The sequence below is a fragment of the Brassica napus genome, chromosome A2 (assembly GCF_020379485.1).
Source record: "Brassica napus cultivar Da-Ae chromosome A2, Da-Ae, whole genome shotgun sequence".
Lineage (NCBI taxonomy): Eukaryota > Viridiplantae > Streptophyta > Magnoliopsida > Brassicales > Brassicaceae > Brassica > Brassica napus.
In genome coordinates this window covers 15,701,151-15,762,098 of record NC_063435.1, presented here as the reverse complement: position 1 = coordinate 15,762,098, position 60,948 = coordinate 15,701,151, and the positions used below count along the sequence as shown (strand labels likewise).

The 60,948-nt window shown below is 35.3% G+C and overlaps 3 protein-coding genes and 1 pseudogene across 3 annotated transcripts; 1 reads left to right on the top strand and 3 right to left on the bottom strand.

Moving 5' to 3' along the window:
• The first annotated feature begins 15,773 nt into the window (after positions 1-15,773).
• Positions 15,774-19,167, top strand: LOC106430066 (annotated as a pseudogene).
• LOC106430047 (autophagy-related protein 8a) lies at positions 19,048-20,304 on the bottom strand. The gene is made up of 6 exons (XM_013870824.3): positions 20,163-20,304; positions 19,995-20,048; positions 19,729-19,784; positions 19,608-19,660; positions 19,414-19,532; positions 19,048-19,316 (listed from the first exon to the last, which is right to left on the bottom strand). The coding sequence occupies exons 2-6, from the start codon at positions 20,029-20,031 to the stop codon at positions 19,201-19,203; spliced, it is 381 nt and encodes a 126-aa protein (XP_013726278.1). The 5' UTR covers positions 20,032-20,048; positions 20,163-20,304; the 3' UTR covers positions 19,048-19,200.
• A 4,413-nt stretch (positions 20,305-24,717) lies between these two features.
• LOC106430073 (ATP synthase gamma chain 1, chloroplastic-like) lies at positions 24,718-26,384 on the bottom strand. Its single transcript, XM_013870849.3, has one exon. The coding sequence runs from the start codon at positions 26,037-26,039 to the stop codon at positions 24,915-24,917; it is 1,125 nt and encodes a 374-aa protein (XP_013726303.2). The 5' UTR covers positions 26,040-26,384; the 3' UTR covers positions 24,718-24,914.
• Positions 26,385-39,293: 12,909 nt separating this feature from the next.
• Positions 39,294-42,256, bottom strand: LOC106396407 (calcium-dependent protein kinase 21). The gene is made up of 8 exons (XM_013836790.3): positions 41,461-42,256; positions 40,857-41,000; positions 40,613-40,765; positions 40,389-40,501; positions 40,147-40,314; positions 39,935-40,062; positions 39,744-39,843; positions 39,294-39,672 (listed from the first exon to the last, which is right to left on the bottom strand). Exons 1-8 carry the CDS (start codon positions 42,128-42,130, stop codon positions 39,586-39,588), a joined length of 1,563 nt encoding a protein of 520 aa, XP_013692244.2. The 5' UTR covers positions 42,131-42,256; the 3' UTR covers positions 39,294-39,585.
• Positions 42,257-60,948: the final 18,692 nt, after the last annotated feature.

Genomic DNA, 60,948 nt, shown 5'->3' with positions numbered 1-60,948 from the left:
CCCTCATATTTGGAATCTTTTTTATAAGTTCATTTAGTTGAAATCTAGGTTAAATCCTTCTATGTCCTGAAATATGAAATATATCTCTTTAGAAGTTACCTGGACGCGGGAGGAAAACGTGGCCCAAATGTCGAAAATTGACTTTTTTTTTTACAGCAAACGTTTACAGACTCATGTAGACTCTATAAACCAAAGTGGTAACTCTGCGTCCATGTGCACGACGAAAGACGGTTGTTTCCTAGCACTACGTGCCAAGCTATCCGCCCTTATGTTCTCCGTACTAGGAACATGAACAATATTTGAGTTGACGAAACTGCGTTGCAAAAGCTTAATATCTTGCAGGTAGCTATCAAATGCTGGCCATTCCTCTGGTTCTGAAACCATCTTCACAAACTGAGAACAATCCGTCGCAAACGTAACTTAAAACTGCCTTAAGTTTCTCATCCATTTCATTGCCCAAATTAGAGCCTCTATATCCGAACGAAGAGGTAAGAGGCATGCCCTTATATTCCTTGCTCCTAATAAACCATCAAACCCCGGCAACGTGCTGAACCATCCTTGTCCTAAAAAAATGTCCTTGTCTTTCCAAGAACCGTCTGTGAAACACCATCTTCATGTGGTTCCTAAATCTGGCCTAACCTGTACATCTCGTGTCAACCTATGATCATTAATAACATGTGCTTCAGCCCACAGTGTTGATTCAACTTCTGCTAATTGGAGCGTTTCCCTCGGATCAACATCCAGGTTAATGAAAACTTTGTTGTTCCGGCCCTCCAAATGTACCATAATATCCACGCAAAGTGATGATCTTCCATTTTTGGGTTAACTCTCCAAAATAGATGGTCCATATTAATAAAAAGAGAACCAATTGGAAAAAAAATTGGATTTGAAGGAATCCTATATAGTACCCACACTTGACGTACTGGAGGACATGTCGAAAATTGTCTAAGGAGAAAAAAATGATCGACATCCTTCTCAAATAAGAAAGAATGACTTCCTAAATTAATTATCTCCAACAAAAATAAACACATACAAAACTTAAAATAAAAAAAGTTGTAAAATAAATTTTCATACACTTAGAAATACTTATCTTTTTAAAATATCAAAATTTTATTATAACTGGTTTGCTAAATAATTTTAATTTTAATGTAATTAAATAAATATTTATATATATGAGGGTCGGATGAATATAAGGGGTGGTCAGTACGACTGCCTTGGGCCCATACCAAATTTTTGTTTTAAAAATTTTATATTTAAATTGCATATATAATATTAAGTATATATTATGTAATAGAAAAATTAGTTTTAATTAATTTTTTAAAAAAATATTAAAAACTATATGTTATTTTGTTTTTTGCATTAAGCCATATATCATAGTGTTTTGCCGGGCCTGATGTCTACATGTGTGTCTGCTTGTAGAATACAAATATGTTAAAAATACTAAATATGCAAGCTCCGTTAAATCCTAAATTTGTAATCAATTTTTGTCTATAAGCAAAATAATTAATTAAATACAATTCAAAATTTTAGTATTTTACTTTCTGTGAGAAGCGAGTATCATTTTTCAAAGAAAGAAGAAGAGAATCCCCTATATATTAATAGAGAAACATTTAAAAACTTATAACATGTCATTTGTATTAATTAAAAGTGTCCAGCTGAGTTGTCACGTAATTAAATGTTAATTTTGCTTACGTGGCGGTTTGACAATCAATTGAGAATTTTGTTAGTCCAAAATTAAATTGCTAGGTAATATTATATTATATAGCATGTCCATTATGGACCATTCATTTATCAAATTGAATTATTTCCTTAAATAAAACCTATAGAATTACTTAATGTGATTAAGATATATATAGTAATTAATGATTTTAAATAATAAAGATTTACTAACAATCTGTATACTTTCTATTATTTTTGTTTAATTATTTATTACTAAAACAAATTACATAATTACATTAATCATATATTAAAAAAATTAAATTTTTTGTATATGTTGTATTTTGAATTTTTCAAAATGAGTATAAATTACTAAAACTGTTAATAGTCTCACATAAACTTTTGTGATCAAGGTTTAAATTTTTTTCTATAATAAGATACAATGATTATAAAATCATATGAATATATAATTTTATTTTAATAGTTGTTTATGTTAGTATATATATATTTCATATCCTTTAAATTAAATTATATACATCATATGAAAATACATACTTATATTTTGATATCTACGTTGAACATATACTGAAAAGTTAATATTTTAATTTTGAAATCTTCATTGTTTTTTTTAAATGATTATAAATTATTGAAACAACTAAAAATTTCACATTAAAAAAAAATAGTTCGTGTAAAATTTTGTTACACAAATTTGTAAATAATCATAAAATCATATGAGTAGAAACCTCATTTAATGAATATCCATGATAAAAAAATACACTATATATATACATATGTTAATATTATTTAAATTTAATTATGTATCATATACGATAGATGAGATTGATTGTTTTGATTTATTTACACTAAAATGATTGCGAATAAACAAGAGCGATCGTTTGTTTATATTGTGTACGCTAATTTATTACATAATACTAACTGATTTCTTAGTTATTTAATATATAATTATTATTTGATCATTTCATAATATAATATGCAGAAAAACATAAAATAAGTAATAAATAAAATATTTATTCTGCTCAACGCGGAGATCTTAACTTAAGAGCATCTCCAATCCATTGCTATTATTGCCTCTGTACTAGCATTTAGAGACAAAATAACTCCAACTCATTGTTATTTATTTCTATAAAATAGACATTGCAATTTTTTTCTCTATTTATAGGGAAAAAAATAGCAATCTCAATTTTTTAATCTATATTTTGAAGATTGCTATTATAAGGGAATACATTGGAGTAAACTTCATCTCTATTATAGAGATTCTCTCTATTTTAGAGGCAAAAATAGCAAAATACATTGGAGATGGTCTAAGTATGTATCTCTTTAATAATTTTAAATCTTAAACATTTTCTAAATCGTAGGCTAAAAAAAAATAACAAAATGAGAATAAACTCAAAAATTAATATTTATATCGAGCAATAACCAAAATGACACAAAAATGAAAAAAATATTGAAGATATTTAGGATTGGCACATGAACGTAAAATTCTCATAACCATAATTAACTTTTAAATTGCTAAATTATGATATAAAATCGAGGTTTCATATTTTTATTGTAACCAAATAGTAGGCCTCAAATTCTTCGGCCTAAACATTAGGTTCTTATGCGATAAATAAGTTTTGACCTAAAATATTTTTTAAATGGGATCAGCTTGTTAGTAAATAAATTATATAATTAACAAAAAAATTTTTAAAAAAAATTAAAGGGCCAAAAAGTTTTATTCGATAAAAGGTTTAAATTTTTTTTTTCTATGCGATATTTTCTAAATAATTTTTATATAAATTCGCCTCGCAAAAGACGTATGTCTTATCCTAATTTAACATCTATTTAGTAAAATGCGAGGACAAAAAAGAATCTGGAACTCTTAAGAGACGCATTGCCACTTGGCTGGAATAATTAAATATCTACATCATAACGTTTTTCCAATATCGTTGCATTTTTTAATTCATTGTAACGCAAGTATTGCTTGTCACTTTATCGAAAATATGAGGAATGACTTTTAATAATATTTGAAAATATAAAGCATGTAGATTCTTACCCCCAGAACTTAAAAAAACTGACATAGTGGACCGGCAACGTCCACCACGAAGGATGTTAGTTTTATTTTATTTTAAGTTATATTCTTAGCTAGAGAGCAAATGCATGTTACAATGTATTTGAACTGGTATTTTTTTAAATACTTTAAATTGCGTTTTATGTATATGTTAGCCATGCCATCATGCGAGAATAATCCCTTATACATTAAAAAAAACATTGTAATAAATGTATTCACATTATAATAGACAAGTGACAACTTCACAATGATTTGATAATAAGTGTAATAAATGTATCCTAAAGCGTTCACACTATATTCATAAATATGTTCACAATATGTACTTTGCGTTTTTTTTTAAATATCAAACTCAAATACATGTTTCCAGTAAAACTCTGTATTTTTCGGTTCAGATAGAAATAGATAACGAATCAAAAGCCAAACTATATATATATTATTATTTTTATTCTTAACGGATAAAGTTGAGCAAAATATTCATTAATTTTGATTCGATTTGTTATCTGTTTTGATTTGAACCAAAAAATTTAGATATCCTAACTCTACGAAACAAATCAAATACTAAAATACAATATCAAAAGAGAATCAAATCACAAATACCAATATTTTTAGGAACATATATCTAATTCGATATGTTATATGCATATATACACATATATGTAAAAAATTTATATATAAATGTTATATATAGTATACTTTATATCAGTTTTACAATATTTTTATGAATTAAATTTATTATATTAGGTACTAGAATTTGAAAAGTGAAATAATGTTTTATTTTTGTAATCAAATGTTATTATTAAAATTTTCAATTATTTTTAAAATTTTATTTTATTTACGGATCAAATCGGATATTCTTTAACATTCTAAAATATTTTGGATATCCGAGTCACCGAATATCTAGGTGGCTAAAGATCAAATCGACATGAATGCTTCCACTTACCCATATATTCGATCTGTGTCCACCCCTATTTACAGATACTATTTTATTTTCTTTATATGAAAAAATGACTAATGTCAAGGCCTTTTTATTTTAAATTAATTTTAATTTTATCTTTCATGTATTATTTTGAACAAAAATGTCATTTAATATTAATTAACAATATATTTATATATTTTTCAACTATTTTTATATACAATTTACATACACATACATGTGCACCTTGCTTGATGTGAGTACCTTGTAACTAATTATTCAGCACAACTGAAGCATCTAATTTTTTTTTAAAGCTGAAATATTTTTTTTAATATTTCTTTCACTACCGACCAAATTGTACTGAAAGATTTGTCTTAATAATTTTATTTTTTTAAACTAATACCTGTTTAGAAACTATAATATGAAACTATTGGTTCGACATAACGGCTATCTAAAATTCTTAACATGAAAATAAATAAATAATATTAATTTTTGGTTTTTAACAGAAAAAACCAAAATATCAAACATTTTAACCGAAAAATTTAAAATGAATATTAATTTAAAATAATAGTTATATTTTAGAAGATTAAAAACCAAAAAAAAAAAATTCAAACAGAACCAATATCCAGATTAAACAGATTTCATGTCTTTTTATTAAAAATAACGAAACAAAAAATTATATCCAGCACAAGGCGCGGATTATTACCTAGTTTACTATAAAAGGTTGTTTTATAATTAAGTGATATTTCCCAGTTTTTTTTTAAAAAGAGATATTTCTAGGAAGAAATAAAACTCTTCAAATCACTTTCGGTGTTTAATTAAAAAAACTTTCGGTAATATATTAACACAAAGAGACAAAGAGGTTTAAAATATTATTTATTATTTATAAATAATCTAAGGAATATGCAAATAAGTGAAAAAGTTGTATTGGGAGGATTTAGATTTGGTGGACAATTGAGATGTCTGATCTTTTAAAAAACAATTATTTAAAATGGTATATAATATTGAATAAATTTTCTTTCAACTTTAAATATGAAGATGATACTGAATTTTTTCATATATTTACTTCTTAATAATTATGATTTTCAAAAAATGTTTTTTTATTTTTCTCTTCATTCCAAAATTTAATTTTTAAGATAAGAACAAAGAGTTGACTTTAAAAAGAACTTTCAAATACCAGCATAAGAGATGAATTGAAATTCTATTTATTTATTATTAGTTATAAATTATCATTAAAATTACTTTAAATCCTATTTATTAGATTTTATTTATGAAATCTGTGATTTCAATTAAGCTAAGGATTTTAAAAAATTATACAAATTATTATTCAATAAGCAGAAATTTTGAGTAATTTGTGTAGGTAGATTTCTATGGATCACATGAAGTCTCTGAAATGTGGTAAGAAGTTTGCATAGGTTAGTTTTGCAAATAAAAATAAATAATAAAATATTTAATATTAAAATTAATTAATTAATTAGAAGACTTTTTGAGAAGTCTTCTTTAATTTCATTATTAGATTTTAATCAAACCTTTGATTTAAAAAAAAAAGAAGACTTCTATAGAAATATTCTCGTAAAAAGTCAAACATGGTCAATTGCAAAATTAATCTACTTAGCTTCTTGTGATTTTTGAAGATTTCATGTAACTATAAGAAAAATTATATAGAAGTCTACTTCAATCTTCGAAAGTCTTCTTTGGAAAAGTTGAAATTCTGCAAAATATTGTTTAATTGCAAAATCAGTTTGATTATCAAAGAAGAATTCCTAGTATAATAGAGAACTTTTCCAAATAAAAAAGCAACCCAATAATTTACATAAGATAACTTCATAAGAAGTCTGCTCATAGAAAAAAAAAACTTCTCAAGAGAAAACTTCTTAAGAAGCATTACTTCGTAATTTTGTAATTTAAAAAATAGCCTAAACAGAAGACTTGTGTAGACGTCTTATACGTTAATGTTTATTAAACTTGTATTTTTTCCAATTTAAAATGACTTCTTAAGATTTTTTAGTTAACTCATGTGTATTACTTAATATTGAGGCTTCTTAATGTATTTCATAATATAAATATGAGGTTAAAAATATTCATGTTTATTGATGTTTCCAGTTAATGAGATAAAATTTTTCAAGAGGACTTCTGATAGACCATAGATTTGACCCATTTTCATCCATGGTTTATAGGTGTTTTTGCTAATAATTATTATATTATATAGTTTATTTATTATATTTATAAGATTAGAAGTGATTTGGTGATAAATGATGATTTTGGAGTATTTTGGAGATATTTGTAGCAAGCACCCGAGATGACCACCGAGTATCGGTCGATATTGGAGAAGAATAATCGATCGATGTTCATATCTTGACATCGATCGACAGCGAAGCGCGCAGAAAGCCCGTTTGGTCACAGCCAACTTGAAGCACAAGTCTTCACCAATTTACAAGATTACATCTGACGAGTTTTAACCTAATTATATAAGCTTTGCCACCATGTTAGAGGCAAAAAAAAAATTTCTTGTTTTATTATTTTTACAGCAAGGTTTTCTAGGATTTTGGTAGATTGGAGAGAAGATCCAAAGTTATAATTTGTGATTGAAACTCCATTAATATCTATTTACTATTCTAATGAAGTTTTTTTTACCTAATTGCTGTTATTAATTGCTTAGCCATGTCTGAGTAGTTCCATTATTAGATTTTAGGGTTTAAGTAGGTTAAGAGGGATTAGCCTCAACTATAGATTGCTGAGTTGTGGTAATTGTCATTAGGATTGTTCATTAATGATTGTCTCTAGATTAGCTACCTAGAACTTGCCCTAGGATTGATAGATAAAAGCGAGAGCTTTATTCTCATCCTGAAAACATTCTAACTAAGCTAAATTTCTTGCTATGAGTAAGGCGAGAGCTGATCTAGTGAGCTTAGTAAGCATTCATTCAACTCATGCATAAAGCTTAACTAGAAGCGCGTCGATCGATATCATTGTTGAATAATCGATCGACAGAGCGAAAGGTGTATCGATCGATATCCCTATAGGATCATCAATCAACACTTTCTATTGATCGACATACGATAGTTGAGATCATTATATCTAGTTAATAGACAAGTCCAAACATTGCGAACACTGATGGACTTGTTAACTAAGTAGTTTAGCTTTACATTATCATGCATGCAACTCATTAGGCATCTGTAAGATTATAATCTCAAGTTTCCTGAATAAAAACCCTAAGTCTAACTATTTTTTTTAAGCACCAAAACCTCAATCAATCTATTGAACAAACACTTGTTCAATATAAAACTGCAATTTACATTTAAATCTCTGAAAGCATCTAGCTTAACAAATCATATTAGATTTCTTAGGTTCCCTAGCTCTCTTGAATTCGATCCCTAAGTACTACAACTCGACCTCTTATTTGAAAGAGTATAAATCAATTCTTAGGGTAGTTTGAGTAGTATCAAATTTGGCGCCGTTGGCGGGGAGCTTTGATCGCCTATTCGATCTAATTTTTGTTAAGTTTCTAACACAAAATTTTTTTCTTAGATTTTCAGGTACATGCCCAGCAGTATTAGAAGCAACAAGGAAACCCAACTACTATTCTCACCAGATCCTGCAAGTTTGTAGTGTTTGATCCGCAAAGAAGCGTGCTCCTCATCGATCGACAACAACACCTGTTTGTCGCTCGATTTTGTTCAACCACCGTCGACCTAGACACTAGTCCCGTCGATCGATACTCGCTCACCACCGTCGACCGAAGACACTTATCTTCCATCGACCGACATCGTCCATCCGACATCGATCGATTTTCCATCCCAGACATCGATCGATACTGAGCCGCGAGACATGGTTCGGACTCTGATACTTGTTCGAGATGATAATAGCGACCTGCGTGACCATGATGGTCATCTGCGTAATGCAGCAGGTCAGAGGATAAATGCTCAGGGGGCTGCAATCCCCAAGACATTGGCTGACTACAACTGTCCATATCAGTCCTACACCAACAGATCATCCATTCTTCCTCCCACTATTCAGAGGGATTTTGAGTTGAAGGCGCAGTACTACACACTCGTGGGACAAATACCCTACTATGGATTATCTCACGAGCATCCTATGGACCATCTGGAGAGGTTCGAGGATCTGATATATGCTATTAAAGTCAAAGGAGTCCATGAACATTATCTCCTATGCAAGCTCTTCAAGTTCTCTCTTGCTGGAGAAGTTTTGCATTGGCTTAAGCAGCTACTACCAGGATCTCTCACATCCTGGAGCGATATTAAGAATGCATTCTCATGCAATTTCTTTGATGAAACACGTGCTGAAGACTTGAGGAGCAAGATTGCTACATTCACCCAGGAGCCTACAAAATCATTCAAAGGCTCTTGGATCAAATTCAAGTCTTATCAGAGAGACTGTCCACACCATGGATTCAATGAAGTACAACTGCTCAGTACTTTCTACAGTGGCATCACGGTGCAGTACCAGATGGCTCTTGATGCTTCCAGCAATGGGAACTTCAACACAAGGAATCCAGGAGAGGTAATGAAGGTCATTGAAAACCTAGCATCTAGCAACAGCACCAAAAACACTGATTTTGAGAGGAAGAAGTCTGCCACCATCCTTGGGAATGATCAGATGGATGAGGTGAAGGCAAAGCTGGACAGTGTTCACAAGCTTCTAAGGAAGTTGGTGTGCTTGGTTGAAGATGCAGAAGTTGTAGACACAGAGGGTAGAGCAGAGGAAGAAGAAGAGGTGAACTACATTGGTGGAACTGAATTCCAAGGTTCTGGGAACCAGAGTGAAAACAAAAATTTCTATGGAATTAGGGGTAATTTCAACCAGAACCTATAGCGCACATCGATCGACGCACACCTCTCACATACCGAGTGTAGATACCAAAGATAGACGTCCCCTGTCTCAATGCACTCATACCACAACCCAAATCTTCAGCTAACCCTCCAAAGACCACCATCACAGATTCAGATGATGCAGCAGAGCCTATGGAAGTTGATAAGGCACCTATGGGAAGAACCTTGAAGAAGAGAAAAGGAAAGATTGCTAAGCAATTGAAAAGGGCAGCTAATGAGAAGGAGATGGAAAATTTCCAAAAGAGAGTCTTCAGGATTCCTGTAGAGAAACCACTCGAGGAAGCCTATTTTACCCACATATTGTGGATGTTCTTCAAAGAGACCATAGAAACTGAAGAGGACATTAGGAGAATGTTCTATGAGGCCATAGACAAGATGAAGAATATGATTACACTGAAGAAGAAGAGTGATCCTGGGAAGTTTGCAATACCATGTACGTGAAGGGTATTGAGTTCTCACATGCACTGTGTGACACATGAGCATCAGTCATCATCCTACCTAGGGTTATGGCAGACCATATGGGTCTGAAAGTGGAGCCTTGTTCACTTTTGTGGATTGTTCTCAGAGAAAGCTCATGAGGAATTGTAAGAAACCTTGAGGTGCAGATTGGTAATGCCCTAGTTCCAGTTGATTTCTATATCTTGGATATCAAGCTAAACTGGAACTCTTCTATATTGCTTGGGAGAGCCATCTTGTCAACATTAGAAGCAGTGTGTAACATGCAAACCAACCAGTTGTGCCTGACGTTCATAGATCCACATACCCATTACAGTCATATTCCATTCATGAAGCCACAGACGTCCTCCAGAAGAATTGATGATCTAGAACTCATCGCAGCATGCCACTGTGGAGTTAAGTATGAGACAGAATATTCGGCGTCGATCGAAACTTACACCGCCACATTGATCGACACTGCCAATAAAAAATCGATTGACATTCATAAGGAAAAATCGATCGACAGTAGTCCAGACGATTGGGAGAATGACTACTACAATCGCACCATGGTGATGCACACTACTACCCTCAGACAGAGGAGTATGATGAAGATTATAAGGAGGAACGAGCTATAGAGTACAAAGCCATTCTTTTTGAGGAAGATAGACTTCTCCACCATTCCTCTTGGAAAAGGAATGCGACGTCGATCGACGGATGCTTCCCAACATCGATCGACACTCATCTTCATCAGACAAGTTGCAAACGAGCATCGACTGACATTGCTTACTACCCGTCTATCGACACTGGAGTCGACCATGTATCAGATATAGATTACTCAATTGGAAGTTGGGCATATGATCACTGTCACGAGAGATTTGCAGTAGAGACAACAATATTTCAACCATGCACAGACGTGCTTCATGAGGGTTTTAGTACTAAGAAACTTCTAAACATGCGAGAACGTGATAAAGTATATCAACATCAAGCAGACGCTAGTGGCAGAGACAATTGTTTCAAGCATAATATCGACATCATACTCAACCGTCGATCGACGTTGAGAACCCATCATCGATCGACAGATGCCCAATGTTTGGAAAAAGAGCATATGACTGTGATGGCACAAGGAGTTTCCACTTGGAGGAGAAGGATGAATATGGAGTCTACATATATGATGATGGACATACTAGAGATATAGATGGGCCCATCATCAGAGTATCCAATGATGATATCAGAAGTCTTCTGGAAATAGCCTCAATGGATAAGTACAGCTACATATGTCTTCCAGAGCATGCTAGGTCATTCACACAGACTAAGCTAGTACCAGAGATCTACACCAAAGATGAGATCAATGAGATGTTTTATGGAGTCTGTGGAGCCCAAGAAAAGAATGAAGGTGACTTCCAGATGAAGCTTGATGGTGTCTACTACACACTGAATGATAGCATCAGTTGGTTGACTACTTGCATGGAGGAGATGAACCAAGACATAGCGAAAATCCAAACACAGCGTGCGGCCGAAGCAACTGCACCAGCATCGATCGAAAGAAAACTCTCAATATCGATCGACGACAAACCCACCACATTCAAATCCGATGAAGTCTCAACCAGATTCCTACACCACAGCAGAGATTGATCAGTTGGTAGAAGAGATCTACAAAACTCTGGAATCAACAGAAGAGGGGCTTGATAGGAGATGTGATGATATATACTTCCGATTGGACCTTACAATGAGTTCTTCAACTTCTCAGATGGAAGCAATACAGAGGGAGTTAGTAGAGATTCAGAGATACATCACTCGTCGACCAGAGGCATCAACATCGATCGACAGACACAACAACATATCGACCGATGAATCTACACCAGCAACCCGAGGGAGACTAGTACCAAAGATAAAATCAGACATGTCTGATACAAATAACCATGGAGAGAAGATCTCAAACGACGCATACGCCACCCTCATCAGGAATTTGTTCCAACTTGAGAGTCTCAGAGAAAGATTGCAGAAGATAGAGAATGCATCTGCAACAATGAAGGACAAATGGCGCAGAGAAGATGAAGCAATGCGAGACTTCACTGGTACATGGTTCAACAAGCGCATAGAAGAGATGGAGACTTGTTTTCCAGCAAGTCCCAGCTTTCCACATTACTAGCCAAATCACCTTGATATCACTCAAATTACCCTAAGGAGTAAATTACTCTCTCAAATAAGAGGTTCAGATGTAATACTTAGGGATCGAATCCACATAGACTCTAGGATTACACAATAGATTCATAGTCTTCGAAATGAAGCTAGCATTTAGGTTTAGGGTTTAATGCTTATTGTGAGATGACTACGCTCGAACGCGTGGCGATAATTTCTAGGTTGTACGAGAGATTAGATCGGTTTGTAAGTTTTGACTTCACAGTTAAGGAACAACAATACAAGACTGGAAAACACCGCCTAAAATTTAGCTTGCTAGACTATCCACCTAAATTTTAAGTTTTCTAAAGTTTACGGCAGTTTCTAAGACATTTTGATTCCTTTTCTAAAAAAATTCCAACTCTGATAATATTTTCTATGTCGGACATACCTTAGTCTTATCAGAGATTCGGGTTTGCCTCTTCTTCATTCTCCTTCTCTTCGTCTCTTCTGACCTTAGTCTTATTGGAGATCCGGATTTGCGTCTTCTTCATTCTCCTTCTCTTTGTGTGTTCTGACTGATGGGTTTACTAAATTAACCAAGTGTGCTTTGTAAATCATCAAAAATCTATCGAATGTTTATGAATAGATGTTTTCGACTCAACGTGGCAGAATTTTGTAAAACTGGATTGTGTTTTTTCTACAAAAGGAATTTAACGAAATTTTTGAAACAAAGTGGGGAGAAGTAGGTGATGAATCGACGAAGGCTGAATTTGGCGATTGGGAAAAAGAAACAATGGACACGATGTTGTTCGGGTGGGGTGCTCAGTTCGTAAAGCTTCGAGCGAACTGGTCCTGCCCTAGCTCTTATTGTCTTCGTGTTTCCGTTTATTGTTTCGATCTTGTTTGGCTTCTTGAAGGTTGTCGAGTTTTTTTTTTTTAATTTTTATTTACGAGAGTCATTTCGCAAATGTTGTCAAATCTACTCTTTGAAGATTGTATCGTGAAATAGTGTCTCGTTTAACTTTACGAATGATATTTCATAGAATATTGCCGAGCTTAATCTTATGAAAGTTGTTTTGAATATGTTGTCGAGCTTAATTTTACGAAAGTTATTCCACAAAACGTTATCCAGTTTGATTTTTCAAAAGTTATTTTATAAAATGTTCGTCGAGCTTAAATTCATGAAATTTGTTCTGTAAAGTGTTCGTCGAGTTTGGCTGTAGGAGAGCCGGAAAACTCATGTTTTGCGGCTGTTCGGCAAATTTAGTTCCTGGATCAGAAACACTCGCTGTTAGGAGCTTAATTATCACTACTAAACTCAATCAGAAATTTTATGGTTTCCATAGGATTGATCCGAGGGAGCTTAGGTGAAGTAAGCTTAGGTGACAATTATCTTGAATTCTCTGAATATGTTACTATAGAATCGACGCTAGAATTTTTACGAAATCTTAGGTTTCAGAAAACGTTTTTGCAGTGAGGGATACATTCCCCTTTTTCTTAGTTTGGTCTTTGTCAACTGTTTTAGGTTTCGAGCGATTCAAAAGAAATCAACTTTGTTCATCTGAAAGTTATTCGGAAGAATCACAGCAGTGGGGAATTGGCAAGCCGATTTTTTGTGCTTCTATTCCGCGAGGAATCAAGGGTTTCTCCAGGGTTTTCAGGAGAACATGTTTATTTTTCCGAGAAAATCACGGAAAACCGTTTTCGGTCAAATCCCTACTTGTTGAGATTTCTCTGACTCGGTAATGAGACAAGTTCTTGCGGACTTCAAGAGATTTTATCATTTCCCTTTCTGTTTAGACATAGAAATCACGAGCTTGTATTCGTGCTCTTCCTGTGGCGAAAAGTCGTGACTAGGTTTTCGAGTTTTTCGAGCATTGCGGCATTTGCGTAAGCGTTGGCCATAGGATCAGTCACTACTAGAATTGTTTTACCAGTGTTGTTGCGAGCTGCGAGTTTGTCTTTAGACACTGTTTTGATCAAGCGTTTTGCAGCTGTGTGAGTAAGAGTAATCCTTCCTCCCCTTCTAGCGCCAAATTGTGGAAACCAAAATTCACATCGTCGATTTTTGTTAACGGAGGAGAGCAAAGAAAACCCTACTTTCCTTGAGGTCCGGATTCTTTATGAGAGCCGACGACAAGTGACCAAATAAATGCTGAAAATATGAAAGATAACAAAACGAGTTTGAAAACAATAGATCTTTATTTGGAATTTGCGTATGAGCGTTTCAGAGACAAAAGCATACATGAAGCTCGTCTGGAAACGAGATTACAAAGGAAATCGTATAACACAAACGGTAAAACGAGACTAAGCTTGCTAGTATTACTACCTATGTGGAGAAAAACCTATGTGGCCGCAACTCGCTTAGCAATAGACGAAAAAGACGAAAAAGGTTTAAAAGATTTCGAACTGGACCTTATGAAAGGCTGCCTACATACCCCTTTCGAGGATCAAGCCAAACGTAGTTCAATTAAGAGAGTGGAACAAGAGATCAAATTGCATGGACGAGTTCGTTTAGTAATCAAGTGCCAGTCATAGAAACCAAACTTGTTGAAAAATAAGACTAATGTTTCTAAGTGCGGAGAATTATAGAGTCTCAAGCATCGTCCTTGTGCTCATTACTTTAGCCCCTCTTATATCTATACTATTAAAAGGGAATCACTCCTACTTAAAAAAGGTTGTTGGACCATTTCGTTAGACTTAACTATTTATTTGGTCTTAACTTATATTTCTCTAACTATATAAATACTTTACATAATTTAAATAAATTCATTTATTATTCTCTCATAATCTATTATATAATTTGCTCTAACAATAAATCCATATGAATATATGATAGATTATTTAAATGTGATCAGTACCACATATAATTCTATTAATAGTATAAATTTTTAATAGTTTAGTTATGTTTAATAGGTATATAATTTGTATTTTAAAATTTTAAGTACTCATTTGGTCTTTACTTTGGTTTCTATTTTTTCTATGCTCGATTATTTATGAAATTTAGTTTAATTTTGATTTTTTTCCCCAGTTTGGTACAGTTCAGTGCACTCGGATAAATGTACTCAAACCTAGGGGTGGGCATTTTACCCGAAATCCGAAGTGGCACCCGAACCCGATCCGAAAAACCCGAACCGAAATCCGAACCGAAGTAGCAAAATATCCGAACGGGTATTGAATTAGGAGAGATTGGATATCCGAACCCGAACGGGTAATATCCGAACCCGAATGGATATCCGAAAATAACCGAACATATGATAATTAACCTTATATTTATAGTTTACATCTTTCATTTTATATAAAATATTTATATTGATACTACACATACTTTAAATTCATATGATATACATACAATTACGTAGAAGATGATTTGTTATTCGCTTAAAATGCATGTCAAACTTTTTATTTCAGCAATTAACAAAAAGTTACATCCAAAATTTAAAAACAATAACCAAATTAATGTCTTTTTAGTTTGAAAATATTATGTCCAAATCTATTAACCATGCAATCTATTAAAAATAAAAAAAAAGTTAAGTGAAAAGTTATATATTTAAATACAAGAAATTTGAGAAATGAAAATTTTCATTTTTTTTTCTTCAAAATCTAAATATCCGAACCCGATCCGAAATAACCGAAACCGAACTTAAAATACCCGAACCCGACCCGAAGTACAGAAATACCCGAACGGGTTCTACACCTCTATACCGAAATACCCGAAAATCCGAAATACCCGATCCGAACCCGAACGGGTATCCGAACGCCCACCCCTACTCAAACCTATACATTATCTCTTATATAAGAAGAATTTATTTAATTTCAAAAATAAATCCGCGCTTTTTAAGCGCGGATCAAAATCTAGTATGTCTTTAAAGTCGGTCGCTCTTTTCCTATTTTATTTTTGGGCCCAAATTATCTCTTTGCAAAAATGTTCCAATTTTTCTCATCTTTGTAATTATCTATTGAAACTTGACATTATCTTCTCCGGCTAATAAAAGATAGACCATGGTAGTAGTCTTGGAAGAACTCTACAGTATCACAACTCCATTCCGTGATGCTAGAGAATGCTTCACCTCTTGAGATTATGGATAAAGCCCTCGAGACATTCGGGAACCATATTGCCATCGCAATTAGGTAGATATTACATTTTCAGATTGGTCCCATGATATGATTATGATTAATCTGATTCTTTTGTTTTCTTGTGTTTGCAGAAGATGTTGCTCTAATTGAGTATGCTCATTTAACTGGGAGACCATACAGAGAGTGTTTAGCTTGGATACATGGAGTTCGAACCCTGAGACTTATGATGAGGTGGAGAGACACTATGGGATAAGGATTGAGTTTATGTTTCCTGACTCTGTTGAGGTTCAAGGTTTGGTTAGGAACAAGGGTTTGTTCTCTTTCTATGAGGATGGTCATCAAGAGTGTTGCCGTGTTCGAAAGGTGAGACCTTTGAGGCGTGGGTTTAAGAGCTTGGATCACTGGTCAGAGGAAAGATCAGTCTCCGGGGACATGGCCTGAGAATCCCGTTGTTCAGGTTTAGGGATGTCAAGTTGGGCGGCCCACACCCAAATGGGTGTGTACAGTTGGGCCATTTAACACCCATACCCAAAAACACCCACACCCATTTAATACCCATACCCAAAAACACCCACACCCAAGTTAGCCCATACCCATTGGAAATAACCCAAGACCACCCATTATTATTCTTTTTAACAATTAGCTCAATTTTGTTCATAATCAATTATTGTAAACTCAATTTACAAACTTATATACTTATAGAAAATAAAAATTATAGAAAATTTGTATAAACTCAATCTAAAATTATAGAAATTTTTATCAAAATTTTTATCAAAATTCTCAAATTATTTCCCATTCCACCTCCTGATTCATTTCCCAAAATATCCCACACACAAGCAAATACATATTAAATCTACCAGAGAACATGACAAAGATCACCAAAGCTTGCTTATCTAATCTATAGCATAACCATTTCTTCTCTGAGTTTTGTTCCTAAAGCTAGTAGATACCTGTCAAAGATTAAGGCTCTGAAGGGTTTTTCTGCAGTTTCAGGAGGTGGAGGTATCCTTTGCCGAGCAGAGTATTGCTTTGCTACAGTCTAACTCAATAACCTACACAAACAACCAGCAAAGAATCACAAAGCAAAGTTAAAAGGCCATAACCAAATTATTATCTGAATGACTGCAAGTAACAGGTAAAGAATAACTGTCAAGTTACACACATAACAAGAGAGCTGTATAAATAAGTACACAATTCAAATAATATTCCCCAAATACATACACTTTAGAGTGCAATGAAGACCTCTTGTACTCCAGAAACTCTGAGTATATCCATGCTATGAAGACAGGGATGACTCCGAGCAGAAACGAAACCTGCATTTAAAGAGAAATACAATACACGTCAACCCAAAACCAAATCTCAAGTGTGCATCGTTTCTGAACCCAAAACAAAACAATATTCTAAACGATTCATCATCATCATCAGAACTAGAGTAAACAATGGAAACAATGGAAACGAGATTATCATCCACAAAACACACAAAACCCACAACACCCACAACTAAAATCGCGAGATCAGAGCTAAAATCGAATCATACCTGAAATTGTAGAGAAATGAAGAAGGGAATCGATGGGAGGGAAGAGAGAATCGTATGGATTGATGAACACAAGAACAGTAGACGAAGAGAAATCTGGGAGGAGAAAATCGTTGGTTGCAGAAAGAATCGCGAGAGAGAAGAAAAGAAACGTGAAAAATTATTTCTGATTTATTTTTTCCCAAATTCTCTAAACCCTAGAAATTAAGTTTTTGGGCCAGCCCAACACCCATTTGGTTTGGACCAGTTAACCCATGGGCAAAGTGGGTCTTTAACCCAATTGGACCATTAATTATTTGGGTATGACCATCACCCACCCATGTTTGTTTGGAATGGGTTAGCCCATGGGTGACCCAACCAATTGACACCCCTATTCAGGTTGATCCGGTTTTCCAAGGTTTGGATGGTGGAGCTGGTAGTTTGGTGAAGTGGAATCCGGTTGCTAATGTTGAAAGGAACCATGTGTGGAGTTTCTTGAGGGCTATGGACGTTCCGGTTAACACATTGCACGCGGTATGTTTCCATCGGCTGTGAGCCGTGCACAAGAGCGGTTTTACCGGGACAAAATGAGAGAGAAGGGAGATGGTGAGGGTAACAATTTAAATGGTGAATCGAAAGCCGTAGTTGCAGATATCTTTAAGTGAGAGTTTTGTGACTTTGAGCAGACAAGGAGTTGAGAATCTGATGAAGTTGGAGAACAGAAAGGATCCATGGATTGTTGTGTTGTATGCTCCTTGGTGTCCCTTTTGTCGTATGCTGAGTTGGCTGATAAGTTAGCTGGAAGTGGAGTCAAGGTTGTGAAGTTCAGAGCTGATGGGGACCAGAAGGAGTTTGCTAAGCAGGAGTTACAGCTCGGTAGCTTCCCGACCATACTTGTCTTCCCCAAGAACTCTTCAAGACCGATCAAGGATCCATCTGAGAAGAGAGATGTTGATTCTTTGACCTTGTTCTTTAATCTTGTCCGGTAGATCACAGCCAAACCAGTCTGACATTTCCATGAGAAAGAGAGATCAAAGAAGAACCTTCTCATTTCGTTCCTGGTTGCTATAACAGATGGAAGTTAGTGTTTGAAGAACACTTCATAACATTAGAGATCCGATCCATCCACTGTGCAACAAAGCTTGAGTTTTTGTACTACAGTGAAGATTTTTCAATGTAAACTCGTGGTTATTAGTGAAATTAAGCTCTTGTTTCTTCACATTGATGTCAAATTATCCTCAATTACAAAGATTTGTGATTTTAAGAATCAGAACCAGAGTACATACTCTCTCTCAAATCATTTGTGATTTCTACTCAGTTATCATGAAGTGTAACTAACAGAGATGACCATAGAGAGCACTAGTTGACTAGTGACTAGTGAGTCAAGATAGAAGAATGAAACGGAGGAAACAAAAGCAATGTAAACAGAGTCTCAAATTAACTGAAAATAGAATATTTGTTCAAATCCAGTGAAAACCACAGAAAGAAAAATCCATTATCGGAGCGAAAGAAGCTAGAGGGGAAAACGAATGTACAATCAGAGCATCACAGAGAAGATCAAAGTAAGTCATGGCAGAGCAATATTAGCAGAGGCAGATCCAAACGTGTTCTCTCCACTGTATGTCATGTAGAGAAACCCATCTTCGTCTTTGTGTTCTTCATAGATTGCAGACATCAATGCAGCTGTTGATAAGAACAAGAAAAAGAGAGACCAAGTCAAGACAGGAAGGCTACAAGTTGAAGATTCAGAACATATTGAAAAGTCTCAATCTTTAATTACCAGTTGGAGGTAACGTGTTCTTGACAAAGACAAAGATCGCTTTCTCGGCTCCAAGCTTGATTCTTTTGCGCACAACGTACACAAATTGTCCAACGGTTAGATCAGCTGGCACAAGATACCTAAGAGAAGAACCAAAATCAGATACAGCTTTTCAAGCTAAGAATCAATAATCAATATGTGACATATGTACTCACTTCTTCTTGTCAATGTCAGGAACATCACTCTGTCCAGCTTTCTCCACAATCACCTGTATTCAGTTTCTAATCAGAACAAATATGTAATTGAAAGAACTAATCAAAGCTCAAGGAAACATACAGGAACTCTGTCTTGGTACTTCTCTCTGATACGAGTAGATTCAGCCATTCTCACCTCTGAGAGAAACAAAACCATTATATCAAACACAAGCGTAGAAACGAGCATCAAAGATCAAATCAGAACCATATTCAAAAGTTATATAAGCTAATCCAAATTTGAGTTTCATTATAACAAAGATCAGAATCGTACCACAATCGTTTAGAATCAAACAAGAAAAATAAACGCTTAACGATAAAGCAAGAGAGAGGAGAAACAACGGAACTTACCCAGAGGGTTAGAAAGCTTGAAGGAGTTTTTTGCCATGGCGATTCGATCAGTATCTGCGATTATTACGAAAGAATTAAAAAAAAAACAAATCTTTATCCTTTTTGGCGAAATCGAGATGGAACCCAGAATATGTAATTGATAGAACAGAGGCGAAATCAAACAAATACCTAAAGAAGAAGAAGAAGCGAATCGATGATCGAGAGAAACTAGGGTTCGGTGATCAAAGCCTGAAGGAAGAGAATATTTAAAGAATGTATTTAGGGTTTAGTGATTGTTTCCTACACGGCACCCTAACTTTGGATTTTTACTATTTATTTTTATTTTTAATTATCTTGGATATTACGACGCTGTCTTACGTCAGCACCAGTATTATGGTCGGCGTTTGTTGGGCGGGCCTTTATATGGATCCTTGCTGGGCGTTTTGGATCTTACTCTAATCACGATTTACTTTTTTGAAAGATGGTTTTCAACATTTTTATTAGATGTATATTATCTAATAAATTAGGCTAATAAAAAATTATTAGTTTTAAAATGTCATGATTTCCAAATTTTTAATACTTAATGTTGATATATAATTATTAGATTTAAAAAAACAAAAGTTTAAAAGTTAAAACATATCCTTAAATACTATATTACATGTTAATAAAAAATGTATATTATCTAATAAAGTAGGCTAATAAAAAATAGTTAGTTTTCAAATGTCATGATTTCAAATTTATGTATATTACTAAAACATCTAAAAGGGAAACTCACTAAATAAATAAAATAAGAAACTTTCCAACTTATAAAGTATTGGATGACTATAAATAATTGTCTAAAGTTCTAAAAGTTTTCAAGATTTACTTTGAGAAAGAGAGAAATATTGAAAAGAAAAAATAGATATTTACACAATGGTTGCGTATGCCACTTCTTTAGTTTTCAATTATTTTAGAAAAGGTTTGAATAAAAATGAAGTTTTTGATTGAGTGGTTCACTTTTGGGAAGCACGTAACATCAACAAGGGTGGTTTGCTTATGGGTCTCGAGTTATTTTTTATTGATCAAAAAGTATAATTTTTTTTTATTTAGACATTTTCAATTTAAAATTTAATAAGCACGACATTGTTTGTTTGACACAAATTTTTACAGGGAACAACAATCCCACACCTTCGTACCAGCTAATCGTATAGGATGCTATGAAGATGATTTAAAGGCTGATGTAGTCTATAAGATTAAGAACTTCTTGGTCATCAACGACAAAACAAGTTACAAGGTGATTTCTCACAAGTTCTTAATTCAATTCACTCAGCAAATAATTATTGATCAAAAAGTATATAAAAGTTAAGGCTATAAATTATGATTTTAAACAACCAATCGTATTATGAAAAATCATTAATTTATTTTATCAGTTTTTAAAATGTCAAAATTTCCAAAAAGTTATTTATTTCCAAATAAAAAATAAACCATTATCAAATATGGAAAACTTACAAAAGTAAAAACATCATAGATAAGTTAGCTTAATATATCGCATAATTTTGAAAAATAACCTTAAAATTACCAAAATAATAATTAATTTAAAAATGTATTTTGACAGTATTTTAAAATTTTGGTTTATATACTATATAAAAGTTAAGGATATAAGCCACTAGGAACGTTCATATAGGATTAAAACCACCAATCAAATTATGAAAAATCATCATCTTAATTTTTGCTATCTATACTATATAAAAATTGAGACTATATAAAAATTGAGGCTATAATCAAAATATAAAAATCATAATTTTAATTTATTATTTTTTTAATGTTAAATTTTCCAAAATTTATTATTTGAATAAAAAATGGAATTCAATATCAAAAAGGCAAACTACTAAATAAATAATTTAAAGGAATTGACTCATATATATATATACTAAATATATGGAAATTTAACATAAATCTATATTATATAAAAGTTTAGGCTATGTAATAAAATAAAAGTTGAGGCTATAAGTCACGGAAGATGACCACACGAGATTTAAAACAAACAATTATATTATGACAAATAATTATTTTCAAAAATGTCAACATTTCCAAAACAATATTCATTTAAAAATTAAATATATACCAATATCAAACAAAGTAAATTGACCAAAGTAAGACATTATAAATAAATTCACTTAATGTATATGATATTTTTGAAATTTAACATTAAATCAAAGTACAAAATAAAAATTAATTTTAAAATGCAAAGCTTTTAAAAAATTATAAGTAAATAAAATTAACTCATGATTTTCAGAGTTTAGGCTATTGAAAATAATTCACAAATAACATATACTACATATAAATTGCGGCTATAAATCATTGATAATATTCATTGACAGTATACACATAGGATAATAAATAACCAATCAAAATATGAAAAAAAAAATTATAGTTTACTATTTTAATATGTTCAAATTTCCAAAACTGATTATTTCAATACAAAATATAATTCAACATCAAATAAGGTAAACTAATAAATAAATCATTAAAATGGAACTGACTCATATATATACTAAATATTTAGAAATTTACCAGAACAAATTAACTAAAATAAAATATAAAGAATATCCAATTTTAACTTGCAAGACTAAAAAATAAGATATACTCTTCAAAATTAAATTTCAAAAATTTTATTTTATAGATTTGATAAAAAAATTGTGTATCATTTATCATTTTTGTTTGATTTTATATTTAAAATAAATTAAAAAATCAAATTAATTATATAATAAAAATTTAAATTCTCTGTATATATTATATTTTGAATTTTTAAAAACGACCATATAAGCCTATCAAAAATCACACAATGAAAATTTTGTGACCAATGATTTAAATCTATACTATTAAAGCAGAATCCTTCTTAGGATTATACCCCTAACTTTTTCAATTAATTACAAAAAATTCTATTACTTTTTTTAATTGTTTTTAATAGTTTTCGGAAATTAAAAGCCTAACAAATTAGGAAATAGTATGTTTCTCCAACTAAACAAAACAGTCCAATAATTTAAACAATTTATCTATCCTTTTTAAGCCCATTTCCTGTATTTGTAAGCTAATTTATCCATCGTTTTTTAATTGTTACATACAATAAATTCAAAAAATAATATATAGAAACAAGATTTTCCGATTTAACAAAATTAATTTGATGAACACGCAGAGAATATATTCTGTTTGACATGGTAACTGAATTTTCCAAATACTAATCTTAAAAGATAGAGATATTCGATAATAAAAAAAAGATCCCTCAACTTTCTCCTAAAACCTAAGATTCTCTTTTGTCGGTTTTAGGATACTTAGACATGTTTTGGGTTGAGTTATAGAAAACAAAAGTTGGTGTTGATTTGTAAGCTCAACTTACCAGTAACCCTTCATGTAATTTTTGATCCTATAAGCTTTAAAGCTCAATTTTTACTTTTTTTTTATATTCGTTAACATAAACATGGATAATTTTTGTTCTTATCAAAATGGTTATTTTTATGAATTAATTTAAAATGGTTCTTATTTTGTATAATAAATTTTAATTTTAAAATAAAAAATCTTGATAGTTTTCCGGAAGTTATTATATATTGTAAGAGTTTTAAATATAATTTATTTTCATTATTAAAATCAACTTCAATATAAATAGATTTACAAAAGATAAGAAATATTACTATGTAAGATACGGATTTCTCAATACAACAAAATCACAAGAATATTATATGTTAAATATTTAAATTTAGCCGATTTTTTTTAAAAAAATACAAAAATGTGATTTTTAACCGTATTATCCAAAAAACAGGTACCGAACCAGCACCAAATTAAACTTGAAACTTTATCGAGTTTTTAATATTTTATCACAATCAAACTGAGAGCTAAACTAATTAATCTGAAACCAAACCTAAATTTACAAATAATCGAATGGTCCCTATATTTTTTAATTCGAAAAAAACAAAATCACAACTGAAACTGAAAACCATAAAAATAACAAATTACAGTCGAACTGAAAATTGAACACATGTGCCTAAAATATTAGTGAACAAATAGATGGATTAATAAATTTTTAAACGAAAAATATCCCGCGCTTTGTAAGCGCGGGTCAAAATCTAGTTCTCCTTATAACAAAATACAAATGACTATAAAATCATATGAGTAAGAAGTATCATTTAATAAATATTAGATTAAAAGTATATCTATTTTAATACTCCCTCTGTTTTTTTTTATATTTGACATTTTAAATGAAATATTTTGTTCCAAATTATTTGACTTTTTCAATTTTCTATGTAAAATATATTACTAATTAATGCTAGGTGACCAATGATATTGTAGTTTCTATTTTATTATTGGTTAAATTGTAGTTTGGTAAACAATTAATGATGTTTTTGTTTAGAAAATTTAATGTTTTTTAATCTATGTGCACAATCTTAAAGCTTCAAATAAAAAAAACGGAGGGAGTATTTTTTTATATTAAACTATATACCATATAAAAACATAAATATTTTAATTTCAATAATAAACTATATACCATATATTAAACTATATACTATATACAATAAAAGTTTGTTATACACCAAAATAATTAAACTTTATTAACCCAAAAATCCATAATATATAACTAATATTTTTTAAAGAAAATTGCATTTATGTAACATTAATATTTTAAAGTATTTTGCGCAAGGTCACTACCTAGTTGGTTACAAAAAGAAAATAAATTTCATGAAAGTCCTACAAAACCTCTTCAGTCACAAAATTTCCGACATAAATAAAATATTTATCCAATGAAAGGCCAAAACAAATACAACCGAATTATGCTTGTAACTGCATTATTTATAAACATCATTACGAGTTCTTGACAAATTAAACATTATAACACCAAAAACGCAAAAAAAAAAGAAGAAGGAAGAGTCGGCTCATATATGATATATGATCAAAGAGGTTCCAAACAAATCAAGCCTGTGCATTAGCTCCAGCAACAATCTCAAGGATCTCACCAGTGATCTTAGCTTGACGCTTTCTATTATACACCATAGAAAGCGACTTCTTAAGATCAGAAGCATTATCTGAAGCACTACTCATTGCACTCATTCTAGCTGCAAGCTCACTCGCCAATGACTCCTGTAAAGCCCTTAGAATCTGACTGTTAAGATACAGAGGCAACAAAGCATCAAGAATCTGAACAGGGTCTTGCTCGAACTGCAAGATGGGTGAGAAATCAGCAGTTGGTGTCCGAAAAGTCTCTCTTTCAACCGTAAGTTTCCCTTCTTTGGTCGTTAACCTGAAGAGCTCGTCTTCAGCAGCGTCCACACAGTTCCCATTAATGTCACAGATCTCTCCTTTGGGAGATAGAGGCAGTAGCGTGTGTATCACGGGTTCTGATTTGACCAAAGAGACAAACTTTGTGTACAAGAGCTCGACTTTGTCGACCTCTTCGCTTATAAACAGAGAGAAGACATCATCAGCTACAGCTTGAGCTTCTTTCGCGGTCGGTAAGGTTCCGGCTTCGAGGTACTTGTCGACGGGGATGTAAGGACGACGGAGGAAATAAGAGTTTCCCTTTTTCCCCACGCTAATGACTGTGTAGTCAAGACCTAGGCCTTGAAGCTCTTTGATCCTTGCCTCTGCTTTCTTGATGATGAAGTTGTTGAATCCACCGCATAATCCTCGGTCTCCTGTTACAACAACGAGTGCAACTTTCTTAACCGGTCTGATTTTGGTTAAGGGCACATCTATATCATCGGTTTGAAGCTGTTCGTTGATGTTGTAAAGAACTTCAACTAGGGTTTCTGAGAATGGTCGGCCGTTGACCACAGCTTCCTGAGCTCTCCTGACTTTTGCTGCAGCGACAAGCTTCATGGCTTCAGTGATCTTCTGAGTGTTTTTGACTGAGTCGATACGGTCTCGGAGCTCACGAAGAGAGGACTGGATTGGAGAGACAGAGGAAGATCTTGAAGGAGATGAGTTGTGGTTTGGGAGAGGAAGTGGGTTGAGAATAGAACGGAAGGACAAGGAAGAGGAATCAGAAACAGATAGTTTTGATGAAACCCACATTGTTGTTAGATTAGTACAAGCCATTGTTCTTGATGTTCTTGTTCCAACAGAGGAGAGATGTTTCTTCTCTCTTTTTGTTGTTTGTTTAGAATTTGTTTTGCTTTAACCTTATCTATGTTCTTTGATTGTAAGAAAGAAGAGGTATTTGAGTGGAGGGAAGAGATGGTAATGGATGAGGTTTGGAGATAAGGTTTATTCTTCTTTAGGTTTTTATATTCTTCAGCGTAGGACACATCTTATTGTATTGACGTGGTGTTGTATAAGTGGATGGTTTCAGATTTTCTTTTGTTTATCAGCCAAACAAATGGTTACGAGCTTTGAGTAGTCTTTCCCAGTGAGAGGAAATATCTGATAACAAGTGATAGACATCTCCTGAAGTTGAATACCATACATAGTAGTACCTAGTTACATGCATGATTTGAATGGCATCTCCTGCTGCAACGTCATAATCACACAGCTTTTGAGATGAACAATTTTTTGTTTGCTTTCACTTTTTATTTTATTTTATTTCTATCACCAACCAAATAATTTATTACCAGCTCAGCATTTTCATAGATCCTAAAAATTATAAATTTTAGAAATTTTATTAATTTTTTAGAATTTAACTAGGTGATTTTTACATGCTTATGTACGAATATGAATATTTCTAAAGTAAATATACTATAATAATTGATTGCTATTTACTTTTTTAATTTATAATTGTATGCATCATTTATATTAATAATATTATATTAGTTTAATTATACATATGATTTTACATATGTTATATCTAATCGGTTTTGTTGTTTTTATAGTCGATATAGTTATCATTTGGGTAAATTGGATAGCATCTATGAATTCAACTGTAATATCTTTTATTCTAAATATATTAAAATTTTGATAAATTGCTTATTTGCATTTAGGTGATTTTTGTCTTAAAAATGTAAATATATTTTATGAAGATTATGTATAACTTAAGATATATTGTGATTATAATGAAATAAAAAATAAACTAAAGTGTTTGATTCCAAAGTACATAAATTAATATAACGATAATATTCTGAAGTCTCATGCATATATATATAAATTTTACAAAAGTATTAAATTGTAACAGTTGGTTAATATTTTATTTGCATTTTTGATATGTTTTGAGTTGTCCTATGATTTATATTTATAAAATAAATTACAATTCGTATAAATTATATATTGTATCGTAGTTAAACTATGATTTTAGATATAATTTGGATTAGTCGAGGCACTCATGTTCTGAGTATATTTAGTTACATATATTCTTTCAAATTCAAAATGAAGTATAATTATTTTTATTATAATTAAGTCAAATCAATTCAATTTTATTTATCATTTAAATGTTCATGTATTGTCATAATATTTATCAAATTATATGTTCATGTTTCTAAAAAAAATATTAGAAAATAAAGCGATGATCAATTGGAAGTTACATGCATAAGTAGCTGATACATTTTTGGAAGTTACATGCATAAGTAGCTGATACATTTTTGGAAGCTCATGAACACATATCAATATTTACAATAATTAACATATTTTATAAATTCTAAATAACTTTATACCTTTGATTTATTGAATAAAAACTGAAATTTATTTTACATAATTTTAAAAATGAGAATTAAGATTTACTTTCGTATTTTGATTATGTTTATATTAATTTTACAATCATATAAACATAAAATTTAAAAGCAAATCTCTATAATATTATTTTAAATATTATGTTTAAAATACAATTATTTATTTAGTCTCTTTTAAAAAAATATATACATATAATAAAAAGGAATTTTTTATAAATTAAAAAAAAAATGAATTGAAAAAAATATATATGTCTATATAATATGATTTCATAAAAAATGGAAAGTTCATAAAATAATAATATTACATTTAAAAAATATTTTTAAATAATATAAAATATACTTTTGAAATATTAAAATACTTTCTTTACATCTATATTTTCTTTGATGAAAAAGATAAATTTGTATATAATGTAAATTTATTAAGAACAATTTACACATATAATCTTGATATTAGAAAAAGAAATATTATTTCTTTTAAAACATAATTGTAAACAATGAAAAAAAATCAAAGTATTAGAAATATTTTTATATATCTATCTATTTTCTTAGATGATTACATAAAATAATTAGGTAACATAAACTGATATATGTTTAATTAACTAAAAATAGTTTATAATTAATATTATTTAAATTTTTTATTTATTTTTCATATATTTAGTTGACTATAATATCTTTAAATTACAGCAAAAAATATTGATAAATTGTATTTTACAGATATAGTATTATTTTCAAATACAATCACAATTTTGATTTACTGCTTATTTTAGAAATATTAAAAAAAACTAAAAATAAGTTTTAAAAATCAACATCGCTTGATCAAATAGTTACAAAATATTATAATGAGGTAGATATATTATATTTTATCATTATTAAAATTATTTGTTTCTTAATATTAAATTTTCTTATAATATTTTCCAGTGCTCATGCACGGGTATAAATATTTATGAAATAATTGAATGATAAGTATTATTAAATATTATTTTTTGTTTATTTATAAGTATTAGGTTATTTTTTTTATTTTATATATATGTATTATATGAATGATAAGTATAATTATGTTACCATCTTAATTAGATATGTGATTGGGAAACATATATGTTCCTCCACAAACACAAATTGATGAAGAAACACAAGTCTTAAGCTGAGGAAATATTTGCATGGTGGATGGTTCAGATACCTTCACAAATCAATTCAGTGGAATTGGATGAGTTTGGAAGGATATAATGGCAAAGATCCAACTCATGGGGACACATAACATAAGGAGGCATGAGATGGCACTACAGTCAGAATTGGAAGCGCTAAGATGGGCAATGGAGAGTATGTTACAACATTCTGACTATAGAAGATTTGTGACAGATTGCAAGGACCCGATTGCAATGGTAAAGGACCCACAAGCTTGGCCAAATTTCTCAACTGAGCTGGAGGTCTTCCAAATTCTCAAGTTGTGTTTTCGGACTTCAAGATTAGCTACTTCCCAAGGACGTGCAATGAGATTGCAGACTCGCTAACTAGGAATATATGTTCTTTTCATAGATCTCTTTTTTATCTTGATTGTTCTAGTCCGGTCTGGTTTCCTAGACTACCTCAAGTTTGAGTAATAGAATAACTGTTTGTTGTCAAAAAATAATAATTAGATATGTGATTTTAAATATTATATTTCATATTAATTCAATTTTTCTTGGACAATAATTCAATTATTTATTTTTGGTATATTGAGTTACTTTTATTCTTATAAATTGAGCAACGATTTTTGTTTATTTTATTCATAAGTGAGTAGTCGTTTGATAAAAATATAATTATAATAAATTATTATTTTTGAATAAAGTTATCTATATTATTTTATTTTTAAATTTATTTTGTAAATTATATCTTAAAAGTTTATATATATATATATGTATATTTCTTTTTGTTTATGTTTTTAGCAAATACAACAAATAAAAAATTCGTTTATATGTAAAACTACGTGTTTTTCCCCGCACATGCATGCATAATCTTCTTAATTTTTTTTTTAATTTTCATAGTAGAAAATATTATTTCTAGTTAATAACAGAATATATATATATATATATAAGAATTATCTTTTTAAAAATATTTTTTATTTTTAATTTTGACAATTTATCTTTATTCAAACTTTTGCATATTTTTTTATATCTTAATTTTTTTAATCTTTTATAGTTGAAAACATTATTTTCAGATAACAATATATATATATATATAATTATCTTTTTCTAATATGTTTTATTTTGATAAATTTATAATAATTTACAATTATCTAATATAAAATATAAATCTAATATTATTAACATAAAACTCGTTTTTAAAATTTTTAACTTTTATAATAGAAAACAATATTTTCAGATAACAACACAATATAGGAAAATTGCCACAAATAGCATATTCATAGTACCACTTTTCATGTTTACACTAACCATTTTTACTCTCACTTTTAATGAAAGGCAAAAGACAATTATACCCTTAGGGTTAACTAATCTAGACTTAGGGTTTAGAGTTGAGGGGTGGGGTAGGGTTTTTGGAATGTGAAATTTAGGATTCTAATAAATATATAAATAAATACTTAAAAATATATAAAAAATTTTAAAAAATATTTTCAAACATAATTTTCGTTTATCAAAATGAAATTTGAAAACAAAAATAAAAAAATTCGAAAAAAAAACTATAATAAAAATTATAAAAAAGTTCAAATTTGAAAAAGTACAATTCGAAAACATAAAAAATATTTACTTATTTCATTTTTCTATTTTTTTAATTTTTTTAGTTTATTTATTTTTATTTTTTATGTAAATAATGATTTATTATATAAATAATAACAAGGGCATAAGTATCTTTTGCCATTTAATAAAGAAGGTATTTTTGAAAATTTCTCTTTAGTGGTGGTAAAAAAGAAAAGTGGTACCATGAAAGGGCTAAACATGTAATTTCTCCCACAATATATATATATATATATATATAATATTTTTTTTAAAATATGTTTTTATTTGACAAATTTATCGTAATTTATAGTTATCTAATATACCATATAAATATAATATTATTAACATAAAATTCGTTTTTAATCATATATAAAAAAATTCATTAGGAATAGTATAGATATCAACCTATTTTACTTTCAATGTGAGAGTTCGGATACAAAATTTACTTTCAAAAATAATAGTATAGACCTATATAATTTCTTTTTTTTTTTTTTTGATGAAATATCAAATTTATTGATCAAGCAAAGAATGTTATTTACATAAGTATGACTACTCTACTATCTTTATGTATGAACCAGTGCTTCTTCACATACTAAGCTGGAACCAACGGCTGAGTAATCCTCCATATTTGTGATCGAACCTGTATTTGAGTGATGAGATTCTGTTTCTCACTGCCTTATCAATGCGCCGACGCATATGATCAGTGGTGACTCTGCTTTGCTGATGACGCCTCCCATTCCTTTCTCTCCAAATGTGGTAAATTGTGGTCTGCAACAAAAGCTTCACCAAAACAGTATCAGCTTTCCCTTGACTCATTCTTTGTATGCGATGCAGTGTCCATTGCCAATCCGGATTGATGCTGATGCCAATAAGTCTCCTAGCCAGACTCTCCCACACTGTGTAGGAATAAGGACATGCGAAGAACAAATGATCACGCGTTTCATCTCTCTCTCCACAAAGTTCACAACTCTGTACCATTCCCCATTGTCTCATACGATCACCAGTTGATAGTCTATTCTTCACTGCTAGCCAAGTTATGAATGAGAATCGTGGGACCCCTTGTGTGAACCAGATTACTCGACTCCACTCGACTGTAGGCCTCCTAGACCTCACTTGCTCCCACGTACTAGCCGCAGAGTAATGATCTCTGTAATCATCACTCCCATGCTTCCACAATACTATGTCCTTGCCGTTCTCTGGTTGCGGAGGTTCTCTTTGTAAGATACTATTTCTCAGCTCGTGGAACCTACGGCTTCTACTTCCTCGTATGCTCCACTCTTCCAATGTAACAGCATCGCTAACCTTAGCGTGTCTCCTAATGCCCAAATAAGTAGTGCCTGTAGGACCTGTGATGTCGATCAGCTTCCCTTGCCCCAACCAATCATCAAACCAAAAGTGACAGTTGTTGCCATCTTGGATATCAAACCTCAAAAATTCATAAGCCACATCTCTCAATTTGAGTAACTTCCTCCATATCCAAGATCCCTTTGTGTCATCTCTTACATCCCAGAATGAATTATATTTGAGCAAATAATGCTTAACCCAGCTCACCCACAGTGAAGTAGGTTGAGTGAAGAGACGCCAAATGAGTTTCAGAGCAAATACTCTGTTCGTCTCCCGCAGCTTCCGGATTCCAAGACCTCCCTCCTCTTTTGGAACACACAAATCATCCCAACTGACCTTTGCTTTATGAGTTTGTGTTGGTGAGCCTGACCAGAGGAAGGCACTACACATACTCTCTATCTTATCAAGACATTTCGCAGGCAGTATGAATGCCTGACTCCAAAAATTGACCATACTGGCTATGACTGATTTAATCAGCTGTAGTCGTCCTGCAAACGATAGAGTTTTGTTGGACCAGCAGAGCATTCTACTTCTGATTTTATCTATCAATGGCTCGTAGTCATGGCTGGTAAGTGTCTTAGTCGTCAGTGGCATGCCGAGGTAGCGAATAGGTAGTGTGCCCACTCCAATATTTAACGATTCTGCTGCAGCAAGTAGGTCACTGATATTATGCCCTGATGCGAATATAGAAGACTTAGCCACATTAATGTGGAGACCAGACATTCGAGCGAATCTTTTCATAACCTCCAGAACGCCCATAAGTGAACCCGTTGTGCCCTTGGTGAATACTAATATATCATCAGCAAAACTCAGATGCGTGAGCTTAACTCCCTCACACTGCGGATGATAAGCAAACTCACCTGCTGCTGCTGCTTTGTTCAAGAGCTTAGAAAGCACATTGTTCAGTATAACATAGAGATATGGTGAGAGTGAGCAACCCTGCCGTATTCCTCTAGCACTAGTGAAAAAACCCTCCAGACTTCCATTAACAGACACTGAAAAAGCCGCAGTAGTGATGCAGAGCCGGATCCAATTGACAAACTGAGGAGGCAAACCCATGGCAAGCAGAACCGAGGTGATGAAAGACCATTTCACTGTATCAAAGGCCTTGGATATGTCAAACTTGATAGCACACTTCGCTTCGGTCACTGATCTGTGATAGCCACTAACTAGTTCTGAGGCAAGCAAAACATTCTCCAATAATAAACGATCTGTGATGAAAGCACATTGGTTGGCTTCAATGGCTTCCGGGAATATGATTTTGAGTCTATTAGCAAGTACTTTGGAGATAACCTTGTACAAGAAGTTACAGCAGGCTATTGGTCTATACTCCTTCATTGTCTGTGCATTCGTTGTCTTCGGTATGAGAGAGAGGATTGTAGCATTAACACCAGTAGGCATGAAGCCGAAGAGAAAAAAGGATTGCACCGCCACAATGAATTCCCTGCCTATAATAGACCAAGCTGCCACGAAGAACTCTTTGGTGAAGCCATCTGGACCGGAGACCTTGCCGTTAGGTAAAGCTTGGAGAGCCTGATATATTTCCTTCGCTGTAACAGGGCAAGCCAGCGCCGCTGCAGTTTCATTTGAGCACCGGTATGTTAATAGCTCCTGAAGGGAAGCAACTGAAGTTTCCTCCAATGTAGCATCCTGGCTCTGCAAGAATGTCTGAAAGTGAGAAACTGCCTCTTTTTTAATATCCTGATCAGATGTGAGCACTTCTCCCTGCCCATTAACCAAGCTTCTGATCGTGTTTCGAGCAGCCCTTGTCTGCACCACTGAGTGAAAAAATCTTGTGTTTTGATCTCCCACTTGTAGCCAACGAACACAAGATTTTTGCATGTAAAATTTCTCCTCAACGCGAGCTAATCTATTCCACTTCTCTTCTGCTGCTGCTGCTCTAGCTATGTTTTCAGGACTAGGATCTTGTAGCACTGTGTTCTGACAGTTACACAACTCTTCATAGGCCTGCTTAGTTCGCGCTGGTAAATCCCCATAGTGTGTCTTGTTCAATGCCCGCAGAGGCTGTTTGAGGAGTTTAAGCTTCTTATGAAACCTAGAGAGGGCTGACCTCGAATGGTAAATAGGCTCTGTATTATCCCATACGTCCTTAACCGTAGCTAGGAAATCTGGATGTTCTGTGAGGTAGTTAAAGAACCGGAATGGTTTTCGAGCTTGATTCACAGCACCTGTCACCCGTATCACACATCTGGCGTGATCAGAGACTCCCCCAGCATCAAACTGTGCAGAAGCCTGAGGATAATGGCTCAGCCATTCACTATTAACCAGAGCTCTATCTAACTTTTTCCCAATCGGGTCTTCAACTCTTTTATTCCACCATGTAAAAAGAGCCCCTGTATATGGCAGATCCGTGACCATACAATCAGTTATCGCCTCCTGAAAGTGTCTCATCCCTATCTGATCACCTCTGTAATCCATAGCCCGAGAATGCTCACTAGAAGAGAGTGTGGCATTAAAATCCCCCAAAATTATCCACGGTAATTTGAGATGACAGTAAGCCGCCTTAGTACCCCTCAGCTCTTCCCATAGTGTCATTCTCTCGCCAACTGTGTTGAAAGCATATATCGCTGAGCAAATAAACTGCTCACCTGTGCTTGGAATTTGAATAGCACAGGTAATAACTTGTGCACTCATATGCAGCTTCGTAACTATAACATCATTAGACCAGCAAAACCAAATTCTGCCAAGGTGATGAAATTCATAATTAGTCAGAGAATTCCAAGTGGGCATCGCTGCATTCATACACCTCGTATGATTGTTTTCCTGTACCCTCGTTTCCAAAAGACAGCCAAAAGATGGTTTTTCCTCTTGTAACCATGTTCTAAGGGCTCTGTGCTTGCGTGTCATGTTGAATCCACGCATGTTCCACGCGAAGAAGGACTTCATAACTTCCTACCGGAAGTTTTTTTCGTTGTGCCCTGCATCCCCACATACAGTAGATCCTTAGAACGGGCAACCTTGCCCCTCGCTTGCTTCTCATGCATATATATAAATTTTACAAAAGAACTAAATTATAACAATTGATTAATATTTTATTTTCATTTATTAATATTTTTTGAGTCATCCTATAATTTACATTTATATAATAAATTATTATTATAAAATTATTTATTCTGATTGTAGTTAAATCAATAATTTTAGATATAAATTAGATTAGTCGAATCACTCATGTTGTAAGTATATTAAGTTATATATATTCTTTCAGATTCAAACTGAAGTATAATTATTTTTTATTATCATTAAGTAAAATCAAATTAATTTTATTTATCGTTTAAATGTGCATGTAGTTTAATAATATTTATCAAATTATATGTTGAAGTTACATTCATAAGTTTATGCCTTAGAACACATATCAATATATACAATAATTAAAATATTTTATAAACTCTAAATAACTTTATACCTTAGATATATATATTACATGGTAAACTGATATTTATTTTAAGTAATCTTTCAATGAGAATTCAGATTTTCTTTATCACTAAATTAAACTATACAAAGAATAAATATTAATAAAATCATATAAGTAGGAATATTTATTATTCAAAATCATTAATTGTCATATATACTTTAGCCACATTAGGCAATTCCGTAAATTTTATTTAAAGAAATAATAAAAAACATTAATAATAAATTTATGGTTAGTTTAATAAAAAGCTTATTATATAGATGGACTAACATATTTCTATAATGATACTAAAAATCAATCTAGTGATGACATGTAACTACAAAAAAAAAGTTTTAATGTCTTTCAATTAATATATAGGAGATGGTATTTGACTTAATTCTCCAATACTTTGACTTTGGTCATATATGCGTACGAAAATTATGATATCTACCTACACAAATGATTTTTTTATTTTTGAAACAAAGGCTAAAGGATTAATTTATAATAATTTGAAAAATATTCTATTTTTGAAATTCAAAAAAAAAAATTGACGATTACACAATTTTATCCTGATTTAATATAAAACTAAAAATCTATTGAGAGAAATAGATATGAGTACCTTAAAATTAGTTAGACATGCGGAAGAAAAATACGAAGCTTGGTTCTGAGCTAATGCGGCTGCTGCTACAACAACACAACCACTAAGTTATTCTGATTCAAGAGTCTTATGCTTAAAGAACATATAATTATTTGGATCATGGACCTCTACATCATAATTTAGTGGCTGAGATTGGGTCTGTAAAGAGATTTTTGGACAAAACTAATTAATGGAGACAAGGAACTTCGGACGATGGAAATCAGCTTTGTACTCATAATTAGCAGCGCTCATTTGGACGATGAAAAGTATACAAAATCATTCAGATTATCAGAATTTTGAAGCTCATTGCAAAGACTTGATCACCATGATGGCAAAATCTCATGCATAACCAAATTTCTTTACAAAGCTGAATATAATAAAGCCTCTTCAAACACAGTTTCAACTTTCGAGCATTCAAGATATCGTATATTCTTCGGACGCAAAATGCAATTTCGGATTCTCTAGGTAGAATTACGAGATATTTTTTAATAGAAAGTTTTGTTATGTTGGTTATTCTATTCTTGTATGACTTTTCAGACCACTTCTAGTTTAAGTAATGAAATGGCCGTTTGATATAAATAAAAAAAACTAAATATTAAAATAATTAAATACAAAATTGTTTATATTTTGAAATAATCATATATTTGAGATAAATATATGTCAATGATTTAAGACAAAATATATATAAATTTCTTAAATAATCTATACTATTATTTGAGAAGTGAATACGTTTATTTATCCTCTTCTCCATGATTTTAAAACCAATTAATTTTTATTATTAAGAAAATATTTTAATATATTTATTTTTCACTATATTTAAGATAATTAATTAATAAATAGACATCGACAAATTCTATCGCTATATATGTACAGTATTATTTAAAATAATATTTAAGTATATATATTTATCATGATATTTGGGGTTATTAATTAAATAAATAAATTAATAATAGATATTTAAAATGTTATTGGTAATATCATAATTAGGTTTATCTTATATGCAGTTTATGATTTTAATGGTTAGTATTATAGTCATGTTTTATCATCATGATATTTGAGGTTATTAATTAATAGCTATATACTAACAATAGATATTAACAAATTCTACTGATAACATCATAATTAGATTTATCTTATATTTAGTTTATGATTTTAATGTCTAATATTATAGCCATGTTTTCTGATTCTTTTTGGAAATATTGATCTAAATTCAGATTATTACCAATATTAATATTATAATTAAGTTTATCTTTTATTTAATTTATGATTTTAATGGTTAATATTAGAGTCATGTATTGTAATATTAAATTTAATAATAAAGTTAAAGCATCATTGACATTTATATGTTTTAGACTATAAAATGAATATTTATGCTAAATATTGTATATATTTTGAATATAAATAATCATATTCGTAAATAAAGTAGTTTGTATTTATACATGACAAACATCAAAATAACAAATGAATTTATGCTAATAATGAATTTATCCGTAAAATTACAAATGTTTACAAAATGATATATTTGAAACCAAAATAGTAAATATTACATAAAAGATAAAATGAAAATTAACTAAAAAAAGCATGAAAAACTAGGATTCAAACAGTAAATAACATTTAAATTTGAAATATAATAAACGTAATGTAAATATAATCTAAGAATACAGAGATAATGTTTTGTAATTTATTATCTTGTATTTTTTTTGTCTCACTGTTTTTAAAATCTAAATTGTAGAGAATATATAATGTTTGTTAACTACTGTTATTTTGTTGCTGTTTTGTGCGTTGTGATTGTTTATAATCTTTTTAGTGCTAGTGGATTTTTTTCAGTCCACAATTACAATAAATGTTTAGTTTCAAATACAAGTTTCCTAATTTGGTTATTACTATAGAGGGGATTATGATCCAAAATCTACATCCTATAAATATAACTATGAAACAAAAGAACACAATTTAATGCATTGATTAGCAATATGAATATTAAATATTAAATTGTAATTTGTATCCGATGAAGATGCAATCCACTGTTTTAGGTCTAATAGTGACCTTTTTTGGTGGTGGTACCGCAAATTTTACCAAACACCTCCACACTTTGAAGTATTTATACGAAGGTAAATTACCTTTCCATAATTATATGGAGTTTTGCGAGTTACTTTGTGTGGAATTTTGTTGAGTTATTTTTTTTGTCTCACTGTTTTTAAAATCTAAATTGTAGAGAATATATAATGTTTGTTAACTACTGTTATTTTGTTGCTGTTTTGTGAGTTGTGATTGTTTATAATCTTTTTAATGCTAGTGGATTTTTTTCAGTCCACAATTACAATAAATGTTTAGTTTCAAATACAAGTTTTCTAATTTGGTTATTACTATAGAGGGAATTATGATCCAAAATCTACATCCTATAAATATAACTATGAAACAAAAGAACACAATTTAATGCATTGATTAGCAATATGAATATTAAATATTAAATATTAAATTGTAATTTGTATCCGATGAAGATGCAATCCGATTAGCAATATGTTTTGTATCCGATTAGCAATATGTTTTAGGTCTAATAGTGACCTTTTTTGGTGGTGGTACCGCAAATTTTACCAAACACCTTCACACTTTGAAGTATTTATACGAAGGAAAATTACCTTTCCATAATTATATGAAGTTTTGCGAGTTACTTTGTGTGGAATTTTGTTGAGTATATAACTACCCCCCCCCCCCCCCCCCCCCCCCCTCCACACTTTGAAGTATTTATACGAAGGAAAATTACCTTTCCATAATTATATGAAGTTTTGCGAGTTACTTTGTGTGGAATTTTGTTGAGTATATAACTACTACCCCCCCCCCCCCCCCCCCCCCACATGTTTTGGGGTACCCATATTCTTGCAACATTGCATTCATCATCTCTTTTAAAGTTCGATTTTTATGTCCAACAACTCCTTTAGATTCATGTTAAATGGTCAAGAAACATCCCTGCAACTATGATTGCTGAAAGTGTTACAAAATAGTGACCTTTTTTGGTGGTGGTACCGCAAATTTTACCAAACACCTCCACACTTTGAAGTATTTATACGAAGGAAAATTACCTTTCCATAATTATATGAAGTTTTGCGAGTTACTTTGTGTGGAATTTTGTTGAGTATATAACTACCCCCCCCCCCCCCCCCCCCCACGTGTTTTGGGGTACCCATATTCTTGCAACATTGCATTCATCATCTCTTTTAAAGTTCGATTTTTATGTCCAACAACTCCTTTAGATTCATGTTAAATGGTCAAGAAACATCTCTGCAACTATGATTGCTGAAAGTGTTACAAAAGACAAGCGGACACAATCTTATGTTGCTCAAAGAGGTCCTTACTGGCTACACCGTGTGCTGAGTGGAGAAAGGATACACGGTTAAGCGGTAGCAATGTTAAGTTTTTCCTCCTTTACTTTCTCCTGTTATGGTAACCTACTGGTATGGTGGTTGTTGTTATGCTTTTTACGTTATCTTTCGTATTTGAACTGGTTGGGTGGCCGAGGTTCTCAACCAGTTCAATTAATTAATTTAATTCTTAGATATTATAGATATAATCAAATTTTACAGAATTTAGAAGAAACGATAATAAAAACAATTACTGTTTTCTAAGTCTTCTTCACAGGATAACGAATATAAATACGAACGTTGGAACAAAAAAGGATTTAATTTTGTTACAATGAGCCAAGTCGCGACACAGTATATGAAAGCTCAGTTTTTAAAGAGAAGAAATAACATTTTTGAGACAGTATCAGCTGATTAAATTACTCTCGACTCCGGTTTTCCCCGGTTTACCTCTTTTTTCTCCCGGTTTAAGATTTAATTTTTGAGGTTGGATCTGTGCTTAAACAAGGGGAAACAAAAGGTTGTGTTTTTGCTCAATGGAAGGGAAGAAGCTTCCCTTGTGGTTGTGTGGTACCACTTCTCATCATTGCACAGAACTCCTCAAAGTTTATTCTCCCATCCTGTATCACAGTACTCATCAATACAAGGTTTCAAGAACCAATTAAATGATTTGATTTAGGATGTGTCTTACATTGTCGGTATCAACTTCAGATATAACTTCTTTGATGCTAGCTTCATCTCCCATTCCATACTCCTTCATGGCACTTTCCAACTCATCTCTAGTTATGTGCCTGTTTGTATATCATTACCAAAAGATAACACCATTAACAATATACCTCATGGTAACTACTACACATTCCAACATTGATTTGTAAATTTTACCCGCTGTTGTCTTTATCAAAATGTTGGAATGCTTTGTATACATGCTCATCTCGATCCAGTTTGTATCGATGCATTGTCGCAGAGATAAACTCAAAGTAGTCGATTGTTCCATTTCCATCCACATCAGCCTGCAAAAGTTATATAATCATATCATGTGGAGAAGTAAAAAATTAAAAAAGAAAAGAAGATGCTGAAGATAATAAATAACTCACAGCTTCCATGAGTTGCTTCACTTCAGTTTCAGAGAGTTTAGAGCCAAGCCTAGTTAGCCCTGTTTTCAGTTCTTCGTATGTGATTGTACCGCTTTTGTCGGTATCCATGTTGGCAAACATGGTCTTGAGACCTTTGATTTCCTCTTCTGATAGACTCTCCGCGATAACCTGCAAACCAAGAAGATGCACAATTAGTAAAAGGAAAGCTGCTTTAGAAACAAAATTTGAGCAAGTTGTTTTACCTTAAGGGCTAGCTTCTTAAGCTTGTTCATGGCTCGGAACTGCTTCATACGAGACAACACAGCACTATCAATAGGCTTGTCTGGTGCTTCTCCGCCTTTGATCCAAGGATGTTCTATAAAAGCATAACGTTTGCTACACATTAGTTAAGCACTACTAGTAGCTAGGAGAAATGTATACTCATGCCTTCTAATATTGAGAAAAAAGGGTATTCAGATTGTCTTACCAAGAACCTGGGCAGCAGTGATTCGTCTCCTGGGGTCTTTGGTAAGCATCTTCCTGACAAGATCTTTCGCACTCTCAGAAATAGAAGGCCATGGCTGGCTTTCAAAGTCAATTTCACCTTTTACAACCTCATCAAATATTCCTTTCTCATTTTCTACAATACATAAAACATTTTAATTACAGATCAAACCTCAAGAAGAGGAAATATCAAGGAATCTTGATTTAGCTTAAAAGGTTTTTCTTACCAGCCCAGAAAGGAGGTACACCGCTGAGTAGGATGTAAAGGATAACACCAGCACTCCAAATGTCAATTTCCTTCCCGTAACTACGCCTTAATACTTCAGGAGCAACGTAGTAAGCACTCCCCACTATATCCCGGTAAACTTTTCCTGTAAGTTATTGGTTTTCACATCAATGAAATGAATATAAGAATCAAACTAACTAAAATGGAACGCAATCTGTATAATTAGTAGATGACAAAAAAAAAAACAAGCGACCAGGTTTGCTCACATATGAAGCAAAACAAAAACATTCATGACAATCTTATAAACATCCAAACATTGGAATGCCAAAGCTATCAAATACCTTAAGACTCTTAGTGATCCAATATACTAAGAAAGACGTCTAAAAAGGTAATCTTTATATGCACTGGAACATAGATGATACTTGTGAAGAAAAGGATAAGTCTTATTAAAGATTCAAAACATAACAATTAAAGATGTATCTTTCAGACTCTTAAGTGATTCACTAAAAGATCAATGTCCTAAAAAGCTCAACTATCTATATGCATTTACCAAAACCAAAACTCGTAGAGATGATTCTTTCAAAGAAAAGAAAAGAGAATCTCACCTTCTTCAATGAAAACAGACAACCCGAAGTCAGTTGCCTTAAGCATAGCATTCTCCTCTTTACTGGAGAGCAAGAAATTCTCAGGCTTGAGATCTCTATGAACGACACCCATGAAATGACAAATCTGAACAACATTCACAATGGACCTAATGATCCCAGCAGCAGCTCTCTCGGAGTAATGTCCCTGAGCTATAATCCTATCGAACAACTCACCACCCGCACACAACTCCATCACCAAATGCACAGACTGTCTATCCTCATAAGCACCCTTGATCTCGACAATGTTGGCTTGTCCGGACAAGTACTGCATTATCTGAATCTCTCTCTTCACATCCTCCTTGTCTTGCTTGCTGATCAGCTTCCTCTTCAAGATGGACTTGCAGGCGTAAGTGTTTCCCGTGGAGATCTCTCTGCACCTGTACGTTATCCCGAACTGCCCTCGGCCTAGCTCTTTCCCCAAGCTGTAGAATTTTCTTATGTCTTCGAAGGGTTTGCCTAGTATGGTGTCTGGATCTCGGACGGTCGCCGGCGGGGCTGAAATCTGGTGGTGGGTCGGTGGAGTTTGGGGTTTCCGGTGCTCCGGGACGACGTGGGTTTGTGCTGGAGTGATCGGAGTTGAGGGTTTTGCGGCGGTTTCTTCCTGCCGGTGTTTACTGCTGAGGCAACCCATTTGCTAAAGCTGAGATCTTTTTTTTTCTTGAAGGAGAGAAAGAAGACAGATCGGGAAAGTCTAGAGATTGTGATGGAGGAAGAACGTTCGATGAGTTGTATATCTTTGACTGTTAGAAATTAATGTCTTTTTGTCAATTTCGCTGAAATTACTCCGAGAATATATATCTTAGTATTAAATTTAAGTTGTTCAAAAAAAAAAAAATTAGATTTAAGTTTATTATGTACAAGAGACGATGAAAACATAACTAATTGTTTTTGGGGAAATTGGGAATAAATGCCATTCTGAAAATGCTTTTGCTCCTTTAAACATTAGCATTAATTTGTCGGTTTTGATATAATTTTTATAATAATAAAAATAATTATTATAAATTATATAGAGTTCAGAAAAATATGAAAAAACAATAAATCATGAGAATATTTTATATGTTTTAATATAAAAATAATAATTTTCAAAAACAATTTGGATTTGTTGATCTAGAATTGTTAGAATGTATATTATAACTCTTTTTTGTTTACAATAGATTCCAAACCCGTTAGCCACTTCGGAAAAACTGAATCAACATAAATTATAGCATAAGACAGATTTCGAGCACTATGTATCAGCTTATCCGTCATTGTGTTTTTTGCCGTTGGATAGAGAAAGTCCCAAAAAAAATTCCTTACATCACAAGAATTCTTTCATATGTGTAGTAAACGCCGACCACTCTATAGGTGTAGATACCATCTTCACAGGTTGAGAATAGTCAATTGCGAACACACCTCTGAGTTATGAATGGTTTTCATGCACTCCATTGCCTAAATCAGAGCTTCACATTCAGCATGTAAAGGTTACAGACTCCTTCGGATGTTCACGACTCCCATCATAGTATCAATAGATCCTTTCTTCCTATAAAACCATCCTTGTCCTCTAAAAATATATTGTTCTTTACATGCTCCATCAATATAACACCAATTGGCATCATTTAAAATTTGATTCCTATGCAATTCCAAAAAGAGTCGGATTGAGGTTCCTTAATTTGAGATTCAGTCCACAGAGCACCTTCAATTTATGCCTTTCTTAGAATATCCGGTTTTATTTTTAAAAATCTTATAATTACGATTTTTCTAAATATACTACAATATCCATGGAAAATAGCTTAAGTCCGGTTCTTTTGGAAATCTCCAAAATAGATAGTCCATATATTAATAAACACTGATGGACTAGGGACAATCCATGGATGAGATGGAATATTTGAAATCAGCCAAGTCTGAAACGCTGGAGGACATTCAAAGAGAACATGATTAATTGATTCTTCTTCAGCTCCACATATCTGATATTGCATGTCACATTTGAAACCACGAGATCGTAGATTTTTTGTAAACGGTAAGGAGATGACCTGCCAAACAAAATGTGTAATTTGGTGAGCATTGTAGCTTCCATAAATCTCGACCAAAGATTTTGTATCTGGACCAAAATATCTTTGTTGAGATCCTAAATCAGGATAAAGTTTTTCCACACTATGTGATGACTTAACAGTATACCAACCATGATCAGTAAAATGATATCCATATGACTCCTGTTTTGGATATCGACTGATGGACAGACTCCGTATAATACTCACATCATCCTGGTGAATATATGCATTAAGCAAATTCAAATTTCAGGATAGATCAGTTGGATTAATTAAATCATTCGTTTTAAGTAACGGGTTCAAGAATTGATTCTGAGATTTTGATAATGCTGACCTCGGGCGAGGAGCAAGGATCCAGGGATCATTCCCTACGGAAATACTTGAACATGTTTCCACTCTTTTGATTAGCCCTTTTTTAACCAGAGATCGAGCTGAAGTTATACTTCTGCATCCATAAGATTGAGAGTAAGACTTAATTGGATTCAAAGGATCTGATTTCCTATAATATATTTTCTTTAAAAAGATAACTCTTTGAAAAGAATAAAATAAGTGTTCTAACTTGTCATCAATATTTATAAAATTTAGTATTTGTATTTTAAACTCTTTTCTATGATCTATCTAGATTTAGAATATGTATGTCTTAGTTCTAACCAAAACGCTTTGCTATTTATAACATACAATATATATTCAAATCTTTTTACTTTATTGTAAAAAAAACTAGAAACATTTACTTCTGTTATATCCTCTAATCTATCATATATCATAGATAAAACCTCTATTTCTTACATTTTATGATATGTTCTAGAAATGTTAGAATTTATATTATAACCTTGTGTTTGTATTCTATCTGATCTAGAATATATATCTATATTTTCAGTTATTTATTTTTTAAATCGGAAAAAATCTATGAAGCAATCTTAACTAATTTTATTAAAATTTATCTTGTTCTTGACGTAAAGCTACACTGAATGACGTTGAATTCATCTTTTTTTTATTCAACGATTTTCTTCCTTTCTTCTTCTTCCTTATATCTTGCTTATCAAATCAAATGGTCATATGGTGTTTGGAGACGGGATGCCAATAACGAGTGAAGGTTCATTGTTGATAAGGAACAGTTAAAGAGGCAGATTACTCACCTTGGAAGCGAGTAGTACGTTAGAGCAATTAAATATGATGGTTTTGGAAGATTTTGGAATGGACCAGAGGATTGTTATTGCTGAGTTGAGTTATTTTCCAAGTTCTCTTATCAGTAACTTAGGAGTTCCCCCAGTTGTTATTTCGAATGATCAACAAGCTAGCATCTTTATTGGATATACGAAGAAGAATTTGTACATCTACTTGTGTGTGTTGTTTGCGAGTATGGTTGAGAATTGAACAAAAAATTTGATCTGAATAAGGAGCCTTCTGACTCAAGTCAAGTTGAAGATGATGGTAATGTTAGGGAAAATCATGACGAATTTTGCTATTCGCCAAAGATGAATGAAGATTTAAAAGGCAAGGACAAATACACTAATGTTCACGGTCATTATGGTGCTGATGGCTTAGGTTCAGAAACCAAGGAATACCATGGAAATCAAGGTGATTATTGGTTGGCTGATTGTGTAAAGAAGGAGCAAGCTTTCGAAAGTAATGACTACCGAAAGAAACTGTGGAAATTTATGCTATGATATATAAATTTGATTACAAGGCTGTAAAATCTACAAGAAGATGGTGGTCCTTTCTGTAAAGATCGCAATTGTCGATGGAGTCTTCGTGCATAATGTTTAGTTGGATCTACAAGCTACATAATTAATAAGTGTGTGTCCGAACATACTTGTGCTCCTTCAAATAAAAGCACATATGGCAAAACAGATTCTGTGAAAACAATTGGAAACTTGATCATGCATAAATACGAAGGTGTCAAAGAATGGCCAAAACCGAACGAAATTATACAGTTTATGCGCAAGGAGTATGGTTGTGAAATTTCTTATTTTCAAGCTTGGAAATCTCGTGAGTATGCAGTCTCAGCATTAAGAGGAATGCCATAGAAAAGTTTTGGTAAAATACCAAAATACTTATATATGCAAAAGAAGTTAACCTGGTATGCATACTCACTACACAACTGAGACTGGTGGTAGATTCAAGTATTTGTGTCTTTCACTCGGTCAATATGTGAGAGGGTTCTACAAGGCAATTCAGAGGGTGATTGTAGTAGATGGTACTTTTTTTAAAGTAAATACAAAGTAGTTCTACTTGTTTCTACAGCCATAAATGATAACTCAAATCTTTATCCAATTGCATTTGGGGTCGTTGATTCAGAGAATGACAATTCATGGGAGGTGTTTTTTCTTGCAGTTGAAGATTGTTATTGGTGATGATCTTGGTTTATTATAAATTATAATTTCTATCTATAATTTATATATTTTAAGTTTTGTATAATTTTATTTAAATATGTATTGGTATGTCTCACATTTGTTTAAATTTATTTTTAAAAGTTAAAAAACTGAAACGGAGTAATACATCGTCTAACATGTCTCTCGCATTGGTCACATTTTGTTTTTATAATTTTTTTTATCACAATTCATAGGGCTGAGCAAAATATCCGGATCCCAAGAACCGAACTGAACCTAAAATAGCACCGAACATAAACCAAAAAATGATTAAATACCTTAATGGATCCAAAATTTTAATATCCAAAGAACTGGATTCAAACCTGACTCGAACCAAATATTTTGGGTACTCTAAAATGATCAAAACACCAGAAATATCCAAAATGCCCAATTGTTCTCCATCCAAATATCCAAATAGAATCAATTTTTATGTTAAGTTTAGGTATTTACATTTACACTATTTAAATTTATATGTTTTATACTCCTTCCGTTTCATTTTAATTGACGCCTTACATTTGTGCAGATAGATTAAGAAAATATTTAATTTTGTATATTTTTTAAATATAAATATCATTACATGTACACATAACCACATTTCAACCAATAGAAAAATATATTATCATATAAAGTTAATAAATTTTACATTGAAATTCTAAAAAGACACTACTTTGAAACGAAAAAGTTTATTCTACAACAACAATTAAAAAGAAACGGAGGGAGTATTATTATTTAACTTTTGGATTTTTGAGGATTTACGGTATATTTTGATTTTTATATTATTTACATAATTGAAAGGGATAATCCAAACCAGACCCGCAATGTTCCGAATAGCGTTTAGATCTCTAGCCCTAAAACCCTAAAATTCAAATAAACCCAAATCAAACCCGAAAGGATACCCGACCAAAATATATACGATTATGTTTTTAATTTAGTTAATAATAATATAAAATTATGTGTTGATATATTTCATCATGCTATATTTTAGAGTGTTTATTTATTAATACTAATGGGTTAGGTGAAAATATGTTATTATATAATATTTTAAGAATATTTAACCTATAAGAAAATTGGGTCCAAAATGTATTTCTTTTTAAACATTTAAGCTTGTAGTAAATATTATACATTGTTGTCTTATTGTGAGATCATATTAATTATTTATTAAGAAAGTAATTAAGTTACTATACTCCAATCTTTTTTAAAAATTATATATCATTTATATTATTAAAACTGAATTATAAATAGAACTAAACTTCTTTTCAACAAGCTATTACATTAATTGCATTTTCATTTTTCACTTGGTTTAACAATTTCATTAAATATATTACCTTAATCATCATTAATTATATATATATATAAAATATATATATATATATATTTTTTTTTGTCATCAATTTATACAGGTTCATACTGACTCTGTAAACCAAATCAGGAGATCTGCATCCATGTGAACGATGAAAGACGATTGCTTCCAAACACTGCGTGCGAGGCTGTCCGCCTTTGAGTTTTGTGTTCTTGGTAAATAAATGATCTCTGATTTGAGGACACTTCCTTTGAAAGTTTTGATATCTTCCAAATAACTTGCAAAAGCTGGCCATTCTTCTCGTTGGTTCTGAAACTATCTCCACCAATTGAGAACAATCCGTTGTAAATGTAACTTGGTACTCTCTTAAGTTCCTCATACATTCCATTGCCCATAGTAGCGCTTCCATCTATGCATGAAGAGGAGAGAGAGTAGCCTTAACATTTCTTGCCCCGATCAACCCATCAAAACCCAGTGTATTGAACCAACCTTGTCGAGAGAAAATATCAGTCCCTTTCCAAGAACCATCTGTAAAACACCATCTTCCTGATATTGAGGATACATATGGTATCTCTGTATATGAGGTACTGCCCTCTGTGCGCTCAATATATGTGCCGCAGCCTAAAGTGTAAATTATGTTTCTGCCAATTTGAGCGTATATGTGGGATCAATGTCAAGATTGCTAAAGACTTTGTTATTCCATCCTTTCCAAATATACCATAGGATCCATACAAACTGATGATCATCGATCTGCGGGTGAATTCACCAAAAAAGATGATCCATATTTGTAAAGATGGAACTTGTTGGGAACACGGCTGGATTTGAAGGTATCGTAGAAGGGATCCAACCTGAAGTACTGGAGGGCACTCAAAAAAACACATGGTTTATTAATTCCTCACCGGCTCCGCATCTGGCACAATATATATCCCCTTGTATCCCTCTCGCTCTGATATTTTTTCCTAACTGATATACAACCTGCCACTAATTTCCATAAAAAAAAATGTTTTATTTTTGGGGGGTGCCGTATTGTCCAACAAAAAGCCTTTAAGACATCAACTGTGGGACCAAACATTATCGGTGGTTTTTCCTTGTCTGGATAAACCCGTTCTATCTGATACCCTGATTCAACCGTGTATTTCCCGTTTTGTGTGAAATGCCAACCATGTCTGTCTACCATATGATTCCTGCTCAGTGGTATACTTTTTATAATTTTTACATCATGGGGATCAACCAAATCCTGAATTGCATGCGAGTTCCAAGTTCGCGAAGTGGAATCAATGAGAGAGTCCAATGTAAGGTCTGAGTATAGATTATGTTGGTTTTTGTTTGCTGGTCTCGGGTGAGTGGTTGGGAGCCATGGATCACTCCATACAGATATAGATGATCCCGATCCCACCCTTTTGATTAGTTCTTTGCTTACCAGAGATCTAGCAGATACTATGCTCCGCATAATGACAGAGAATATGAGTGAATCGGTTCCAGGGGTGAGGCGTTCCTATAATACCGACCTTTGAAAAATCTAGAAAATAATGTGTGGTGCTTATCTATCAGTCGCCATAACTGCTTACCGAGCATTCCTGTGTTAAAATCAGTAATATCTTTAAATCCCAAACCTCCTTCATCCTTATTTACACAAACTTTATCCCATGATTTCTAGTGCATAGCTCTTGTACTTCCCTTGGACTCCACCAAAATTGGGCTACCGCACTTGTCAGTTTCTTTACAGTTGTCTTAGATAAACGATATGATTTGGTAATGCCTTGACCACTAACCTATGATCTCTCTCTCTTGCTTTGTTTTTCTATTTGTTTTCTTTGTTTACTTTCATTCTGAATAATGGCACATGTTTAGCCTTTGCATTTAGGTCCTGCGAATCTTGTGAGTCTGTTTTTGTTTCAAGTCCCATGAAGGGCATAGCTTCATTGGAAATTATATGTCCCTTATAATCATATTGTATTCTTTACCCTAGATCAATTAACAAATAAATTTTCTTCAAAAGAAAATCCTAAAATTTTCCTTTGTAAAACTTTGTCTTCTCTTGCCTTGTTAGACCAGTATCCCCAAGGCCATAATCTTGTGTTGAATCACGAGCCTTCCATCTCTCGTGCCGTGCACTTCAATCCATAATCATCTTCATTACTTCCATCCAGTCGGTTATATTGGTTGATTATATCTATTAGAAAAACCACTCCTATTGTTGGATCGACCATCTCTTTGGTCCACACAGTTTTCTGAGCTTTTTATAGCTTCGGCTTACATGATACATCATTTCTGGTATCAGAGCTGAAGTTTCTTCGGCACCAGGTTATTTCTATTCCTTTTTATTACGACTCTTAGTTGTTCATTGTTATTTGCATTCATAAATCTAAACCCATAAAACCGTATTGTTCTTTCTCATAGAGTTTTCTTTCGTGCAATACTTGTAAAAAGTAAACCAAAGAAAAGTATTGTGTTCATCTTTTTCATCATTTATCTTCGTGTTATCATAAAAAAAAAGTTTAGAGAAAGCAAACTTTTCATTTCCTAATTTGCACTACTTAAAACATGTTTTCCTTTTATAACTTGTTAGTATCTCAAAGAAAAGCAAGGGAATAAACAGTTTTGTAGTCAAGTGATTTAAGTAGGGGTTATTGGTTGTTGTATTTTAATGGATTTGAAAATCCGAACTAAATCTTGTGTTATTGGTTCTGTGATTTTCAAATCTGTATTAAAATCAGGTTTTATTGGTTTAATGATTCATAAATTCTATATCAAATCAAGTGTTATTCAATCGTACGGATTTACTAATATATTTGATTTTATAATGGATTTGAATAGATTTGTTTGGATTTTTTAGTTAAAAATACAAAGACTCAAATCCGGGGGAAAACCTCCGGATTTGCATATTTTATTTGGATTTATAAATACTATATGGATTTCTAAATCAATCAAAATATATAAACCAATAACACCTCATAAGTAGGGGTTATTGGTTGTTGTATTTTAATGGATTTGAAAATCCGAACTAAATCTAGTGTTATTGGTTCTGTGATTTTCAAATCTGTATTAAAATCAGGTGTTATTGGTTTAATGATTCATAAATTCTATATCAAATCAAGTGTTATTCAATCGTACGGATTTACTAATATATTTGATTTTATAATGGATTTGAATGGATTTGTTTGGATTTTTTAGTTAAAAATACAAAGACTCAAATCCGAGGGAAAACCTCCGGATTTGCATATTTTATTTGGATTTATAAATACTATATGGATTTCTAAATCAATCAAAATATATAAACCAATAACAATACGTAATACTTTTGTATTTTACAAAAAGATGACCAAATCCGACTCAGAGAAGAAGAGTTTTCCAATATGAGTACGGTAAAAAGAAGAGTTGGATTTCACACCTCAGACAAGAGGACAACATAACCAGAATCAAGATGAAAATCATATTAAGTTGGGTGCACTAAGTTTTGCCGGAAAGGTTGATCCAGAAGGTTTCCTTGATTGGGAAAGAGAATGGAACATATCTTTGACTATATCAACCACTCTGGTCCAAAGAAAGTAGAATTGTGGGAACCAAAATTCACACTGTCGATTTCCGTTTAAATAAGGAAACTAAGAAAACCCTAGTTTCCCAGAGGACCCGGATATCTGTTAATTACCACACGTCAAGCAATCAGAACACGAGAATAACAACGATAAAAATAAGAAATCGAAAGGAGAGCAAAGTAGATCTTATTCCGAATCTGCGTATGAGCGTTACAATAAGGTATAAGCCTGGGCTCGAGAGCTGTCGGCGAGATTCCTAGTTCTAGCAACCCTAAGACGGCTAAACCTAATTGAGTCGCAGCTCGAAATAACAAAAACGGAAAATTGCCTAAATTGCTCTAAGTGCTAAGTTTGCTCTGAAAAAATCCTCTCCCTCTGCTCCTCGCCTAGGACTCCTTATATACTAGCTCCAAGGTCGGTTTACGATTTTACTCTTCTGCCCTTAAGCCGTCATAGCATAAAAATGGAGATATTCCATTTTTCCCGATCTTCACAATTATCTTCAAAACTTCCGTATTTATCCGCGGAAACTTGACATTTATCCTTCCTCGTGGGCCAAGCGTGAACCATGCTGTGGTTCACGGGCTTTTGATTAGGAAAAATCGTAGGATGGGCCTCGAGTCGTGTTTTAGGTCCCTTTGGGCCGTCTTCCGACTCGACACGTTTACTACGAGTTTTCCGCGGTTTCTAATCGAAGTTTTGATCGATGGATTAGAATAGCGGGAAACATGGACTGAGCTTGCCACGGTCTTCGGGAGATAGCATTCGAAGGTTTGACGAAAATGCAAGGACTGGTGTCGTATCGCTGTTCGGAAAGGTTCAATCGCTACACCGCGACCGAACTTTGGCTCGAGCCCGGTCGCTACGTAGCGACCGAACGGGAGGAGCGCTCGGTCGCTACGTAGCGACCGAGCTTTGGCTTGAGCTCGGTCGCTACGTAGCGACCAAGCGGGACGATCGCTCGGTCGCTACGTAGCGACCGAGCTTGGCTGAGCTCGGTCGCTACGTAGCGACTGAGCTGGGCGATCGCTCGGTCGCTACGTAGCGACCGAGCTTTGGCTCGAGCTCGGTCGCTACGTAGCGACCGAGCGGGACGATCGCTCGGTCGCTACGTAGCGACCGAGCTTTGGCTCGAGCTCGGTCGCTACGTAGCGACCGAGCGGGACGATCGCTCGGTCGCTACGTAGCGACCGAGCTTTGGCTCGAGCTCGGTCGCTACGTAGCGACCGAGCGGGACGATCGCTCGGTCGCTACGTAGCGACCGAGCTTTGGCTCGAGCTCGGTCGCTACGTAGCGACCGAGCGGGACGATCGCTCGGTCGCTACGTAGCGACCGAGCGGGACGATCGCTCGGTCGCTACGTAGCGACCGAGCTTTGGCTCGAGCTCGGTCGCTACGTAGCGACCGAGCGGGACGATCGCTCGGTCGCTACGTAGCGACCGAGCTTGGCTGAGCTCGGTCGCTACGTAGCGACCGAGCGGAACGATCGCTCGGTCGCTACGTAGCGACCGAGCTTTGGCTCGAGCTCGGTCGCTACGTAGCGACCGAGCGGGACGGACGTTCGGTCGCTGCGTAACGACCTGTTTCGAGCTTTCGTCGGACATCTCGATTCTTTCTTTCGCCAAGCTTTTTCGTAAGGAAGAATCTATTTCGAAAAGTACTCTTCGGAGAAACTCTTATTTTCTTCTTCGGACGTTTTGAATGTTAAATTTGTCGTAACCGTTTTTGACCCCAACAGTTAGCCCCCCAGCCCGTTAGAGTTGTGACTCTAGCGGGTGGATAGATGACTTTGACAAGGTTAAGTATATTGGACGAAATTTACATTTAAAACTCCGCGAAAAAAAGTTGTCGAGGCGACGTTCCGAACCCATACTTCTATAAGTAGTGAGCTCTTGTCATTCATTTTCTTCACACCTTTCCTTCTTCATTTCTTCAAAAACCTCTCTAGTTTCATAACTTTCCTTTCAACATGTCTTCCTCCCAAGGTGATAAGAAGGATTCCGACGTCGAGATGGGTGAGGCCACTTCTCCGGCTCCGATTCCAACTTCTCCGGCGGAAGTGCCGGCTTGTGTTGCCGGTCATCTTTCTTTCCGAGAGAAACTAGTTCGTCGCCAAGCCGAGAAAGGATTGGCTCAGACTGGCTCCGAGTTTCCGTCTTCCTCCGAGCAGGTCGTTGCCCCGTGTCATGGGACCGACGTCGCGGCTCCTCTCCCGCAAGTCCTACCTGCGGGATCTTCCACGACTCCGATCCTTGTCGAGGACAAGGGAAAGGCCGCTGACTCTATGCCTCCGCCTCCAGCCAGAAAAGAAATCGTTCTGGCATTGCGTGCTCCTAGCGCTGTCCAGGCTACTCAGCCTAAGAGTCGGAAGAGGAAACTGGCCAAGAGCGGTGACGGGGAGACTTCGCAGCGAGGTGGGTCGAGCCTAGCATCGGGACTTCGTGGAAAGGTTTGTTTCTTGTTTGAATTCTCGATCGTCTGTCGTGCATTCTCTTTACGGACTTAGTCTTAGGAATTTTTTCCGTTCGCAGTTCATATCGTTGATCGATGGGATGATCAGCGAATGTGGTTCTGAGACCAGTCGTCTTTCCGGGGAGTTGGTGGAGCTTCAGGGCAGATGGTCCGAAACCGAGGCTATGTTGACGGCTGTCGAGGACTCTCACTCTGCGAAAGTGTCGAAGCTCGAGGTTGCGATAGGAGAGCTTGAGAGGGACCTCGGGAAGACGGCGAGTTCCTTGCTTAAGGAAAAGAAGGCCAGGAAGGCCAAATCCTCGGAGGTGCGTCGACTCCAGCGTCAGATCGAGAGTGACGCTGGACTAGCGCGCCGCGGGATCCAAGAGGCTACGGATGCCCTTCGTGCGGAGTTTCAGGCTCGCTTGGCGAAGATTTCCGCTTCCCTGGGATCTCCTCGAGTGTATCCGGAGCAGGGATTTCGCTTTGGCGACGATTGAGGGCGGGATGGCCGTGGTTCGGTCGTTCCAAAGTGAGACTCCCCCGACCTTGGAGGCCGAAGAGGCCCGACTGTCCGGCTGCAAAGGAGATATGGCGGCCGAGGATGGAGATTTGGTCTCATCCTGGCCGACCTAAAATCCGCTTGCTTCCTTCCGACGTGTTCAGAAGACCCAGAGGGGAAAGATCCGATGGTCGGAGAGAATGGAAGCGACGCGGCTCCAGGCTCGGACGAGGCGGCGGGTGAAGAGGGGGCGTAAGTTCTGAGGGTGACTTGGGTTAAATCTCTTGCGAGAGATTTTTTTTTTTTTATGTCTTTATGTTTCGGCCTTGAATGGCCTTGTTTGTATTTCGGGACTGGCCGTGTGTGGCTTTGAATCCCTGCCGCTCTGCGGCTTTATAATATGATAATCGGATAATGCTTTTTATGAATTTGTGAATAGTGGGGAGGAAGGTGATGAGTTGTCGTCTCATATCCTTCTTCGATTGTGAGATGTTTTATTCGAGACCTGTTTCGAGAGTTCTTCCGCGAGATGTGAACTCTGCGGGGGTGCTGAAGGTATCGAACGTAACATAGAGGCGTGGTTTAAGAATCTCTTATCTTTCGATATCATGCCTTTGAGATGTTAGAGACCAGTGCGCTGGGTTTAGGGCAAGACCTAGGTTTACTTTCGGTTTAAGGATTGTGCGGTGACTAACCGGCTATCGTTTTTCCTGTCGCGATTTCTTCCTGATTCGTATCGATGTAAAGTCCGCGAAAAGTTCTCGGCTTATACGACTTGTTTGATACGAATCGAGCATCTCTCCGGAGACCGGAAGTGCTGGACCAAAATTTCGGATTTCTTTTATAGCGCTATTATCCTTGTGTCGGATGTAAGAGAGTCATCTTCATGAGATGGCTATGTCTGTTTAGGACGTTTGTGAGTTCGATGTGATCAGCATCGGACTTGGTGGCGTGTGCCGTTGTTTTGATTAATTTGCGCAAAATAAATGTTAATGTGTGCATATATGTGTCTTTTTGTGGAGATTTCGTTTGCTCGGAAGAAACCATCTTTGAGGCATCTTTTGCGACGTCTCGCGATGCTAAAGGTTTGATTCTCCCAAGCGGCCGACTAATCTCCGAAGACCTTGTTGCGATTTCACGGGTGAGGATGTTTTGATAAGTCGAAAACACCAAGAGTGCGGTAAGAAGTTTTTCGATTTTTTGGGAGTATACGAGTATACGTATCCACTCCCCCCTTTTTTTAATGAGGGGGGACAGCTGAATTTGCCTTTCGGCAAACTGCCTACGTACTCCTTGCGGAGATCAAGCCGTCTCGTAGTTCAGTGATTGCGAGTTGGTTCGTTTAGTGATAGTATTTTTTGAGATGCATCGCATTCCAGGTTCTAGGGATTTTTACGCCCTGCATGTTGGCTATTTCGTAGGAACCTGGTCGGACGACTTTTTCGATTTTATAGGGACCTTCCCAGTTTGCTCCGAGTTTTCCCGCGTTTCGTTCAGCGGTGTTTTGGAAACTTTGCGAAGGACCAGATCTCCCTGACGATTCCGTACGTTGGAATCATAGTATCTTGCAGCGGCGTGCTGGTAGTTTTGAATTCGGATGAGCGCTCGATCCCGGCGTTTATTAATGAGGTCAAGATCGTCCAAGAGCATAGCATTGTTGAGTTCCTCTCGTTCGGGTAAGAACCTTCTTCGAACACCGGGAAATTCTACTTCCGCGGGAATTATGCACTCCGTGCCGTATACCAAGGCGAAGGGAGTTTCTCCCGTTGCTCGCCTTGGGGTGGTACGGTGAGACCAGAGGACTCCCTCGAGTTCGTCGGCCCATCTGCCTTTTTTGGCCTCCAAGCGTTTCTTCAGTCCGTCGAGAATGGTCTTGTTGATTGTTTCAGCCTGTCCGCTGCACTGCGGATATCTGGGAGTTGACTTGTTGAGTCGTATCTTCCACTTTTCGCAGAATGCCTCGAATCGGGTGGAAATGAATTGAGACCCGTTATCGGTTATGATTTCATAAGGAACTCCATGCCTACAGATGATGTTTCTCCATACGAAATTCTCGACTTGGACGTCTTTTATACTCGCGTACGAGTCCGCCTCTACCCATTTTGAGAAGAAATCGGTAAGGACTAGAAGGAAACGCTTTTGCTTTGAATTATGCAGAGGTCCGACAATATCCATGGCCCAGCGCATAAAGGGATAGGGCGATGTGATGGAGGAAAGAACTTCGGCCGGTTGTCGGATAGTTGGCGCATGCCTTTGGCATTTTTCGCATTTTCGTGCGAATTTCTCGCAATCTCCGATCATTGTTGGCCAATAGTATCCGTGGCGTTTGATTTTCACGGCTAGTGATCTTCCGCCGGAATGGTTGCCGCATGAGCCGGAATGTATTTCCTCCATCACTTTCCTCGCCTTTTCTCCTTCCAGGCACGTCAAGAGTGGTCCGGAGAATCTCCACTTGTAGATTTCGCCGTCCACTGTTACGTAGCGTGCGGCTTGTGTTCGGATCTTGCGAGCTGACCATTTTTCGGCGGGCAGTTGCCCGTCGATAATGTAGTCTCGAATCGTCTGAAGCCATGGGGTATCACAACCGTAATCGGATTGCTCCGATGGTGGTGGTATCGTAATCTCTTCTTCCTCGTCGTCTTGACCCTCTATGAGATTGACAACGACTGGCGGTCCGATACTCGGATGTTCGATGAATTCGACCGGAATTACCCTTTTGAGTCCTGGATCGGAACTTGATGCTAAGGCCGCGAGGGCGTCCGCCTGGACATTCTCGGAACGGGGGATCCGGGTAAGGGCGAAACAGTCGAAGTCTTGAGCTAGACCTTGGACCAGTTTGAGGTACGCGTCCATCCGTTCGTCTCTGGCTTCATATTCTCCGCTGAATTGACTGGCCACTAACTGGGAGTCGCAGTAAGCGTGGAGATTACGTATTTTTAAGCCGTGAGCCAAACGTAGACCTGCGATCAATGCTTCGTATTCGGCCTCGTTGTTTGAGGCATGGAATTCCAGTCTGAACGATTGTTCCAGGATCTCGCTCGTTGGAGATGTGAGACGGATCCCGATACCCGATCCTTGCTTGGATGAGGATCCGTCGACGTGGAGGAGCCAGGTGGAATTTGGTTCTTCGTTGGTTATTGCTCCTGCTGGAAGTTCGACCAAAAAGTCTGCGAGCACTTGTGACTTTGCGCTCGTCCTTGGTCGGTATTCGATGTCATACTCGCTCAACTCGACCGCCCACTTGGCCAATCGGCCTGATTGACTTGGGCTATGCAAAATTGTCCGTAAGGGAAAAGTCGTTAGGATAACAATCGTGTGGGATTGGAAATATGGTCGTAGTTTTCGGGCCGATGTTACGACCGCGCATGCCAATTTTTCCATCAACGGATACCTAGATTCGGCATCGAGCAAGGTTTTGCTTATGTAAAAAATAGGTCTCTGTTCCCCGCGTTCTTCCCTGATCAGGACTCCGCTTACGGCTGTTGCCGATACCGCGATGTATAAGAATAAAGGCTCCCCTTCCACGGGTTTTGCGAGGACTGGAGGAGTAGCTAAATAACGCTTCAGCTGTTGGAAGGCGTTTTCGCACTCTTCCGTCCATTCGAACTTTTTATTCCCTCGCAGGACGTCGTAGAAGGGCAGGCACTTATCTGTTGATCGTGAAATAAATCGGTTAAGTGCTGCGATTCTGCCGGTCAGTCTTTGGACTTCCCGTTTATTCTTCGGCGAAGCCATCTCGATTAGAGCGTTGATCTGTTTTGGATTTGCTTCGATACCGCGGTTGGTCACCAAGTAGCCGAGGAATTCTCCTGATGCCACGGCGAATCTACATTTCGTCGGGTTGAGCTTCATGTTATGGGAGTTTAGTTGTGCAAAGCATTCTTCGAGATGTGACACGTGATCTCTTGCTTTGAGGGATTTGACAAGCATGTCGTCGATATAAACTTCCATCGTTTTTCCGAGTTGTTTGGAGAACATTCGGTTCACGAGTCGTTGGTAAGTTGCTCCAGCGTTTTTGAGGCCGAAGGGCATTACCTCATAACAATAGGTTCCGCGATCGGTAATGAACGCAGTCTTCTCACGATCGTCGGGATTCATCCTAATTTGATTATAGCCTGAGAAAGCATCCATGAAGGATAAGAGTTCGTTGCCCGCCGTTGCTTCTACCAATCGATCGATATGTGGTAGAGGGAAGCTATCCTTTGGACATGCCTTGTTTAGGTCGGTAAAATCTACGCAAACTCGCCATTTCCCGTTTTTCTTTTTGACTACTACGGGGTTGGCGAGCCAGTCCGGGTATCTTACCTCTGTTATCGACCCAACTTTAAGCAGTTTTTCGACCTCATCGTTTACCGCGGTAGCACGTTCGGGTCCCAGCTTCCGTCTTTTCTGTTTGACGGGTTTGAATGTTGGATCGATATTCAGCTCGTGACATGTTATGTTAATGTCAATCCCTGGCATATCTTCCGCAGCCCATGCGAAAGTGTTAAGGTTCTTTTTAAGACAGGTTATGAGTTCTGTCTTTAGAGGCTCGTGGAGATTGGCTCCAATCTCGACGCAGCGTTCTGGGAAGGCTTCGTCGAGACAGATTGTTACCACGGGTTCACAAGTTGGCTCGCGTTTTTCGTCTAGAGCTGCGAAGATACGAGATTGCCAGAAGAATTCCGCTGAATCCTGACTTCGCGTATCTTTGCTGGAGGTCTTTTTCTCCGCTCTCTTAGGAGCAATTTCGTGGATCGGTCTCTTTCGTTTTAGTTCCGCGGCGAAACAGACCTGTGAAACTCTTGGATTTCCCCAGATTACCTCGACTCCGTTGGGGGTCGGGAACTTGAGGCAAAGATGGTAGGTTGATGGGATTGCGCGCATGGTGTTCAGCCATGGCGTTCCCATGATAACGTTGTAAGATGCGGGGCGGTCAACGACTAGAAACTCTGTGATGTTTGTCACGGTTCCGGCTTTGACAGCGAGTCTAATCGATCCATAGGCCATGGTCGTTTCCCCCGAAAGCCGGTATCGATACCGGCCGAGCTTCCGGTATCGATTAGTACTCTAGCGACGTCGATATCTCGAATTGTCAACTCGATAACAAGGAGATCGTTCCGAGGTTTGGCTCGATCGACCGTTTCTCCCCCCTTGAACGAGATGACATTCGCGCACGTCGAATCCCGCATGTCGTTCCTGATCGTTGAGTGGTTTTTGCGGGTTAGATTGATCCGTAAGTCCCCCTCCTTCTAGCGCCAAACTGTGGGAACCGAAATTCACACTGTCGATTTCCGTTTAAATAAGGAAACTAAGAAAACCCTAGTTTCCCAGAGGACCCGGATATCTGTTAATTACCACACGTCAAGCAATCAGAACACGAGAATAACAACGATAAAAATAAGAAATCGAAAGGAGAGCAAAGTAGATCTTATTCCGAATCTGCGTATGAGCGTTACAACAAGGTATAAGCCTGGGCTCGAGAGCTGTCGGCGAGATTCCTAGTTCTAGCAACCCTAAGACGGCTAAACCTAATTGAGTCGCAGCTCGAAATAACAAAAACGGAAAATTGCCTAAATTGCTCTAAGTGCTAAGTTTGCTCTGAAAAAGTCCTCTCCCTCTGCTCCTCGCCTAGGACTCCTTATATACTAGCTCCAAGGTCGGTTTACGCTTTTACTCTTCTGCCCTTAAGCCGTCATAGCATAAAAATGGAGATATTCCATTTTTCCCGATCTTCACAATTATCTTCAAAACTTCCGTATTTATCCGCGGAAACTTGACATTTATCCTTCCTCGTGGGCCAAGCGTGAACCATGCTGTGGTTCACGGGCTTTTGGTTAGGAAAAATCGTAGGATGGGCCTCGAGTCGTGTTTTAGGTCCCTTTGGGCCGTCTTCCGACTCGACACGTTTACTACGAGTTTTCCGCGGTTTCTAATCGAAGTTTGATCGATGAATTAGAATAGCGGGAAACATGGACTGAGCTTGCCACGGTCTTCGGGAGATAGCATTCGAAGGTTTGACGAGAATGCAAGGACTGGTGTCGTATCGATGTTCGGAAAGGTTCAATCGCTACACCGCGACCGAACTTTGGCTCGAGCCCGGTCGCTACGTAGCGACCGAGCGCTCGGTCGCTACGGGAGCTTGAGCTCGGTCGCTACGTAGCGACCGAGCGGGACGATCGCTCGGTCGCTACGTAGCGACCGAGCTTGGCTGAGCTCGGTCGCTACGTAGCGACCGAGCGGGCGATCGCTCGGTCGCTACGTAGCGACCGAGCTTTGGCTCGAGCTCGGTCGCTACGTAGCGACCGAGCGGGACGATCGCTCGGTCGCTACGTAGCGACCGAGCTTTGGCTCGAGCTCGGTCGCTACGTAGCGACCGAGCGGGACGATCGCTCGGTCGCTACGTAGCGACCGAGCTTGGCTGAGCTCGGTCGCTACGTAGCGACCGAGCTTTGGCTCGAGCTCGGTCGCTACGTAGCGACCGAGCGGGACGATCGCTCGGTCGCTACGTAGCGACCGAGCTTTGGCTCGAGCTCGGTCGCTACGTAGCGACCGAGCGGGACGATCGCTCGGTCGCTACGTAGCGACCGAGCTTGGCTGAGCTCGGTCGCTACGTAGCGACCGAGCGGGACGATCGCTCGGTCGCTACGTAGCGACCGAGCTTGGCTCGAGCTCGGTCGCTACGTAGCGACCGAGCGGGACGGACGTTCGGTCGCTGCGTAACGACCTGTTTCGAGCTTTCGTCGGACATCTCGATTCTTTCTTTCGCCAAGCTTTTTCGTAAGGAAGAATCTATTTCGAAAAGTACTCTTCGGAGAAACTCTTATTTTCTTCTTCGGACGTTTTGAATGTTAAATTTGTCGTAACCGTTTTTGACCCCAACAGTTAGCCCCCCAGCCCGTTAGAGTTGTGACTCTAGCGGGCGGATAGATGACTTTGACAAGGTTGAGTGTATTGGACGAAATTTACATTTAAAACTCCGCGAAATAAAAGTTGTCGAGGCGACGTTCCGAACCCATACTTCTATAAGTAGTGAGCTCTTGTCATTCATTTTCTTCACACCTTTCCTTCTTCATTTCTTCAAAAACCTCTCTAGCTTCATAACTTTCCTTTCAACATGTCTTCCTCCCAAGGTGATAAGAAGGATTCCGACGTCGAGATGGGTGAGGCCACTTCTCCGGCTCCGATTCCAACTTCTCCGGCGGAAGTGCCGGCTTGTGTTGCCGGTCATCTTTCTTTCCGAGAGAAACTAGTTCGTCGCCAAGCCGAGAAAGGATTGGCTCAGACTG

Coding starts and splice junctions, on each gene's coding strand:
- LOC106430047 (XM_013870824.3), bottom strand. CDS start 20,031: ATGGCAAAAAACTCCTTCAAGCTTTCTAACCCTCTGG. Junction 19,661..19,728: donor AGTACCAAGACAGAGTTCCT/GTATGTTTCCTT, acceptor AACTGAATACAG/GTGATTGTGGAGAAAGCTGG. Junction 19,317..19,413: donor GAACACGTTACCTCCAACTG/GTAATTAAAGAT, acceptor TCTTATCAACAG/CTGCATTGATGTCTGCAATC.
- LOC106430073 (XM_013870849.3), bottom strand. CDS start 26,039: ATGGCTTGTACTAATCTAACAACAATGTGGGTTTCATCAAAACTATCT.
- LOC106396407 (XM_013836790.3), bottom strand. CDS start 42,130: ATGGGTTGCCTCAGCAGTAAACACCGGCAGGAAGAAACCGCCGCAAAA. Junction 40,502..40,612: donor CACTGCTGCCCAGGTTCTTG/GTAAGACAATCT, acceptor ATGCTTTTATAG/AACATCCTTGGATCAAAGGC. Junction 39,844..39,934: donor TTTGATAAAGACAACAGCGG/GTAAAATTTACA, acceptor ATATACAAACAG/GCACATAACTAGAGATGAGT.